The 72,089-nt window shown below is 43.5% G+C and overlaps 4 protein-coding genes across 4 annotated transcripts; 1 reads left to right on the top strand and 3 right to left on the bottom strand.

The window, feature by feature from the left end:
* The first annotated feature begins 34,256 nt into the window (after positions 1 to 34,256).
* LOC124654973 lies at positions 34,257 to 37,001 on the top strand. Its single transcript, XM_047193945.1, has 2 exons — positions 34,257 to 34,412; positions 36,138 to 37,001. Exon 2 carries the CDS (start codon positions 36,146 to 36,148, stop codon positions 36,839 to 36,841), a length of 696 nt encoding a protein of 231 aa, XP_047049901.1. The 5' UTR covers positions 34,257 to 34,412; positions 36,138 to 36,145; the 3' UTR covers positions 36,842 to 37,001.
* Positions 37,002 to 39,743: 2,742 nt separating this feature from the next.
* On the bottom strand, positions 39,744 to 41,344 carry LOC124654486 (STOREKEEPER protein-like). Its single transcript, XM_047193484.1, has one exon. The coding sequence runs from the start codon at positions 41,342 to 41,344 to the stop codon at positions 39,989 to 39,991; it is 1,356 nt and encodes a 451-aa protein (XP_047049440.1). The 3' UTR covers positions 39,744 to 39,988.
* A 2,162-nt stretch (positions 41,345 to 43,506) lies between these two features.
* LOC124655033 (protein disulfide isomerase-like 2-3) lies at positions 43,507 to 51,479 on the bottom strand. The gene is made up of 9 exons (XM_047194004.1): positions 51,313 to 51,479; positions 51,057 to 51,215; positions 50,273 to 50,386; positions 49,517 to 49,692; positions 48,503 to 48,602; positions 47,155 to 47,331; positions 46,930 to 47,075; positions 43,972 to 44,118; positions 43,507 to 43,885 (listed from the first exon to the last, which is right to left on the bottom strand). Exons 1-9 carry the CDS (start codon positions 51,430 to 51,432, stop codon positions 43,711 to 43,713), a joined length of 1,314 nt encoding a protein of 437 aa, XP_047049960.1. The 5' UTR covers positions 51,433 to 51,479; the 3' UTR covers positions 43,507 to 43,710.
* Positions 51,480 to 55,201: 3,722 nt separating this feature from the next.
* LOC124653336 (1-aminocyclopropane-1-carboxylate oxidase 1-like) lies at positions 55,202 to 56,618 on the bottom strand. Its single transcript, XM_047192404.1, has 2 exons — positions 56,418 to 56,618; positions 55,202 to 56,307 (listed from the first exon to the last, which is right to left on the bottom strand). The coding sequence occupies exons 1-2, from the start codon at positions 56,529 to 56,531 to the stop codon at positions 55,459 to 55,461; spliced, it is 963 nt and encodes a 320-aa protein (XP_047048360.1). The 5' UTR covers positions 56,532 to 56,618; the 3' UTR covers positions 55,202 to 55,458.
* Between the last annotated feature and the right edge of the window lie 15,471 nt (positions 56,619 to 72,089).

Raw genomic sequence — 72,089 nt, 5'->3', positions numbered from 1 at the left:
GCACCCTGCCGGAGAGGGGAATCATCTCCCGGAGGACTCTTCACCGCCATGGTCGCCTCCGGAGTGATGAGTGAGTAGTCTACCCCCGGACTATGGGTCCATAGCAGTAGCTAGATGGTTGTCTTCTCCCCATTGTGCTTAATTGTCGGGTCTTGTGAGCTGCCTAACATGATCAAGATCATCTATCTGTAATTCTATATGTTGCGTTTGTTGGGATCCGATGAATAGAGAATACTATATTATGTTGATTATCAAAGTTATGTCTATGTGTTGTTTATGATCTTGCATGCTCTCCGTTATTAGTAGATGCTTTGGCCAAGTTGATGCTAGTAACTCCAAGAGGGAGTATTTATGCTCGATAGTGGGTTCATGTCTCCGTGAATCTGGAGGAGTGACAAGAACCTCTAAGGTTATGGATGTGCTTGTTGCCACTAGGGATAAAACATTGGTGCTATGTTCGAGGATGTAGTCACTGATTACATTACGCGCAATACTTAATGCAATTGTCCGTTGTTAGCAACTTAATACTGGAGGGGTTCGGATGATAACCTCGAAGGTGGACTTTTTAGGCATAGATGCATGCTCGGATAGCGGTCTATGTACTTTGTCGTAATGCCCAATTAAATCTCACAATACTCATCATAATATGTATGTGCATGGTCATGCCCTCTTTATTTTTCAATTGCCCAACCGTAATTTGTTCACCCAACATGCTGTTTATCTTATGGGAGAGACACCTCTAGTGAACTGTGGACCCCGGTCCAATTCTCTATACTCGAAATACAATCTACTTGCAATACTGTTTTACTCGTTTTTCGCAAACAATCATCTTCCACACAATACGGTTAATCCTTTGTTACGAGCAAGCCGGTGAGATTGACAACCTCACTCTGTTTCGTTGGGGCAAAGTACTTTGGTTGTGTTGTGCAGGTTCCACGTTGGCGCCGGAATCTCCGGTGTTGCGCCGCACTACATCCCGCCGCCATCAACCTTCAACGTGCTTCTTGACTCCTACTGGTTCGATTAAACCTTGGTTTCTTACTGAGGGAAACTTGCCGCTGTGCGCATCACACCTTCCTCTTGGGGTTCCCAACGGACGTGTCAACTGCACGCATCAGAGTCCCGGTGGGACTCCGCCACCCATGGCCGGCCAACCCTAGAGGGGGGATTCCAAGGTGGACTCCACCAAGGGGGCCGGCCACCCCCCCCCCCTCATGGAAGGGTGGGAATCCCACTTGAGGTGGGAGTCCCACCTTGGGTAGATTTCCCTACACATGGAAGGTTTTGGGTTGGGGTCTTATTCGAAGACTTGTAGTCCAACACTTGGGGGTTCCACCTATATAATGAGGAGCAAGGGGAGGGGGCCGGACACACCAAAGCCATAGTGGCTGGCCACCTCCCTCTCTCCCAAACCCTAGCCGCCCCCTCTCCTCCACCTCTCCCGCAACGCTTAGCGAAGCTCCGCCGGAGATCTCCATCGCCACCACCACCACGCCGTCGTGCTGCCGGATTCAAGGAGGAGCTACTACTTCCGCTGCCCGCTGGAACGGGGAGAAGGACGTCGTCTTCATCAACAAACGTGTGACCGAGTACGGAGGTGCTGCCCGATTGTGGCACCGTCAAGATCTTCTACGCGCTTTTGCAAGCGGCAAGTGATTGTCTACCGCAGCAACAAGAGCCTCATCTTGTAGGCTTTGGAAATCTTCAAGGGTGAGTTTCGTTCATCCCCTCGTTGCTCCCGTCTTCTAGATTGCATCTTGGCTTGGACTGCGTTCTCGCGGTAGGAAATTTTTTGTTTTCTATGCAACGAATCCCTTCAGTGGTATCAGAGCCGTGTCTATGCATAGATGGTTGCACGAGTAGAACACAATGGTTTTGTGGGCGTTGATGCTTATGTTGTCTTTAGTTTGAGTACTTTGCATCTTTGTGGCATAGTGGGATGAAGCGGCTCGTGCTAACTTTACATGACCGCGTTCATGAGATTTGCTCCACACTCGACATGCAACTTGTATTGCATAAGTGGCTTTGCGGGTGTCTGTCTCTCCTACTATAGTGAAGATTCAATTTACTCTTCTATTTACAACACTAGTAACACCGTTGTGGTTCATGTTCGTAGGTAGATTAGATATCTCTCGAAAACCCTAAACCACGTAAAATATACAAACCAAATTAGAGATGTCTAACTTGTTTTTGCAGGGTTTGGTGATGTGATATGGCCATAATGTGATGATGAATATGTATGAGATGATCATTATTGTATTGTGGCAACCGGCAGGAGCCTTATGGTTGTCTTTAAATTTCATGTTGAGTAGTATTTCAAAGTAGTTGTAATAGTTGCTACATGAGGTGAACAATCATGAAGACGGCGCCATTGACCTTGAAGCTACGCCGACGATGATGGAGATCATGCCCGTTGATGATGGAGATCATGTCCGTGCTTTGGAGATGAAGATCAAAGGCGCAAAGACAAAGGGGCCATATCATATCACATATGAACTGCATGTGATGTTAATCCTTTTATGCATCTTATTTTGCTTAGATCGCGACGGTAGCATTATAAGATGATCCCCCTCACTAAAATATCAAGATAATAAAGTGTTCATCATTAGTAGCACCATTGCCAAGACTTGTTGTTTCGAAGCATCTCGTGATGATCGGGTGTGATAGAATCAACAAGTGCATACAACGGGTGCAAGCCAGTTTTGCACATGCGGATACTAAGGTTGCCTTGACGAACCTAGCATGTACAGACATGATCTCGGAACACGTGATACCGAAAGGTAGAGCATGAATCATATGATTGATATGATGAACACTTTGAGTGTTCGCCATTGAAATTACATCTTGTCTCGTGATGATCGGACTTAGGTGTGGTGGATTTGGTTCGTGTGATCACTAAGAGCATCTCCACTCGTCTCCCCGATGAGGCCCCCGAGCGACGTTTTTTCCATCCGGACGGCGTAAATCGGTCCAGTCGCGCCCCCGGTTCCTCGTTTTCGTCCGGATTTGGCCCTTCATCCATCCGGCGAGCCCACGCCATCCCCGGTCCCCCAGGGCGCGCTCGGGGACTCCGGACGAAAGATGTTGGCGCGAAACGTCGTGTGGACCCGCGTAGTCGGCGACAGGAAAACCAAATCCTGTCGATTTTCCCTCCAATTTGCTTGCATATCCCCATTCCCTCCAATTTGCTTGCATATCCCCATTCTCTCCCGCCGAATTTGTCCATTCTCCTCCTCGTCTTCCAGTTCCAGTTCTCGGCGTCGTCTTCTCGTCCACCACCGCTCTCCTCCTCGACTCTCGTCCACCACAATGCCACCGAAGGCGACGACGAGGAAGCCGCGGGCGAAGAAGGAGCGGCCGCCGGGCATGATGAACGCAGAGTGGGCGGCGGACGAGAAACGGCGCGAGGTGGAAACAAGCGGCAGGGCGGAGAGGGTGAAAAAAGCCGCCGCCAAGAGGGCGGCAGCCCAGGACGAACAAGCGAGGAAGATCAGCATGGCCATGAGCATGGACCATGTTCCCGGCGGTGGCGGCGGCGCCATGTTCCCCGGCCAATGGCCGGCGCAAGGTACAAGCAGTTCCCCGTCGTCCTTCTCCCCTTCGATGTACTCGCCGTCGCCGCCTGCCATGTTCCAAGAGGGCGCCTACGTCCAACCGTCCAGGTTCACGCCGTCGCCGCCCGAGCTTGACGTCGGCAGCGGCGGCCAGTTCGAGGGCACCCCGCCGGCCATGCGACGAGGGCCGCTCCCGTTCGGTGCGATGGCGGCGCCGAACGAAGAGGAGATCCACGAGATGATCACCTTCGGCTCCATGGCCACCGCTGCGAGCCCGGGGTTCTTCATGCAAGAGGAGGCGAGGGCGACGGCAGCTGTCGCGGCGCGCAACGAGCATGGGGAGGATGTTGCCGATGGAAGCCAAGTCGTCGAAGAAGAAGACGAAGAAGAAGAAGAAGAAGAAGAAGAAGAAGAAGAAGAAGAAGAAGAAGAAGAAGAAGAAGAAGAAGAAGAAGAAGAAGAAGAAGAAGAAGAAGAAGAAGAAGAAGAAGAAGAAGAAGAAGAAGAAGAGCCAACTCAAGCCGCCGCCAACCCGTCGAAGGGGAAGAAGAAGAAGAGGAAGAAGGACTCGCCGCCTGCCGAACCGCGTATCAAATGGACACCGAAGGAAGAGGAGTGCCTCACCGAAGCTTGGATGACCGTTTCCATGAACGGCATAACCGGGGCCAATCAGTCGTTCGACACATATTGGCTTCGAGTGAAGCAGGCGTACGACGAACGCAAACTCATCGATCCCTACTTAACCAAGACGAACATGAACGTGTACCGGGGAGACAAGGCAATGGTCACCCATTGGGGGATCATGCAGACGGCGTGCAGCAAATGGCACGGCATACAGGAGGAGGTCGAAGAACGGCCGATCAGCGGCCACGACTCTGAGCAAAAGGTATGCTCCGTCGACCCTGCATCACCGAGGTTTGCTGTGCACCGTGTACATCGTCGTGAGCTGACCCGTATCGCCGTACTCTTTTTCCCCAGCCGCGCCGTGCTTTGGACATGTACACGGATGACACCGGCATGCAGTTCAAGTTCCTGAACGTCTACGCCCGCCTCGAGAACTGCGAGAGGTGGAAGGAAACCCGCATGACCCTCTCGAATAGCAAGACCGAGCAGTACAACCCCGACGCTCCGGCGGCTGGCGCGGTGGAAGGGCGCCCTGAACTCGGCTAGAAGAAGCTCAAAGAGCTCAAAAAGACGGGCAATCCCGCCGACGAGATGCGGGCGTCGATCGACAAGTGCTGGGCCAACTTGAGGTCGCACGCCGACGGGAGGAATGACAAGTTCGACGGCAGGTGGCGGGAGATGCTAGCCAACCAAGGCGTCCGGATCGCCCTGCTGAAGACGACGGCGGCAGCGAAGAAGAGGAACACAGACTTGGCGTTCCTGATGGGTGGCGGCAACATGGAACTGATGGACGAGGAGACGAGGAATCGGTACCAGGGCCACCGCAGCAACATCCTCCGAGCCACTCCGGCCAGTCCTTCGTCGTCTCCGCCGGCTCCTACCTCGTCTTCCTCACTGTCTACCTCATCGACTGCCGCTGCTTCAACGTTGACTGCCGCTGCTTCGTCGTCGACTGCCGCAGCCGCTTCGGCCACAGCGTGTGAGGAAACTGGTCCGTCGGATACCGCCGTGCCGGCCGGGACTGCCGATGAGCCTGTTTCCGTGTAATTTCCCTCCGATCGCCGATCTGTTGCTGATCCTTTTGCTCCTTTTGCCGATCAACTGGCCGTACTTGTAGTGCGGGACGACGCTTTGTTTGAATTTAAACTATGTCCGCCGAACTCCGGGTGGACGACTGGAAATACGGTACTCCCCACGACTTTATTTCGTCCAATCCGGCGGTTGTTTCGTCCGGGTTTCGCCGTGGGGAGCGCCAACGAGTGGAGATGCTCTAAGACAATTCGAGGGATATTGTTTTGAGTGGGAGTTCACCTAGTTTTTAATTATGTTGAATTAAAATTTGAACTCAATTTATCATAAACTTAGTCTAAACTATTGCAAATATATGTTGTAGATATGGCGTCCCCAATCAATTTTAACCAGTTCCTAGAGAAAGAAAAGCTTAAGAAGAACGGTAGCAACTTCACCGACTGGTTCCTTCATGTGAGGATCTTCCTCATTGGTGGAAACCTGCAATATGTGCTTGATGCACCGCTAGGTACCCTCCTGCAGAAACTGAAACCGATGAAGTAAAAAGTGTTTACGAGACTCGGAAAACTCGGTACTCTCAAGTTCAGTGTGCCATCCTATGCAGTCTGGAAGCCGATCTTCAAAAACGTTTTGAGCACCACGATCCTCATGAGTTGGTCAATGAGCTGAAAGCTATCTTTGAGACTCATGCGGCCGTGGAATGCTATGAAGCATCGAAACACTTCTTCAGCTGCAAGATGGAAGAAGGCAGCTCCGTTAGTGAGCACATGCTCATCATGACTGGGCATGCAAAGAAACTCAGTGACTTGGGAATAGTGATTCCTAACAGACTGGGGATTAATCGTGTCCTTCAATCACTGCTACCTAGTTACAAGAACTTTGTGATGAACTACAATATGCAGAACATGAACAAAGAGTTACTCGAACTCTTCGCCATGCTAAAGTCTGCTGAGATTGAGATCAAGAAAGAGCACCAAGTGTTGATGGTCAACAAGACCACCGAGCTTCAAGAAACAGGGGCAAGTCTAAGGGAAAATTCAAGAAGGGTGGCAAGAAAGCTGCCACGCCTCCTATGAAACCTAAGAACGGCCCTAAGCCCGATGCTCGAGTGCTATTACTGCAAGGAGAAGGGACACTGGAAGCGTAATTGCTCCAAGTATCCGGCTGATCCGAAGAGCGGCCTTGTCAAGAAGAAGAAAGAAGGTATATCCGATATACATGTTATAGATGTTTATCTCACTCGGTTCTCGTACTAGTACCCGGGTATTTGATACCGGTTCGGTTGCTCATATTTGTGACTCGAAACAGGAACTAAAGAATAAACGAAGACTACCGAAGGATGAAGTGACGATGCGCGTTGGAAATGGATCCAAAGTCGATGTGATCGTCGTCGGCACACTTCCTCTACATCTACCTTCGGGATTAGTTTTAAGCCTCAATAATTGTTATTTTGTACCCGCGTTGAGCATGAACATTATATCTGGATCTTGTTTAATGCAAGACGGTTATTCATTCAAGTCCGAGAATAATGGTTGTTCTATTTTTATGAATAATATCTTTTATGGTCGAGCACACGAAAAGAATGGCTTATTTCCGTTAGATCTCGATAGTAGTGATACACATATACATAACATTGATGCTAAGCGAATTAAATTGAATGATAATTCTACTTATATGTGGCACTATCGTCTTGGTCATATTGGAGTGAAACGCATGAAGAAACTCCATACCGATGGGTTACTTGAATCACTTGACTTTGAGTCACTTGATAGATGCGAAGCATGTCTAATGGGAAAAATGACTAAGACTCCATTCTCTGGTATTATGGAGCGAGCTACTGACCTATTGGAAATCATACATACCGATGTGTGCGGACCAATGAGTTTAGCATCGCGCAGTGGTTATCGTTATGTTCTAACCTTCACAAATGATCTGAGTAGATATGGGTATATCTATTTCATGAAACATAAATCCGAAACTTTCGAGAAGTTTAAGAAATTCCAAAGTGAGGTAGAAAATCAACGTAACAAGAAGATTAAATTTCTACGATCTGATCGCGGAGGTGAATATCTGAGTTATGAGTTTGGCATGCATTTAAAGAAATGCGGAATACTTTCACAATTGACACCGCCGAGAACACCTCAACGTAATGGTGTGTCCGAACATCGTAATCGAACTCTCTTAGATATGGTTCGTTCTATGATGTCTCTTACTGATTTCCCGTTATCATTTTGGAGTTATGCATTAGAGACAGCCGCATTCACTTTAAATAGAGCACCATCAAAATCCGTTGAAACGACACCGTATGAATTATGGTTTAATAAGAAACCTAAGCTGTCGTTCCTTAAAGTTTGGGGTTGCGAAGCCTATGTAAAGAAGTTACAACCGGACAAGCTAGAACCCAAAGCGGAGAAATGTGTCTTCATAGGATACCCTAAGGAAACTATAGGGTACACTTTTTATCACAGATCCGAAGGCAAAATCTTTGTTGCTAAGAACGGAACCTTTCTTGAGAAAGGATTTCTCACTAAAGAAGTGACTGGAAGAAAAGTAGAACTCGATGAGATTGATGAATCTTCACTAGTTGATCAGAGTAGCGCAGTACCGGAAGTTATTCCTGTGCCACCTTCACCGGCAACAGAGGAAGCTAATGATAATGATCATGAAACTTCGAACGAGGAAACTACTGAACCTCGCAGATCGACAAGGGAACGTGCCACTCCTGATTGGTATGATCCTTGTCTAAATGTCATGATTGTGGACAACAATGATGAAGACCCCGCGACGTATGAAGAAGCGATGATGAGCCCGTACTCCAACAAATGGCAAGAAGCCATGAAATCCGAAATGGGATCCATGTATGATAACAAAGTGTGGACTTTGGTAGACTTACTCGATAGCCGCAAGGCTGTCGAGAATAAATGGATCTTCAAAAGAAAAACAGATGCTGATGGTAATATTACTGTCTATAAAGCTCGACTTGTCGAAAAGGGTTTCCGACAAATTCAAGGTGTTGACTACAATGAGACTTTCTCACCTGTAGCGAAGCTAAAATCTGTGATGATTTTGTTAGCAATAGCTGCATTTTTCGATTATGAGATTTGGCAGATGGATGTCAAAACGGCGTTCCTTAATGGAGACATTGAGGAAGATTTGTATATGGTACAACCCAAAGGTTTTGTCGATCCTAAAAATGCTGACAAGGTGTGCAAACTTTAGCGTTCAATTTATGGACTGAAGCAAGCATCGAGAAGTTGGAACCGACGCTTTGATAAGGTGATCAAAGACTTCGGGTTTATACAGTGTCATGGAGAGGCCTCTATTTACAAGAAAGTGAGTGGGAGCTCGTAGCATTCTCGATATTATATGTGGATGACATATTATTGATTGGGAATGATATAGAACTATTAAGCGATGTAAAAGGTTATTTGAATAATAGTTTTTCAATGAAAGACCTTGGTGAAGCATCGTATATATTAGGCATCAAGATTTATAGAGATAGATCAAGACGCCTAATAGGGCTATCACAGAGTACATACCTGGACAAGATTCTAAAGAAATTTAGAATGGACGAAAGTAAGAAAGGATTCTTACCTTTGTTACCAGGCAAGATCTTGAGTAAGACTCAAGGACCGGCTACAGCAGAAGAAAGAGAAAGGATGAGTCAGATCCCCTATGCCTCGGCAGTAGGCTCTATCATGTATGCCATGCTATGTACTAGACCAGATATAGCACATGTTGTTAGTTTGACTAGCAGATATCAAAGTGATCCAGGGATGGAACACTGGACAACGGTCAAGAATATCCGGAAGTACTTGAAAATAACTAAGGATTTGTTTCTTTGTTATGGAGGTGACCAAGAGCTCGTTGTAACTAGTTACACCGATGCAAGTTGGAACACTGATCCTGATGACTCTAAGTCACAGTCTGGGTACGTGTTTATATTGAATGGTGCTGCAGTAAGCTGGGCAAGCTCGAAGCAGTGCACGGTGGCGAAGTCTTCAACAAAATCAGAGTACATAGCGGCTTCAGAGGCTTCATCAGAAGCGGTATGTATGAAGAGTTTCATTGTAGAGCTCGGTGTGGTTCCTAGTGCATTGGACCCACTAGTCATCTACTGTGACAACATGGGTGCCATCGCCAATGCACAAGAACCAAGGTCACACAAGAGGCCGAAACATATAAAGCTGCGTTATCACTCGATTCACGAGTACATCGAAGATGGAGAAGTAAAGATTTGCAAAGTACACACTGATCTGAATGTAGCAGATCCGTTGACTAAAGCTCTCCCTAGGGCAAAACATGACCAACACCAAAATGCCATGGGTGTTAGGTACCTTACAATGTAATCTAGATTATTGACTCTAGTGCAAGTGGGAGACTGTTGGAGATATGGCCAAGAGGCAATAATAAAAGTGGTTATTATATATCTTTATGTTTATGATGAATGTTTATGTACCATGCTATAATTGTATTAACCGAAACATTGATACATGTGTGTTATGTAAACAACAATGAGTCCCTAGTAAGCCTCTTAACTAGCTTGTTGATTATTGGATGATTAGTTTCATAATCATGAACATTGGATGTTATTACTAACAAGGTTATATCATTATATGAATGATGTAATGGACACACCCAATTAAGCGTAGCATAAGATCACGGTATTAAGTTATTTGCTATAAGCTTTCGATACATAGTTACCTAGTCCTTTCGACCATGAGATCATGTAAATCACTTATACCGGAAAGGTACTTTGATTACATCAAACATCACTGCGTAAATGGGTGGTTATAAAGGTGGGATTAAGTATCCGAAAAGTATAAGTTGAGGCATATGGATCAACAGTGGGATTTGTCCATCCTGATGACGGATAGATATACTCTGGGCCCTCTCGGTGGAATGTCGTCTAATGTCTTGCAAGAATATGAATAAGTTCATAAGAGACCACATACCACGGTACGAGTAAAGAGTACTTGTCGGAGACGAGGTTGAACAAGGTATAGAGAGATACCGATGATCAAACCTCGGACAAGTAAAATATCGCGTGACAAAGGGGATTGGTATCGTATGTGAATGGTTCATTCGATCACTAAGTCATCGTTGAATATGTGGGAGCCATTATGGATCTCCAGATCCCGCTATTGGTTATTGGTCGGAGAGAGTTCTCACCCATGTCCACATAGTTCACGAACCGTAGGGTGACACACTTAAGATTTGATGTTGTAATAGTAGAACTTGAATATGGAATGGAGTTCGAAGTATTGTTCGAAGTCTCGGATGGGATCCCAGACATCACGAGGAGTTCTGGAATGGTCCGGAGAATAAGATTCATATATAGGAAGTCATTTTATAAGTTTTAAAATGATCCGGTGAATTTATGGAAGGTTCTAGAAGGTTCTAGAAAAGTCCGGAAGAATTCACTTTGGAAGGTGGAGTCCCGGTGGAAGGGTGGGAATCCCACTTGAGGTGAGAGTCCCACCTTGGGTAGGTTTCCCTACACATGGAAGGTTTTGGGTTGGGGTCTTATTCGAAGACTTGTAGTCCAACACTTGGGGGTTCCACCTATATAATGAGGAGCAAGGGGAGGGGCCCGGACACACCAAAGCCATTGTGGCCGCACCCCCCCCCCATAGTGGCCGGCCACCTCCCTCTCTCCCAAACCCTAGCCGCCCCCTCTCCTCCACCTCTCCCGCAACGCTTAGCGAAGCTCCGCCGGAGATCTCCATCGCCACCGCCACCATGCCATCGTGCTGCCGGATTCAAGGAGGAGCTACTACTTCCGCTGCCCGCTGGAACGGGGAGAAGGACGTCGTCTTCATCAACACCGGACGTGTGACCGAGTACGGAGGTGCTGCCCGATTGTGGCACCGTCAAGATATTCTACGCGCTTTTGCAAGCGGCAAGTGATCGTCTACCGCAGCAACAAGAGCCTCATCTTGTAGGCTTTGGAAATCTTCAAGGGTGAGTTTCGTTCATCCCCTCGTTGCTCCCGTCTTCTAGATTGCATCTTGGCTTGGATTGCGTTCTCGCGGTAGGAAATTTTTTGTTTTTTATGCAACGAATCTCTTCACCAATTAGTGGTCAGGACAACAGTCTCTCTTCTCAATAAATGGCATGCATGCATTTGTGAGGCTTGACGTGCGGACAATATCCGCCCAGCCGCAAACTAACCTTAAATTTGCTCCCAGAATGCGGTTGTACGGACCATAAAAAGTATATACGTTTGAAAGTCGCCGTTGGGGCTCTTATTTAGGTCTCATGATAGCAATGGACACAAAATGTCTGTATGAGGCCCTCTGTTGGAAGTGGCCTTAGCTCTATATGTAGCTTTAGGCCACTTTTTGAAATATACAAATGGGGTTTCCGCCAAACCATTCAAAAAAGTTGAGACCCATGAGCGGTTCAAGATCGACTCAAGACTGGCTCGAAAAGAAATGGCCAGAATATGAGTATCTTTTATAGCTCGACTGAAAAATGAGTTGATCTTGAACTAATACTAACTCGCTCAATAGCTTAGAAAATACAATTATTTATAACAATTATGGTATAAATTAAAAGGATATATTATAATCTATTACCTTGCATTGTATTTTAATTTGTAGCGTTAACTATATTTAGCAGCAATTTTCTGCGAGGCAAGTAACTTTATATTTTTTTTTCCAGAAAGCAATTTATCGGTAGAAATATGTAACGTCAATGGTAATTTGTCCATACCAACTATTGAGCACGTTGTTACCTAGCTAATAGTAATTCTTCGACGGAAAATAATGGTGTGTTCTACGGTACCATTGAAAAGAAATATACTTACTCCGTATCCGTGCCTCTTTCACCTGAGAATAATACTATTACCTTCTTCTATGGTAGATTAAGAAAGATATATTTATTCCATCACCCGATGAATCTTTCAGCTGGGAAATAAAAATACTACATCATCCACCGACTCTTTTAGTCGAAGAAAATAGCGTTGTCTTCATTCCGGTATTTCTGAAAAAACTTACTCCATCATACGTCACGTGTTTCAACCGGTTGGCATTGTCCTCGCTCCAGGCAGTGCATCTACTATGTACTGCTATTGGCATAGTACTCTCGTTATTTTTCCGTCGACCTACCATCGTGTGATGTTTTTTGTATGTACTACCATCGTTTTTCATTGCATCATGATTAGTGTTTCCCTCTTTTCTGATTCCTTCCCTTTAACCACCGAAGAAAAATCTAATAACAAAGGGTATTTTTAAGTTGTTTCAAACAAGTAATATTTCACATTTTTATCTTACATGTATTACCCCGATAGAGGAGTTTGACCCTTCCATTTCTATCTCTTCTTCCCGGAATTGAAATCCCTATTAAATAATATCTCATTTGTGTTTTTTTTAAAGGAAATCGCTGTACTTTTTCCAGTGATACCTATGGAAGTCGGAAAAAAGTTCTTAACCATGGCGCTACAGTACCACTTACGTTTTTTGATCATTGCTTCCACACCAATAATTATGATATACTTTAGTACTTCGAAAATAATGTAACAAACAATCTAACGGTCAAGGGCACGGCTCGCCGCTAGGACAAACCTCCTAGTATCACTTAAGTTCGCTGGTGAAATGCAACGCGAGAAAAAAAAAACCACCACATGTAATTGTGAATAATATATCTTTGCTATTTGGAGAATACATTGGTGAATTAGTGGAAAAGAATATCACCTTCAAAATTGTGTGAGAAAAAGAAGACAAGCGTAAAAATATAGAAATTAAGGAGAAGAACAATGCTAACATTTGAAATTGTGTGTAGAAATAGGCATGTGTGTCGATAAAAGTGTTCCAATTTTCTCGCAACAAAAGAACAAGTTTAAATAATAGCATTCACATTTAGAAAAAAGTAGAGCCAAGCGTATATGTCATACGCTGAGGTAATCAGGTGACAATGATTTTATGCTTGATCATTTGTTTAGTTGCTTATCGTGCAGTGCCGCACAATCGGCCACCGTCCCACCAATTTGTGTGCTACGCTAAGAGCACGTATGACTAGTCATGTCCCTGTCTTATAAACAAGCACAAACTTTCTTAGCCTCTCGATGTGGGACTAAATACCCCTCAACAGGCCTCGATGTGGGACATGAATGGGCTGGCTCTTGGGTTCGTGGAGTATCGGGACACCCCTGACATCGCTGGGCTCGCACACGTCTCTCGCAGGGCCTGGACCCGCCTCAGGCCCCAGCTCCTCTATTTTACAAATTTAGTAACATTTTCTTAAACTAGGAAAATTGTTCGTGCATTGCTACGGAACTACTCTATCCGTTCCATATTATTTGTTGTGGATTTAAGCATATCTATTCACAAAATGTGGAACAGAGAGTTTAATTAAAATTGCTAATTTTAGCTGGGACATAATTTAAAATCAAGAAAGTTAACATTGATACATTAGTGCTATAGGTACACAAATTTTTAATCCTAGAAAGTAATCAATCTATTATGGTATGTACTAACACAATAAATTAGCACAATGTTTCAAGCGATAATATTTAAGCAAACATAATTTTTGGTTGTCAAGATAAAATGAGCAATGGCCAATGAAAATTTAATAGAAGTGTACTAAGAGTATGCCTCTATGACACTTAATCTTTGTAAAAAAAAGAGAAATCCTCTATTTGTACATTTTACAAAATATCATCTCGCCACAAAAAATATTAATTGCACTAACAACCCTGAGAATAATAAAGGCTAATAACTAAGATGAGCTACTCTTATTACACTTCTGTTAAGAACAAAAGAACAAAAAATCTTGATTGTCCTCACGACTGTGTATACCTCTATGGCTCTAATTATATGTCACCTCTTAGACTTGCATGAGAACAATGAGGAGAGAAAAGTAACCTGTTTTTAACTGACGGTGTTGTACAAGAAGCGCAAAGTCTTCTGTTGTAGTCCCTGAAAGTGGTGTGTGGATCAGGGGAACTGCAGCACGTGTGCAACCAAATAGGAGCAAGATCAACACATGTAGCCGCCATCCCCGGCCCCTGCTCACTGCATCACATCTTGCCGCAATCCCGTGCCCTGCTTCCTGACCGACGCACCGACGCCTCGGTGAACCCCTCACTCGGACAGCTCGCCTAGACGGAAAGCTCCTCGCCCGCGAGACCCCTCGCCTTGCGCTTCCGGTAGCAATAGCAGCAAGGCAGGATTGCAGGAAGCTCCATGGAAAGCGGCAATGTGGCTGAAGCGAACCAACAAACGAAGACGAAAATGCTCCAACCCATCATCTGTGATGACACTTCTCCTCTATGAGATAATATACGAAGGTTGTTACGGTTTCTCTTATTCATGCCGAACATGATTAATCCTAAGATGACATGTGAGCTCTTGGCTTCGCCGCCTTGTAATACCTTAAATTGTACTCTTCCATTCAAAAAAAGTTGCTCAACTTTTTCTAGATACAGTATTTATTTTGTTTTGCTTAAAAGGTTTGTAGGCAAGTGATTTGGATCATTATCTAAAAGTCGTGGATGTCAAGGTAAAAAGAAGGAAAAGAAATCACCTGCCTATCTAATAGTTGGTGTATCCGCTTATAAACTCATGAGTGGTATGCACAGATAACCGATGAAAAAAAGCAGTAAAGATTAAAAAACAACGTAAAGCTTATAAGCAAATCAAAACAAATATAAAGCATGAACTAAACAAAGCTAGATTAGGACAAATAATAACTAATCATGAGCATGGCCCATGATTTGATAATCTAGTAATCTACATGTCCACGTGTGTATATGTGATGTGCTACTCTTAGCTCTGCAATGCTGGAAATCTGTCCATTGCCTGCTCCTATTCAGCGTAGGTCAGCATGCTAAAATCTGTCTTCATTTGGTTTCCTTAACTTAACTGCCATTAAGTAATAAATTAAACAATCTGAAAATATCAGTAACCTGGCCGGACAACATCCCGTCTTTAAATTCATGACGATGTCGTACTTACACATGTACAGTTTGTGATATCAGAAGACTTCCAACGATTCTGTTCCGGACACGCTCTGCTAGATTTTTCATTGTGTCCAAACCTTCAGAAACAATGTTCAACCAGGCTGATTGGAGAATCTAATTAGTTGTTGCGCTGATGCCTTTGCTGCCATGCACGAGCGAGATCAGGAGCATCTGGTCGATTTCTTCACTGCGTCGGCTCCTCCCTCCCTTGGCGCCCCGTCCGGAACTGATCTGTTGATTCACCCCACCGCCGCTGCTATGACCCGCCACCGGGCTATTGACGTGAGGTGCAGAGACGCACACCCTGCAAGGCACTCGGCGCAAAGACGCGGGCGAGCAACGTCTTCCTGGTCCCAGGCGAACCGACGAGTAGAATTTTTGCCCGAGCGTGGTGTGTTTGTCGGGATTCTTGAGGAAATCGACGACTGCATGCAGCTCTAGTTTGACCTGGTCGACGACGGAGACATCCTATAAGCTGACCCCACTCTAGGGCGCGCTGGGATCGGTGGCGAAGCGATGAGAATCGTTCTCGTCGTTTCTGCCGTGCGGAGGATTGTTCTCCTCTTTATATATAGTCAAATTTCCGTGGGGAGGACATTGATTTGATTTAGTATATAGGAATCGAGTTTGGTTTGAACTGCAACCTATTCCACAATACCTCCCTCTAGGTGTTGGATTCCTAAAGACGCACGACCCGCGAAGGAGTTGTGGCACCGCAAGAGCCGGGGCAGCCCAGTCGAGGACGGACGAGAGTAGGGCATATGTTGGACACCCGGTTTCTTTTGAACTGTTTAAGTTCGGATCAGACTCAGATCTGTTAGAGGAACGCGCGGAACGAGAACCAAAACGGACGAAAACGTAAAACATGTTGGACGAAAACGCATTATGACGGACCAAACCACGGAAACGCTTCGTACTTTATTATTAGGTATAGATAAACAAACATGTTTTCCGTATATGTATGAACATTTTGTATCATGTACATGGACATCATTTTTAAGATATATGAACAATGTTTTTTCTATTCATGACAATTTAAATTAAATAGTTATCTTTTAATTTTGGTAGGTTAGTAAATATGTGTTCCATTATACATACTTATATACATTTGTTGTGAACTATATGAGTATTTTATTTTCATACAATGAACATATTTTCAAAAATATATGAACATTTTCTTAAATACATAGAATTTGTTTACATGTATGGGAAAATATATTTTGGTATACGTGAACTCTCCTTTTTATTTCATATGTAAACATTTTTGTATTTCAAATTAATCTATCAATTAGAAAAGGTAAATATACAATTCTTTATTTATAAAAATATGGAAAACAAAGAATAAACTTTATACTTGTTTAAAAGGGCCACATTTGGCGTGCCCCATGAAGAAAAGCTTGAAGTGTCAAGCGTCTTATTTGATGCAAAGGGGCGCTAAACAGGAGCGCCCCGTTTTGGCTTGCAAGACTGGGATTTATCTTTCCCGAAACATAGATTTATAGGAGTTCCGCATCCTGGGCGTCATCTTTGGTTCCTCAAGTCTTTTGATCATAGTGCTCTCCTGTCATTCTCCAAGTTTAAATGATTTCCTATTAGATGTTTCGGTACGATTTTGTAGAGAGTATCCCTCATGAATTTGGAGTTGTATTTGCAGGGTTATCCGATCTCAGATGTAAAACCTACTTGGCAAATGTTTGGTATAGTCATTGGCGTCGGTCTACATTACCCTTTCCTGAAGGACGGAGCTGCATGCAGGGCAACGGTGTCAGATGACATCAAAGGATTCTGAAAATCTTTTACTAATTTTGCACTAATCATTGTTTTATCACTAAAGATGACACCATGCTAGAGAGGCTGACCCCATCATATTATTTCCCCAGCTTCCTTTCAATACCCTGTTCATTCTACTTTCTGCGATTTTATTAATGCAGACAATGTAGTCGTTTTAGCTAGCACTCTAGCAGTTGGTCCTAGCTGCTACGGGAAAGCAGCAGGTTTAGTGACAAAGTTTCTTTTTGACAGTTACCACATGGCCCTCAACAGCATACTTGACTCTTTGATGCAGAGAAGACGGGGCAGCACCAGCCGTGAACTTTTTGAATCCTCAACCCCAGGCGATGGATGGAGCTCGCAGATAGCATGCAATGCAAGCACATGGCCGGATCGCCAGTTCTCCGCCATTGAACTATTGAACAATCCGTTCACATGATCGGCGCTGCGTCTCTTTTGTGTGCCATGGGCAAATGTGGCCATCTTCAGGAAACGATGGCCATCATCATCGTCGTCGTCATGATGCGGCACACATGCATGCGTGCATACGAGCAGTGTCGACGACAGTCGGACAGTGGGCGGGTGTGCACAATGCACAGTGCACACTATCTAGATAGGTTCCCAGCAGCAGCAGGGACGAGGAGGAGAGCCATGTACTGTACGTGTTTGTCTTCACCCTGCAGCTTCACTTTCGGAAAGCATCTTTTAACTTGTTTTTGAACAAGAGCATCATTTAACTAGCTCGTCCATGCATGCTGGCAACCGTGCCAAAGTTCTAGGCGCAATATCTGAATTACGGCAAAACTTATATAGCCGGCGCTGCAGAAAGATTATTTTGTGTGGAGTATACTAGATGCTAGCTAGAAGTACATATACAGGGTGGAATTAAATGGAGCAATGATACCATATCTGTTTGCATGTTAGTCTGATGATTCTGCTTGATTGGGGGTACCAGTTTTTTGCCTTGACAAGTTTTAAACGATCGATGTCAACGCATGTGCTTGTCGGTGTCATGCATGAACTGTCATCGCTTGTTCCAAGCTATATACTGTATACATCAATTAATTTTCATTAGCGACACGAATGATGGACGCTAGCTCTGCAAGTGGAGTATACAGTATCTCACCATCAAAGACCGTACTCAAGTAGTTATGCTACACACAAGATTTGTATATGCTAAAAACGTATGAAAATCAAGTCCCTCTCCATGAATGATGGACGCTAGTGCTGCTATAGCATCTCACCATCAAAGACAGTACTCCATCCAGTCCAAATTACTTGTCGTTGTTTTAGTTCAGGTTTAAACTAAAATCACGACAAGTATTTTGAATCGGAGGGAGTACTCAACTAGCTATGATATACAGCATATGCAAGATCAATATATGCTAAAAAAAAGCGTATGCAAATCGAATCACTCAATCTTATACTATGTATGAACATGTCTTGAACTATTTGCACTGAAAGTTGGATCCAGAGAAGAACCAAGCCTCGGTTCAGTGATTAGTTGGGTGATTCTACTTCTACCCTGACCCACCAAGGACCAACCATATATAGGTTTGATGCCATATACATATCTCATTAGGAGTAAGAGGACTATTCTTTCAGCAGGGTTTAGGGTTTTTTTTTCCTCCTTCGACCACTTCGACAAATTTGATGCCTGACACTTTGTCCTAAGCATAGGGCCGGTGTCTGTGTGGCGGTGTGCATGCATGTATGTATGCGTGTATTTCATATTCGGTATTTCTAAAAAAAGGAATTTTTATTATACGTTCAATTGTTTTGGTATACATAATTCAATAGTAAGTGTAGCATTTGATTGTATATGTCCATCTATAATCGTAAAAGGCAAAATATAATGGTAAAACACTGGTGGCAAATCTGCTTCCATAAACCGTCACCAGAAGCGGTTCAAAACTTGTAGCTTTGAGACATATGGAAGTTAATGCAGATCGAAGACCACCAGCATGCACCAGCATGTACTACGTAGTTCTGTGATTTGCAGATGGATGGAACAAAACTCCCAGAGAGAACAGGCAGTGAATGGGATCGATCGATCGCACGCCGTTCAGATGCAGCATGTGTAGCAGTACGGTGCATGGCATCTCTGTCTTTCACAACAGCCACGTGAGCCAAGTAATGAGCCTGGCCAGCCATTCCTTTGTCATACATGAGTGCCGAGCCATTCTTGCTTAAATGCTTGGTCAGTTCCTGTCCCTAATCAGTGGACTCCCTATAGCTTCTTGTAAGATAATTTGCATGTATTATTATGGAGTAATTTTTATGAAAGAGCATTTTCACTGCTGCCATGTAACGTGCATGTGCTTGCTGGATAGCTAGGGGTGTAATTTTCTTGTCCTAGTGATCTAAACATTCATGGTTAAGATTATTTGATGCCAATGCACAAATGCAAGAGGGATGGAGTCATGTGCAATTGTATTCTTTATCGAAAAAATGTGCCAATGTATTACTGGTGTGAACATACATGGCTAGGTGCATGAAAGATGGAACTGGTAGTACAAAAGTCGATTGGTTCAGAACCGGTGAGATGTAGACTTCACACCACACGTCCACAGAGTTCATCGTCTTTGCTGCTAGCTCTTCTACATCGTTTCTCACATGCATGAACATATGCGGCTAGCCTAGTATACTGCATGCCTGGTCATTGCATCATTCTTGACGACCTATACTTACAGAAATGAAAATCTATTGCATCTACAAATACATGCTTTTCCATAAGCAAGATGCAGTCTGTTAATCAATAGAAACTTTATGCAAAAAATAAATCTGCACATGTTGTGGTCAGATGAATAGGAGGAGCAGCTGAATAGCTCATATATTCACTCTCTAGTAGATGGCATATACTTACTCCAGAAATCAAACCTTGCCCGCAGGAATTGTCATATGCATGCATGAGGTGCGCGTACTGTGTGCAGATGTTGGTTGAAGGGATTGAAGCCTGGTCCGAGATCACCAAATCATACACTCCATATGTACACAAGATGGAAGCATATTATGCATCCATGCATGTGTATGATGTATGTGGAGACCTTGAACCAGACAACAACCCCCTTAACCTAACTTCAACCGGCTGGACATGCAGTCCAAACTCCAAACTACTATAGCTTGCAGTCCAAAGAGACTCGGCAAAAAGATGTAGCTACTTCACCGTGGAGGGAGGCAAGGCAAGAAAGCTAGAAGAAGAAGATGGCAAGATATAGGCGAAGGAGAGAACATAAGAACTGGCTACTAATGAAGAGATGAAGAGTGGGAGCTAGGACCGGGGGTTTTGAAGAGGAGAGGGAGGGAAGGAGTGAGGGAAGGGGCCATGGCTAACTGGCTGTGGATGATGGGTCACTGAATTGCCATTTATTGAGAGGCCAGCCATTGGACATACACGAGCTGTGCACTGATAGCCACTGCAAACGGACTTCATTGCTCGTGGTACAGCCTACAGCGTCTGTGTGCAAGTGTGGGGGTGAAGACATTTTCAGGAGCTAGCGGCAGCATAGAGCGCTACCTCTATACCCGTAGTATTACTTCAGTTGGAGCAGTTTTTCAGGTTTTACTTCAGCATTTTCTCGTTTTTGGTTGGGAAATGCCGTCTAAGTTTGACTCCGAACACGACTTTTACTTTGTCAAAATCGTGAACCATTCGGCCAACCTAGATCCACATACACATCCCAGAGTTAATCAAGGGCCTAGAAAATTGGTCTGGAGTTAATATAAGAGTAGTCAACTTACAATACAGTTAAAGAATAGGTTGACTTGCTTCCTTTCCACCTAAGATGATTTACTCACGTGTAGGAGAAAAGAAAATAGAAGTTGTTCATTAGAAGTCAAACTGTACAAAGAACGAAACCTCTAGAGTCAACCTTGCTGTCTTTCTACGCTAGCTAATATTACAATTTTTTAATAAAAGACCGTGTGCATCATCATGATGCAGAAGCCGGGGTTAAACTCCCCATTTCGAAAAAAAAAGCTATTGTATTTAATAGAGTGAATTCGACATTTTAATTCATGTTTGTAAATTTTGTGACACCATCACATATTACTCCAGAATTGTTAGTACACGGTCTTGGGTTTTACTCTTTAAGAAAAAATCTCCTCATTCTCGCCGGCTAGGTCCACTTTTCAGGTCGGCATGGCTGGTGTAGGATACCAACGGGAAGCGTAAACCAGGTGTGCATATTTTCCCTACTCACACGACCTGGCCCGCTTGCTCGCTCGACTTGCTTCCCGACTTGATTTGACCCGCTTCCGTGGTTTGGTCAAGCCAAGCATGCCTGCTTGTTCCTATAAAGCCAAGAGTAGTGGGCAAGAGGCGAACAAAGGGAAAATAGCAAATATCATCACGAAGGAGTATTTGGCTGATCACTAGCGGTGATCGCCAGGTTTCCGCAACTAGTCGGGACTGGTTGCGGGTCCGGTTGTGCGGGTAGGATGGGTACCCTCAACTAGCTATGCTTCCTATTTGGCATCCAATTCGCTTGTCACGTCGTCTAGGCAGCAGCCTATCAGTCCTATTAGAATCCTGGAAAGTTATTAAATAGGGTAAATCTTGTCACTAGTTTATGATAGTACGTAAAACATGGTATTCACTATTATATAACTCTTGGTGTAGAGTAAACTTAAGAAGTAATCATGTCACACTAAGGAATTCGATACTTAGAAGTCCCATTGATCATATGAATTTTATTTCATACATTATTTCTCATGGGTAGTATTTTTTCTAGAAACTTCTATCACTATATAAACTTGTCCTGATTGAGACTTTGAGGGGCATGCTTTTTAACTCAAGATCTTATATGTCGTGCCTTGCTTGACTTGCAATGATATGCTTTGTATGGCGGTTAAGCTTTGCTTTAGTTCCTGATTGCACATCTTGTCTTGACTCATGTCACTCATGTGCATATATGTTCTTTGTAGTATGCGTCTATGTGATGCATCAAGTTATGGCGGTTAAGTCACTTGCTAGGACTATGTACCTAGGTATACTAGATAAAAGTGTTAGTCCCTTAAACATCTTGTGTCAATCATCCGAAACCCACCAGGAGGGCATTAGATGCACTCTCAATTCGCTCTCTCAAATCCTCAGTCACTGTGGGAAACTCGAATAAAGAGTGGAAGGTGGTGGATTTTTTTAAGTTAAATCTTAGCGGTTGGAAGGGAAAGCTCTTGTCCTATGGTCAAGGACTTGTCTTATTAATGATGTTGTCACTAGTCTTCTTAGCTTTTTGTTGTCCATTTTTGAAATACCTAAAGGGGTGTGTAGATAGGACAATGGAGTAGGATAGATCCAAAAAATTCTAGCAATGTGATGTATATAAATAAAATATAAGTTGACGCAATGGAGTATTATATGCATACAAAAAGAAAAGTAAGGGAGGTTATGGCTTAGGAATTTAAAAGTTTAAGAACAAATGTTTACTCATCAAATGAATGTTTTAAGATTTTTAACGAAGATGGCCGGTGGCAAGAGCTGCTTCACAATAAATATCTCAATTCCAAAACCATATTTAAGTGCAATCTAAAACCTCCGATTCACCTTTATCAGAAAGGTATTATGAGGGTAAAGGAGGACTTCTTCTATATATGTGCATTCGTTGTTAGAAATGGTTCCATCAAATGTTTCTAGAGAATGGGTGATAATCCATTGTTCGAGCACATTGGTAGAAAATGCACTTGCTCATGTGCATTTTAATGTACGATTCAAACGGAGTCTCACCTGAGACATTTGAATGTCGTGGTTGCACTTGGTACAACGACTATGAATGTAAACCTTTCACATGAATAATTCATTTTCCTATGGAATCTTAATGCTTTATTTTTCGCTCAAATCTATGTATGATAACCTAGTAAATTGAGACCTTAATTTTTGCAGGAAAATTATTTAGAAACCTGAGGTACCATTAAATATAAAGATCTTTACTTGGTACATGTTGAGCAGTAATATTAATCAAAGATAATCTAGCTAATTGCAATCGTAATGGTAGCAAGAAATGTTGCTATTGCCACTAGAAGGAGACAATTTAACATCCTTTTTTCACGTGTCCTTTTGCACATGGGTCATATGGATAATTTTTGTGTATATTTTAACTTACCTACACCAACTAGCTTCTGAAATAATCTAGGGAATCGGCTTTCGGAGATTAGGAAACAACTTATAACATTGACACCTGTGGGATAAAGTACTTTATGTTGGGCTATATGAAATTATTGTAACGATGTTATCTTTAAAAATAAAGATTTACAATTTCTTACAGGTTATTCTTTCAACTACACATTGAGTCTATATGTGTTTCTCACTTTAGCACTAGAGGCATGATATTCTCTGGTCTCTAGATGCATGTGTGATGACGCACAAGTACAGGAGATCGCAACAGTCTTCGAGGGAAGTAAAACCCAAATTTATTGATTTAAAACAAGGGGAGCCAAAGAATATTTATAAAGTTTAACTGATGAGTTGTTAATTCAGCTGCACCTGAAAATAGACTTGCTCGCAACAGTTTATCAGTAGTAATAGTTTTACAGCAGTAGCAGTAGTGAAATAACAACAGTAATGAAATAAAAACAGCAGTAGCGATGATTGTAGTAGACAGCATGATTAAAATACTGTAGACATAGGGATGGATAAACGGGCGCTGCATGGATAAGATAATTCATATAATAAGCAAGACATGGGTATTTGCAGGTAGCAATGATAAACGCATCTAGGTATAAAGTAACCATAGGCGTGTGTTCATATTTAGTCGTACGTGCTCGCAGGGAGAAACTTGCACGACACCTTTTGTCCTACCAGCTCGTTTGCAGCGGGACCTCAAAGGAATCTACTGGTAATTAAGGTACTCCTTCTAATAGGGTACCGGAGCAAAGCATTAACACTCCGTGAACACACGTGATCCTCACTTCATAGCCATCCCCTCCGGTTATCCCAATTTCTGACATTTTGGGGCCTCGGCTTCCGGACAATGATATGTGTATACAACTTGCAGGTGTGATAAAAAACAATAATTATCCTCATGAATCAATAACATGTTCAAATCTGAGATCATGGCACTCGGGCCCAAAGTGACAAGCATTAAGGATAACAAGTTGCAACAATGTCAAAAATACTAACAACGGATACTAGTCACCAAAAGAAGCCTGGTGACCGGGTGTATACGTGAGCACGCATCCAATGATCGACACGTGTCTAACGGCGTGGCTCGTCCGTGAAGTGATAACACAACAGCTGATCTCCTTAAAAAAAGGTTGAAGCACAACCTTATCCTCTGACCTGCTCCACCTCCCCTACATCTCCGGGCCCTGCCCCGGCCTCCACTACATCGCCGTCGACAGGAGCTCGAGGGGCAGCCAAGGTCGGGGGTCCTCCTGTCGTGCCCTCCGCCTGTTCCCCGAACACCCCGCAGAAATCCTAATGGAATCGGTGGTGCGGCCGTTTCTTCACCCAGGTGGCCATCGCGTCCCTTCGATGCAGGGGAGAGGTGCGGGGGCTGGGTGTGGAAGTCCTCCGTGCGGTCGCCGGAAGCCCATCACCGCACGCGCGACTCGCGGTCGGGTCGGCCAAGGGAGCTTTGGTCGCCATCATGTATCGGACGGGGAAGCGGGGTGCTCTCGATGGCCGCCAGCGAGAACTTCACGGTTAGCAGGTAGCTCCCCACGGCCCATGGCCCATGCCCCGCAGCGAAAGCACCCCTGCTTGAACCTACGGCGTGCTCGCCTCCGCTCGGCTGTGACAAGCCTCGACAGCGGCGGCAGCGATAGCCCGAGGCTGACGCTTCGTCTTGAGTCCACATAAGCATGGACTCGTCTCATCTCTATGGACATGGAGAACTCGAGATCCCCTAGCCGCTGCATACTGTGGAGCATATCTGTTGCCGGCGCGGCTCAGCTAGCCTGGCTGGTGACCTGACTGCACGAGGGGGTTCGTGTGGCTGTCGGCGGCGGAGCAACGATGGATGTTGAGGGTGCCGTACGGGCAAGGTCAAAGCTCTCCTGCTGCAATCCTTGCCCCTTTCCGGCCGCACAAAAAAATTATTAGCGCTAGAGACTAGCACATGTACTAATTAGCTAGTACGGAGTATATCGGCCAGGGTAGCTGAGATGAGGTGCAGCCCTGAAGAGATGATCCACACCAGTACAGCACTAGCACAGCTGCACGCGGGAAGGTTCAGGAAAAAGACACTGCAGTTGATGGGTGCTTTTGGGTTGGAGTAGTTTGTTTGCCCCGCGTGGTCAGAAAAGTGGACAGCAGCCCCAGAAAAAATAGATCTGACGCCGTTTGGCTCCGTTTGTGAGGCGGGCATCGTAAAGCAAATCCAACGGTAATGGATGCGTGCTCACGTATACACGCGGTCACTAAATCCACTCTCTACTAGTCACTATGCCCCTAACAATCTTATAGCTATTACATGAATGATCTCATCCAATCCCTACCATCTCCTACAGCCTACAGCGGGGGAATTACTCACACATGGATGTGGTAATCATGGATGCTTGATGGATAGGCGTTGGTGATGAAGATGGCGATGATTCCTCCAATTCCCCATCCCGGCAGGGTGCCAGGACGGAGTTTCTGGTTTCCGGATTGGGGTTTCTGGTGGCAGCGATGTAGCGGAACTCTTTCTGAAAAAATGTCGAACCCCCCTCTGTTTTTAGGTCAGGGGATTTAATATAGTCAGGAGGAGAGGCCGAGGGGTGCTCCAGGCGGCCTCACCACCCCTAGGCACGGCCAGGGCTGGCCCGCGCCTAGACCTGGTGTGGGCCCTTGTGGCTCTTCTCCGTCTCGTTTTCTGACTCCGTGAGTCTTCGGGTAAAATAGGGACTTTGCGATATTTTCCAGGAATTTTCCTGAAAGTTGGATTTCTGCACAAAAACGAGGTACTAGAGCAATTCTGCTGAAAACAACGTTAGTCCGTGTTAGTTGTATTCAAAACACGCAAATTAGAGGAAAAATAATAGCAAAAGTGTTCGGGAAAGTAGATACGCTTTGGACGTATCAATGTGTCAATCTTCATGTTCTAGCGAACGCAAGTAGAAGTCCAAACTAAAAGACTAGGTACAATCCACATATACACTTCACAACACCCCCTCTCACGTGTGATGGGTGAAGAGAAAGTCAACACGTGAATAGTAGAAGAAAAACAAACATATGAATGAGCATATACACAGACAAAGAGGGGGTAGCAACAATTTTAGGATAAATTGTGAAAGTCAAAACTCGAACTCGATACCCTGGGCTCTAATACCATGTTAAACTTCATGCACTAGCTAATGTAACCAAAAGTCTGAACTGATGTAAAGGGCTAGTGCAATCCACTTATACACTTCACAAAAGCATGCACTTGGAGATGGTAAATCAGGTTTTGGTTAACTGGATGACGTATCAACAATATGGTTATGCGTACCTAAGTTGTAATTCTTAATCGCGATTGCTTTGTACCACCGCTCTAATTTGAGCCTTATTTGCTTCTTGATAGAATTAGTAATACTAACACTAAACATAGCTGTGTCCAGCATCAGATGTAGAGACAGGGATGTTCCTTATGTGACGACCATAATCTCTAACCAGAGAGTTTTCTTGTCCCAAAAAACTTTGAAAAAAATCGAAATGAGGGATCATAATCCTAGGGCCTCCCAATCAATTAATTAAAATCACCTTTTTTATTGTAGAATCTCGTAAGTCACATTTTTACATCTCAAGGGTCACACAAAATGCTCCTAAAGATTAACCAGTGGAAAATAGAAACACTAAATGCCTTCCATCATGTGATTTTGTAGAAAGCGCGAGCTACACTAGACGTAGATAGCTCATGCAAAATTGTCTCTAGAAGGTTGCATCTAGAATTCACATGCCTTCACTGCGCCTCTGGAAAAAGATATGACCAGCTGTGAATTTAATAGGAAGCCATGCAAATAACATGTAAAAAATGAGGGGTTCCAGTATTGTTAAAAAATAAATTGTTTTGTTTGACGGTAGAGGAATGCCGAAAGTAAAATAAATAACTCTCCAGGTAGAACTAGCAAACGGCCAAGGAAAAAATATGGTTGTTAGACTCCTAAAAATCGCAAAAGAGACATTTGCTTCAACCATGCCAATTTCGCTTCGTTAGGTTATCTATAGTATGAATAACTTTGTTAAGAAGAACCACATAAAGATCTTATTCTTCAATGGTACCTTTATAGTTTCCAGATATATTTCCTGGAAAAAAAAGCTCGTGGTCGTTCATCATATCCGTATACATAGATTTTATGAAAAACAAGCCCAATGTAGACATTTTCCACACAGATTTATCTTCGTCATTTTTAAAATCAATCATCATAAGTTGTTTGACCAAATGCAACCAAGATGTCTACTAGTTATGGGTTAAAGCTCTCGATAAATTCAATATTTAAAGGCACTATCAAAATTACATCATCAACACAAACTTTTTTCGTCACACAATATCATAAAGAGATGGGTAATTTTGGGCGGCTTGTGATCCCCCAAGTCAAGTCTCTTTACAAAACCGAGTTTTTTGTATGTCTCCTATTTCAAAATAACTAATAAAGAACTCCTCCTTGACTCCCATTAAACGATTCCAGAATTCAGAGCGAGTAGGTTTTATAGTCACTTGTAACATTATTTTATTGTGGAGGTACTTATTATGTAAGAACTCCTGAGATACACCCTCCACATTTAGGAATTTAAATAAACATTTGTTAAGTAGAATATATTCTTTATTTCTAACACCTCAACCCCTAAACCCTATTGGTCTTTGGGTCTACATATGATATTCTATCTAGTCTCTAAAAACACAGATTTCCAACTTCCTGGATCGGTATGTGGTGCTCACTATGGCACTAGAGGCACGATATTCTCCGGTCTCTGGATGCACACATGAACTTAGAGATAGTAGTTCAGAGTTTATTCAACTGATTTAGATGACATATTAGCAGTATGATTACCAATGCATGGGATGTAATTCTTAATGCTGATTGCCCTGGTCCACCGTTGTAGTTTGAACAATATTTTCCTCTTTTTGATATTTTTTCGATAAAGGGATATTTATTAAAAGAGTGATTTCCACTTTTTACCCCCTAAGATCGATTTTGTGCCACTTTTTACCCAATTTAACAAAAATTTCTCAAAACTACCCATACTTCCTTCCATTTTTACCCTTTTCTATATTTGTTACTTGTTGGTATGCTAAATGGACTGAGATATGATTCAGATTTCAGAGTGACCTTGTTCCTTAATAATTAGCATTCGGAGATATTCAGAAACCAGATATAGAGCCTGTAGGATTTTTTTACATTCAAAAGCTATGCTAGGCACATTTTCGTGGCTTCACTAGAAAAACTACGATTGCAACCAGCAGAGCACAAGGCCATAGCTAGTAGTAGAAAGCCCAAATAACAACTCGATCTCTTGATCCTTAGTTGCTCCAGAGCTATGACCAACAGGTACAACAAACAACACATTCAGAGATGGGATGCTAGTACACCACCGCTGGTGCTCTGCTTCCCCATGAAACAACGCTGGAGCATGTTACCTTAGCACCCGTGACACAGCTGTCATATAGGATGCAGTCATTGCTCGTACCAACGGGTCGCCCCCACCGGTGCTCCGCCTCCGCACGAAGTCCTTGCCCACCCTGTCCAAATTCTCGTCCTACAACCTCTCCGTAGCTAGGCTCCTTCGGCTTCGTGTGCTTATCTCCCAAACAAAGGAATGGGGCATCCGATTCAGCACCGGCCGCTGCGGCCGAATCCCTAGCATAGGGAGAGGGGAAATGGCAAAGGAGTGGTCTGGCTCGACCCGTAGGAACGGTGAGTTGGTTCCAGGCTTCGGCTAACATCTGCGATCAGGTCCGGTTGATCACACCTGAACTAAACCATCTCGGCTCAGCTAAAAAAATCTAACTATGACATGCCATGATTTGGCCTGAGATTGGAACCGAATAGGACAAAATATAGAAAAAGGTAGAAAATGGAAGGAAGTACGTTAAATGGGGTAGTTTTGAGGATTTTTTGTTAAATTGGGTAACAAGTGGCACAAAATTGATCTTAGGGGGTAAAAAAATGGAATTCACTCTTATTAAAATAATAAGCTTATCACGCTGATACAATTCCTAGGAGCTTACACATGACCTGTTCATAGCTAGGATGTGCACCACCGCACAACAAAATCAAAATACAATTTTTTTACTACAAGTATTTGGAAAAATCTTAGAAAATGCCTATGGCGCGTAGACTACCTTGCTATCCATGTGTGGTTAAAATATCCCTCGTCGCCCACTCTAACCATGAACAGACCTTCATAAACATGTGTTTGTTCGCCGTAAGCTTAAGAGATAATCATGAACATAGCAAATGGGTAAACTGGTATAAGACTCTCAAGCAATAAGAAATCGTACGTTAAAAATCAGATAATTTCTAGATAGCCAAAACGACCAAATATAAGCAAACACTATCATTCTAATGAGAATTATATACGTGCAGGGCCTGTATACGTGTGATCTATTTAACGTAATCAGATCTATACTTCTTATAAAGCAAAACCCCACTAACTGCAATTAATGTTAGTATATCTCTACATGCAAGCCATCCACATCATCTATTTCATTAGCCAATCAAATATTCATGTTATCTCCACTAACATTCATTATTGATGTATCCTTGCATGCAAGGTATCTGTGTCGCCATTTTTTGATTAAAATGTCCACGTAGCTAATTTATAGCCATCAAATATAAAAAAAATGTGAATTAAATTTAGCATCTCAACTATTTTGACCAATTGAATATTGCATACTTCTATAGACAATTCATATTACATATGTATTATACCATTTCATTTAGATAATATAATTTCTTAGAAGATTCCCGCTGCAACGCGTGGGGTATCCTTCTAGTAATGGTAATGCTTGTGGCAATTCTTATGGTAATTCCTACAGCAATAATAAAAGTGCACCCTCTGATTTTGAAGTCATGCTTAAGGATTTTATTAGTAAACAAACCGCTTTTAATAAAACTGTTGAGGAAAAGCTTGGCAAAATTGATATTCTTGCTTCTAAAGTTGAAGCCTTGCTCATGATGTTGATATTTTTAAATTAAACGTGTTGCCTCATGATGCTAAAGAAAGTAAAACTTTGTCATTCAAGTTAGAATTGATGAAAATGTTAGGATGTTGGCGGAATTGCATGCTAGGTGGGAAAGGAAAGATGAAATTGCTAGAATGAATAATTTGACTAAAATTTATACCATCACCACCACCAGTAGTAATGAAGTATCAAATGCTAGCCACACTCCTACTATTAATGGTAAAATAAATGGTGTAGGAAAAAAGTCTCCACTCCTTCTACAAAATTGCCTAGAACCACTGAAACTGTTTCTGATAAGTGTGCTGAAATTTTTTGTAGTACGGGAGACAAGAGTCGTCTTACTTTTGATAATAATGAGTTTGATTTTGATGATTGCAATATCTCTGAAGAAATTAAGTTCTTACAAAAGTTTGTTAGAAGTTCTAATGCTAGTGCTATAAATATGGCTTTTGCAAAGCACATTATAAATGCTCTTATGCAAATTATAGAGGAGAAATTAAAACGTGAAGCCTCTATTTCTAAAAAGTTAGAAGATGGCTGGGATTCCATCATTAAGATGAAAATAGATAGCTTTGATTGCAATGTTTTATGTGATATTGGTGCAAGTATTTCTGTTATGCCTAGAAAAATCTTTGATATACTTGAATTGCCACCGTTGGAATAATGTTATTTGAATGTTCATCTTGTTCCAAGTATGTGCAATGCTACATGGCTGGTACAAATTAGAAGCCACATGGATGATTGACCATGTAGAACGAGTGTGAATGTTCATTACAAAAAATAAGTGCTAAGTTGTCTTGTCATTGTCGAAAAATCTGCACCATAAATTTCCATGCCAATTGCATCTTGCCAGGTTATGCTTGCTAATGATTACATCTTTATGAAGATACCACACAAATTCTTTTATTTTTATCGGTGCAACTATTTTCTAGATTTTTTTTATGTTATTATCAACTGACACTTCTTAACGAACGAGTGCTATGAACATGGAATCCACCAAAGTTTTGACATTCTAATGTACATATCACTCGTTCATCCACTGAAATTCATCATACCCTTGCGATAATTGAACAAATGCTAAGCGCCCAATATGAGCGTTCCATGCCACAGTCATCGGCCCAACTTAACTTTGCATGAACGTCATATTTGGTGGAGATATCTCCAAAACTATGAAGATAGTGACACTCTTGTGACGAAAGATATTGTACAAAAATAGATATTGTTTCCGAAGAGTGGTATTTCCTAACCACTTATCCTCCCATATAATCTCTAATAGTAGAAAAAGGGCATTCTAGCCTCCATGAAAAAAAAAAACATAATCTCTAAACGGAGAGTTTTCTTGTAGAAAACTTCATGGAAAATTCAGATAATTTCAGTCCAGATGAGTACCTAGGCGTAGTTTTCAGCAAGCTGTTTGGCTGAGATACCATGGGCTGGTTTAAATTTGCGTCCTGCGAGCGCATGGAGCGGGACGGCTGACTAAAACACCCGGCGATAACTGGACAACGTGGAAGGATCCCAATCGTCGGAAGGCTGTGCCCCAGGTTGGCAGCAATTATGGGTTCATGATGCCGCTGTGATTGAGGCCGCTGCCGTGGACGAGAGTGGAGAGCCACTGGAAAAAAGCTGATTCCTCGGGCAAACGCAGAAGATCCCCACTCCCCATGACAAGCCATTCAAGGCGAGTTAACTCCCGTATGGGTCTTGTTTGTTTCTCACCCATCAACACCATGCATCTACCCAGCTATCACCAGCTCGATCGTGCAACCTGATGCAAGCGGTTACTACTGTTTCCTTCCTCTCATGCTACTAGAGCCTAGAGGTAACCGTATGGTATGGCTTTGTTTTTCAAACAGTAGAAATTTCTTCAAGTAATGTACTCCCTCTGATTTATAAGTGTCGTGACTTTAATTTAAATTGGAGAGAATATGTTTAATCAATTAACAAGGCCGGGCCAGCAAAACGTGAACTCTTCTTGTTTTCCACAGATGAGTAAAAGACTCGGAAAGGGATCCCAAAGAATTCACTAGCAAAAACTATTAATCTCAGTGAGTTGGGTACAAGTACCTACCAGCTATCTATAGTACAATCCTGACACCAAAATAAAACCATGTCGCCGCTGTGACTGACATGACCCTCAAACCAATTTTAAGTCTCGAGTCAGGTATATGGTCTTCCCTGTTGAGCAGTACCATGCAAGTTATGACTACACATCAATGGAAGGAGTGAATGCCGTACAGAAACGGAACCACGCAACACAAGTGTACTGCAAAGCTGTTACAGTCTCGGCATGCACGAGTACTACTTCCTCCATATACACGTTTATTAGGTATAATACCCACTTAGAGAAAAATAACCATTAATTTAGTCAATAAAATATTATAAGATACCTTATGAGTCTGGAGGCTTAAATTCCAAAACCTGGCGAAAATCATTAAGGACAAAGAAATTTATCCGTACCAACTGCTGGCATACATATGAATTGGACCTAGCTACAGCCGAGAACCCGTAGTCCCAGGGGGGACTACTCACAAACCATCATGGAGTCGAAGTGGAGTCGATGGAGATGGCTCCGAGGGTCAATCCCCGTTTCGGCAGGGTGCCGAAACAGGAACTTCTGACCCCCGAAACTTGTCTGGACGATGGTGGTGGTGACGGAACTTTTCGTGGATGGAGGATGGATTGTTTAGAATTTTCGTCAGAGGCAAATTATAGACGGAAGGGCGAGGTCGGTGGGTGCCAGGTGGCCCCACAATACCCCTAGGCGCGGGCCAAGGCCAGGTCGCGCCTAGGGTTGGTCTGGCCGGCTCCTGGCCCCCCTTCGTCTCTCCTCTGGACTCCGTTTTCGTTTCGGTCAAATAGCAACTTTGGCTTTTGTTTCGTCCAATTTCGAGAATATTTCATGTACACCTTTTCTGAAATACAAAACAGCAGAAAACAGGAAACTTGCACTCTGGCATCTTATCAATATGTTAGTTCCGGAAAATGCATAAAAATGCCACGAAGTGTAAACAAAACATATTGGAATCGGTGTAAAACAACCATGGAGCATCAAAAATTATAGATACATTTGCGACGTATCATGCCGCTCGCACCTCGTGGCCCCTCTCGCGTAATTCTTCCGCTCACGGCTTTTCTTCGAGTGAAAAACTGATCAGATATTTTTCCCTTAAATTTTTGCGATCCAGAAAGTTCTGAAACAAATAAAATACGAAAAGGGAGGTTTATGCCTCCTAGGAATTAAATACCAAAGAATGAGACTTTGTAGGAAAGTCCCGGAAATCATCTAAAAATGCATAAATAACAATGTATGAAGGCAAATAACAATGAAAACTAACCCTATATGTAGCAATAATGATGATGCAAAATGCACGTATCAGAAGGTTGTTTGCCTCTTTTTAAACACTACCATGGTGGCGGCAGAGGAAGGTTAGAATTGTAATGTTACTTCTTGCAAGGGATCTATGTCTCGTGTGGTGACCATATGTGTAATTTCTGTAAATAGATTGTCTAATAAAAAAGCACCGAGAAGACACCCCAAAAATCCTCCCCCTCGCTCGCTCCTTTGGGGCCGGCCCAACGCCCATGAATGGTTATTTTCCAGTTTTTTCATATTAATTTTACTTTTTGAAAAAGCTCTAGATTTGAAACTTTTCAGATTTTGAAAAAAATTCGTATCTGAAAAAAGTTTGGATTACAAAAATGTATAAATTTAAAAATATTCAAATTTAAAAATTGTTTAAAGCTGAAAAATGTTCAAATTGAACAATTGTTCAGCTTTTCAAAAGGTTTAAATTTGAAAAATATTCAAAAGTGTGAAAATTTTAAATGTGAAAATGTTCAAATTAAAAAATATTCAGAATTTCAATTAATAAAAGATAGAATGAGGGAAGAGCAAAAAAACGAAAAACCGAACTAAAAAAATCCTAAAACCAGAATACCAGACACTTGGGCCGGCACCCGATGCACTCTTGCGGGTGTTAATACACCCGGCAGCGGGCTGATAAATAGGGCTTTATGTTGTTTCATTGATCTGCCGGCCTATCACAGCTGCCCACTGGATCGGGCTGCCCGGTACGTGATCTCAATGGCCCATGATACCACGTTACTAGGCCGTGGGAGGTTCTGCCAAGCCCGTCTCGTCTCCCACGTCGCTCCAGAGGTCAAAGCCACTACTAGCACCACCACCAAGGCCCTAACCACCACATCGCTCGCAGCCGAGCCGACCGGCTCAAAAGCGCCACCACCGCGCGCCGTAGCCCCAACCAAATTCCCAGACGCTCCATCTCCACCCTCCTCCCCGGAGGCCACACCTCCTCCCCCTCGCCGCCGCTTCCGCCCCCGCCGAGGAGCCTTTCCTCTCCGCCCCGAGGAATCGAGGAACGGGCGGTCAGTTTTCGAATCTCCCCGGCTGTGCTCGAATCCGCCTTTACATATCACCGCCAAAGTTTTTCCTGTTGCCGATTATAGATGAAACCCTAGCCTCCCTCTTTGTCGGCGTCGCCAGTCGATCTGCTTCGGCCGAACCAAGGGACCCGTCGCATCTAGTGTTTCTTTTCGTTTATTTTCAAACGGGCGTCCTGTTTCTTGCAGATGCGTTACCTGAGGTTTCCTCAGGTTTAGATTTTAGGGTGCTGTTTTATCCCCCAATGTCCAACAGCATGCTTATATTTGACACCCTGAACTTCCCATCTACTACAAATTGTAAATTACAGGGTTTTGCGATTTTTTACACTATGTTCCTGATGATGTTAGCCATGTAGATTTTCATACTAGTAATTTTCTTCTTTTAGAAGAGTCTATTTGAGGTGTCAGGTGGGATCCCGCAAAGATCCTGCTTCTAGTTCATCTTGTAATTTCTAGTTCAAAATTTAGGGCTAAATTTAAACTACAAATGTCTGGATGAACTAAAAGTTGGGACTTTGGCGGGATCCCGTTTGCATCTCTAAGCCTATTTCCTTACTGCATAATTTTGAGTTTACTCTTTGCTGTCCACGTACCTACAAGTTCCAGCTCATTCACGCATATATCCATCATTTAGACACGCTTGTAGGTTTTTTTTTACACTATGTTCCTGAGTCCTGATGTTGGTAGCCATGTAGATTTTCTGGTAAATTTCATCTTTTAGAAGAGTTTGTTTAAGATGTTATTGGGGGTCCCCCAAAGATCCCGCTTCTAGTTCATCTTGTCATTTCTAGTTCAAAATTTAGGGCTAAATTTAAACTAGAAATGTCAGGATGAACTAAAAGTGGGACTTTGGCAGGACCCGTTTGCATCTCTAAGACTGTTTCCTTACTGTATGATTTTGAGTTTACTCTTTTCTGTCCGCGTACCTACAAGTTCCAGCGCATTCACGTATATATCCATCATTTAGGCACGCTGAACTGAGCGAAGGTGTGAGGGAATTCATCGTTATCTTATATATTTGATCTGGTTATAATTTCACATCTGCAATAACAGTCACACTAGTTATCTTTCTCTTGGACTGCTAGGAGCATCAAAGTTTCCCTTTTACAATCTTTATGTGGTAACCACAGTTGCAAATTTATATCTGTTGCAAAGAGGCCAAGTACATCTGATACTCTGTTTAATTCTCTGGTAAATCTTATCGTTAGCTTACAATGTCCAGTTGAACTTGTTCTGACTAAAGCAAATGATTCAAGTTTTAGCAGCAACTTGCTCCCTTAATTGTCATCAACATATATATGCTGCTGGATTTCTTGTAACAGTTCGAGATTCTTGTTAACTTGAGAATGAACGCAAAACATGTGTGATAAGGTGAATTAGCTTGAATCACAATGTGTAAGAAAAATATCAGGGTATAACAGCAAAAGTGGGTGGCATCAGCCATTTAATTTCTTCACGGCATCTTGTGTTTCCCTTTCATATATCAACCAGCAACCGGACTCTAGTTCCTCTTTTTTTACATCAATGTCTAGCTCCTTTTCTTTATAAGAATGAAGCAAAAGTGGTCTTTAAAAATACCCTTTCAAGAGATCCTACAGTCAGCTGGTTCCTTTGATTTTTATTTGTGCACTGGACAAAGTGGATTTTCTTGTATTAGATTGTGCAAGACCTAAATATACTGAGCACGTTTATATTGCTTTCTTGCAGTCTTCGAGATGGCAAAAAATTCAAGGAACATGAAATATTCATCTCGTGAGCTCAGGTCAGCACGTCATTTGAGGCCCTCCAGCCATTGTAGTTTCAAGAGAGTTGCTAGCCAGGTGCCAACATTAGCAGCAACTGAGAAATGTGCGTGGAAAGATGCGATCTGCCCAGTTTGCATTGAATGCCCACATGATGCTGTGCTCCTACTCTGTTCATCTCATGACAAAGGCTGCCGTCCATATGTATGTGGAACCGACTTCCTTCACTCAAATTGTCTTGAGCAGCTAATGGAGTCATGCAGAAGCCCAGGAAGCTGTGATGATCCAGGCTCAGTAGAGCTCAAATGCCCGCTTTGCCGTGGTGAGGTTAAGGGATATACACTTGTTGAGCCTGCCCGGGAGCAGCTGAACCGAAACAGGAGGAGCTGCATGCAAGACAGCTGCTCATACATCGGTTCATACAGACAACTCTGCAAGCATACACGAAAGAAGCATCCTTCGGCGAAGCCTCGTGCTGTAGACCCTCTGCATACTTACAAATGGAGGCGACTTTTATTCAGAACCTCAGTGGAAGATATGATCTGCGCGACCAGTTCGACGCTCCTCCAAAGGTTATTGTCTCTCATGTTGCAGTATGAGGAGCTCATGTCTACTCGTTGGCCTGGAGATGATCACATTGGTGCTACCTTCAACTTTGCTGGTCTGTAATCTCTCAGTCGCTTGCTGAAACTTGAGAATTTGGCGTGCTGTTATTGTTAGTGCAACCCTTGCTGGATTCCATGGCTTGGTCTCTGTGGATACAGAAGTTGAGACCTCAGGAAGTATTAGTAACCTATGCTCAGAAGAAACATAAAAGGTTTTGAGGGATTTAACACTCTTGATAAAGTGTGGAATAGCTTGAAGTTTGTTGAAAGTTTATGTCATCCCATTTTGTATTGTGTGATGCACTGTTCTCGTGCATCCATGTTGCATTGTATGACATAACAGTTTCTTCTGAAATATGCAATTCGACTTGCTCTAGTCTTCTACTTTCTAAGAAAACGCCCATATACACTGACTTTTTAGTTATCTTTATCTTGACATGAAATAAGCTACGTACTTTATTAAAACTGAAATAAAGTTTGGGACCATCTCAGTACCAAGTTCGTAATGTCCACCTGAACCAAACTTCTATATAACATTCCACAGGATTGATTGACATAACAGGCACCTGATGATTCCGATTCAACTTATTGTTTGTAATCCTTTTTTTCCATGAACATGGGCATATAATTATTGGCTGATAAGGCCAATATTTGGGAAAATTTGGAGTTATGAGAGATGTTTTTGTATGTAGATAGATGTAATTATATATGTAAAACTTCATTGAATTTTGTGGGATGCATCTTCTACTCCTAACCAATTAGTTTGATGAACAGCCGAGAACCTGTGGACAAGATGGAAATGAGGCTTAAATGCATGCTTGACAGGGCCGGTGCTGGTTACGTATCTTTTGGGGCTTGTATGTTGCTGGATCCTGCTGATCCAGTTGCGATAGTCCCTTTCTAAACATTCTGTAATTCGTAAAAATGCACTTTGTGGGGCTTTTGGAACTGTTTTTTCCTCCTCAAATTCGTTTCGGCAGCACATAGATGGCTGTTATCTGGTGATTGTTGGTAGTCGTCCGGCCTTTCGATCGTTTGAAAAAAAATCATTGAATTAATTAGCCAATGTATATATGATGAACTTCATCATGTTACATTATGATTTGATGACTAACTTTTGCATCTCTTCATCAAACCGTCAAATGTTGGAATTATACAAGTACTATTATGTTATATTACATGTATTTGTTCTGGAAAGTCGCATGGACAAACTAAGTAGACAAATGTAAACATTGTATACCGACTAGCAACCATTCAAATATATGTTGCACGAAATATGTATAAACGTTTTCACCTAGAAAAGGCACCAATAGGAGCACCAACCTGGTAGAATTTGCATCGAGCGGTGAGAATTAATAGACTAGCTATGCAATATAATGTGATTCCTGTGCGAGTGATACATGGTTCCAACTTATTTTCTCATCCAGTTGTTTCTTTGCTTGTGAATGTTCTGAATTGATTGGATCTAAGATAAACTACATATTATCTGACAACTTGTCAGGTATCCTATACTGAGTTTTTTTTGGGGGTATTATACGGAGTATCTTTTAAGCTAAACTCTGAACCCACTGTTCCTCATAAACTCTGATCAGCCTGATCCCAGCATCTATGTTTAAAAGAAGTTAAGATCATAGCCTTTGTCACGGCACCATGCTCTGTGCCCACTGGAGAATCATACACCGCACACTGAAAGCTAGTGTATGATTTAGCCAACTTCGGTCAGATGCGCTGTACAAGTTTGCACATAGATTCGGATTCTCCAGTTCAGTTCAGACTGAACTTTCGCCTGTCTGTGTTTCTCGAAAAAACTGAACTTTCGCCTCAGCCTGCATCCAGCGAACGACGCACAAAGACCACTCAGCAATGAACAAAAAACTTCTGTCTGAGCAGCAAATACGATCAGGAGATAAGGCAGCACAATTGATCTCATCTCTGGAACTTGAACCCAACTCATCATCTATTTTTATTTATGATGTTGGACTGAACATGATCATGGTTTACCACACACAACATATTGAGCCGCCACATCACAACCTCAAGAACATTATGACAGTGCAAAAAAACTATGATAGGTTGACAAAAGAACAATTAAAGTAAATCCTGGAGACCAGGATCGCCTGCTGTACACAAATCACTAGCATGCAACATAAGTGAGGAGAACTGTGAAAGGACAGCAACAAGGTTCATCAAGGAACCACTTGCAGAAGCACCCAGAACAAAGGCAGAATCATGAACATATATCACAATCAACAAATGTAACCATCATCAGGTATACTTCAGACTATTCCCACATAGAATCCATCCCCAAGAGGCCAATAATGTGCTCTCCGATGAAAGCCCTAGCAAATCCTGTTAAAGCTAATCTTACTTTTGACCATCAACAGCAATAGCAAACCAAAACATACCATCCTATTTGATTAAAGTCAATAGGCAGGCTTTAAAGAACAGATGGTAAGAGCAATTTTATGACAAACCTAAGAGGTCCTGAACTATGCACCCTGAATAATGTGAAATACTACTGGTGCCAATGTGCACTTCTAAGTATTAATGCCCTAAACCCGTGGGACATGTTACAATAAACACAACTAGCTAGCCAATGTTTCATGACTTTAATGAGGAACTCACATTTATCACTGCATAACTTCTAATCAGCAAAAGTACCCTTGAACTAATCAATAACTTGCAATAAAAGGGACTATATCATTCTTCAACTTGTGTTGAAAATCAGGCAGTGGAGTTACACATGTTTATAAATGCCAATTATAAGAAACCTAAAAAAGAAAAAGGAAATGCATACATTAACCCTAACTAAGCAAAATAAGATGAACCTTCAGCATCTTCACAAGATCATAAGCCAGCTCTATGCTGCAAACAGTTTGCTAAGACAGTAGCACCTGATCTTGACCTGTTTGGTGATATATTGAGAACACCCAACCCAAGAAAAATATATGCCACAGACCCTGATATAAAATAGACACGATCGATATAGTATATAAAGCACAAGTTAGCACCTAATAAGAATCACAAAAATACAAGGATCCATGGAAAATAACAAGGAGAAACCACCACTCCTTGTTCTATGCCTAGTTTCAATAGCTTGTCCACGGGAGTAAGTAATTAACCACATAAACCCCTATCTAGAACGGAAAAGAGACTGATTTGATTCCCCCCTTTCAACAGTTTGGTGCTCACCATGGATCAGCCCCATTGCTCAGTCGGCCCTCTCGAGGGCATCGAGCACCATCCTCACCGTATCCTTCATGAGGTCCATCCGGCGCAGCTGCTGTCTGATCTCCGTCAGCCTGAACTTCCTGAGCTTCTCCTCCATCACCTGCGCTTTCGACCCCTCGAGCACCTCGAACGCCTTCTTGAACGCGGCGCCGCTCGGGTGCTCCCTGGCCAGCTCCTCGACGGTCTCCCACAGGTAGGGGTACGCGTCCTTGCCCTTCTCGAAGTCGGTCTTGGTCCTGCTGTTGGGAGGAGGTAGAGCAGGCCTGCGTTGGATGCTGTGCCCGTTCGCCATGGCGATCGGCATCAGCTTGCGGTTCTTGATGCGGTAGCGGTCGTCCCGGCCGCTGTCCATACCGTCGTCGTCGTCGTCGCTGTTTTCGGTAGCTGGTAGCTCCTCGCTGTCCCCGTCACCGGCAGCAATGTCGTAGTCGTCGCCGGCAGTGCTGCCGGTCCTGGTGCCCCATACCTTCTTTGCGTGTTCGTAGATGCTTCGGTCGTGCGGCGTGTGCAGCTCCTGGTCGCGCCCGTTCTTGGCGCGGGTGGCGAGCAGCTGGTACTTCTGCTTGAGTCGTCGCACCTTGTCGCTGAGCTGCGTGGTGGAGACCTTGACGCTGAGGTGGGCGCGGATGTGGCCGTGCAGCTTGCCGATGTCGTTGGTGGAGCCGGGCAGCACGCCGCTCTTGGCGCGGTAGGTGGCGAGGCCGCGCAGGATGACGAGCTCGTCGTCGGGGCTCCAGAGCCGGGCCGGGCGCTTCTCGGAGGAGGGTGGGGGTGGGGGGGCCGGCACGGCGGCGCTGCGGGGCCGCTTGGCCCCGCCGCGGCGCGGCGGGTCCATGGGGCGGGAGCTGATGGGCTTCACGATGGCGGCCTCGGCGCGCGGGTTGTGGCGCGCGGATGGGCGGGGCGGGGAGGGGGTGTTGTGGGAGTCGGAGTCGGAGTCGGCGCCGGCCGCCGGGTCGAGGTCCGTGTCGAAGCCGGCGGCCGCGTGCGAGTCGTACGAGTCGGAGTTGATGCCCGGGGAGCGCGGCCGGGGCTTGGGGGAGGGCGCGGCGGGGCGCGGCGCGGGGCGGCGGCGGCGGGCGGCGGCGGAGGAGTCGGAGTAGGAGCCCCCCGAGTCGGATCTGGCCGGGGCGGAGTCGGCGGGCGCCGAGGGCGCGGCGGCGGCGGCGGCGGCGGAGGAGGACTTAGGGTTAGGGTTGGGCGGCGGCGTCTTGGAGGGGTCGGTGTCGGAGGGTGGGTGGTTGTGGTGGTGGGGCGCGTCGGCCTCGGCGTCGGATGCGTCGGACGCGGATCCCGACGCCGCCGCCGCCGCCGCGGCCGGGCGCTTGGGTGCCATGCGGAGCGGGGGCGGGAGCGGGAGCGGCGGGGCGGGGACAAGGTGCGCTCTGGCCTCGGGTACCTCGCGGTGCTGCTGGTGGTGGTGCTGATGATGCTCTGGCTGGTAACGCGGCGGCTCTTGGCTGGGTATCTGTATCGGCGATATTTTTTATGGCAGGGCAGGGCACTGGGCGCGGCGCGGTGCGGAGCGTGCGATGGTGTCGAGTCGTTGGGTGCGTGGGGAAGGTATGGTGGGCGTGCTTGATTGGCACCGCGCACGGCGTGGTGGGTGGGCGCCGAGTGCCGACCCGTGCCGGCGTCCCGTGCGTGCGGTGCCAATGCCAATGCCAATGCCAACGCCAGGGCCTGCCCTGGCGGGCGGCACCCAGCAGTCCCGATTCCTAACGGAAAGGGATTTTTTTCCCTCGGAAATCCACAACTAATCTAAACATACTAAAAATTACTTTTTTTGCGAGCGAAAGAAATTGTATTACTCAAACAATAGCATTACGATCTCCAAGGATGAGCTCCATGATCTCATCCGGCCCAGAACCAAGCGATACAGCTCTAGTATCATAAACTCTACCAAATCTAGCTAAACCATCACTAGCCTTATTTTCAGACCGAGAGATTTTGACAAACTCCACCTGATGGCCGCCCAAGCACAACGACCTAACCTCGAACACAAGGTGACCTAAGCTAAATATATCCCTACTCTTACAGAGGATCATCTTCACCAAAACAGCACTGTCCGTTTCAACAATGATCGGGTCTTGGGGTTGCTGCAGAGCAAGGGCAATGCCTTGCATGCACATCCCTAGCTCCGCCTCCAACGCCGAACCGCAGTGATAGAGGGACCGGCAGGCTGAGGAGACGATCCTTCCCTCCGCATCTCTGAGAATCATGCCAGCACCTGCACCGCCCTCCTGCTCTATCAATGATCCATCAACGTTGAGCTTGACCGTGCCAGTGCGAGACTTCTCCCACCCTATGTCCAGCTTCGGCTGTCTCTTTACCGCTTCCACCCGGACATGACTCCCTGGCTGCTCCTTCTGCATGGGCTGCTTCCCTTTCAAGATCTCTTCGGTTCGATAGCTTCCAAAGATTGTCCAAATAAAAATTACTTTTTATAGTTTGTTGGATTAAGTAGCGAAGATTACAAACACTAGTGCGAGCCGAAGGTGTGCTGCCTTCCCAGCCTCTCCCTCCCTAGACCTGTGAAAAAGTTTGTCATAGCCAAAGGTGTGCCGACGTTCCGTGCATGCGGTGCCAACGCCTGGCGGGCGGCACCCAGCAGTCCCCGATTCCTAACGAAAAAAGATCTTTTTTTTCTCGAAAATCCACTATCGTAGTATAAAAACTTTCAAAACTAATAAAAAGTACAAATAAATTCTTGGATAACCAAGAAGAATTGAAACTTCCTACCAGCGAGAGGCCATGATCGCCCGCGCCTCCAAGACCCCATAGCCACCGAGGCTGGGTTGACCGGCGACATAGCCGATAAGAGAAACGAAACCCTAGATTAGTTACTTTTTTGATAGCTTAATGGAAAATGATTTGCCATCTCACTCAGAAACAAACAAAAAAGTAACGCAAGATGACTTCGATGCCACCGGAAGGGACACGAATTTCTGAAGATTTTAAACTAGTTCATGCAAATTCATCTACTCCAATTATGTGCAGTTTTGCCGTCTTGGTCCCGTTCCACTATCGACCCAGACATGGCGAGACGGGAGCCGTGGAGTGAGAGCAGAGTGCATTAAATAAGCAGCAAAAGCACGTGCAACCCAGGCTTAAATAAATAACTAGTCGCTTTCCCAAACAGCACGAGTCTTCAGTCACAAGATAAATCTGCCTGCCTGCCACATAATTCTCCGGAGGCACAGCGGTACTCCCTACAACGGATCGAGACCGGAGTACATAAAGCTCCCAACGATCATGTCACTCATGTACTACGAACAACCAGTAGAAAAGGCACGTGGAACCCCAGGCGACAGGAAATACTGCTCGATGCTGGACAAAAACGCATGCTTTCGCTCGCAAAGCTGACGCCTGGCGAAGTGGACGGGTCGGGCAGAACGCCCATTTATGCCAATCATCTCCGCAGCAGGACAAACGCCAATGATTTGAGCCGTACCTACCCAGTAAATCCTGTGTCATCCGCATCATCAACAATAACTATGAACAGGCATTCAACCCAGAATCGATTTTATTTCAGGGACAAAAACACCACGTCTTGCTTGCACGTCGAAGTTTTCTACTATCACAAAAGGTGTCCCGTCCAAATCGTACAGCAGTAATTCAGAGCAAGTGAAGCATTAGTGTTCCTCAGATTTACAGTCTGGCTACTCGACGCTAAGATCGTTTCACAACCATCAGGGGGGATCACAACTCGTCCTTCGGCGTAGAGTCGTCGCCCATGAGGTCCTCAAGCGAGAACTCGTCCTCTTCGATGATCTCTCCGTCCTTGCCGTCCCATGGTTCCGACTGGACAACCGTGAGGGCACCGTCGACGGGGAGGATGCCCCTTCCGCCTTTCCCTGCCTCCTTCACGAACTCGCTGCAGGTGATAGACATTTTTCTGTCAGTCGTCTGCCTAAAGAACCTGATGCAACGATCAGTATGGATAAGCACAGGTGGGCTTACGTGATTTCCGCGAGCTGGAAGGCACTACGGAGAGGAGCGTATGCGCCTTTCTTCACGGTCAGAGCAACCATGGCTGGATAGCCGTAACCACCAACTCCAACTTGCTTCTCCAGATCAGCTTGCTTGCCAGCGCCTGCCCAGACAAAACTGCAAGGAAAATGCTATGTTGGCTCAGGACGGGCCATCGCAAGAACAAATAATACTCGTAGTATTTTAACACAGAATGCTTGAATTAGACCCAACCCCTTGCTTCCAGATTTGATTGGCTTATGTAGTTCAGAAATGACAGCCCTAGTTTTCTGTTCAAGGCGAAGGAGTCTGATCTGACCGTTTTTCTTTTCCAAGAGTACGCCAAAGACGTACCTTATCTTTATCTTTATAGAAGGTAGAGGTTTGAATACAAGAAGGCTATCACCCGTACCACGAACTCCACACCAGCTGAACCAAGTCAGCCACCAACGACATAACAACAAAGACACGAAAGAACCTATCCTAAGCTAAACGACAAAACCGCGTCTCGACAGACACTAGAAACCACCAAAGAACGATAACTCCAAGAGGGCTCTCCTTATCAACGCACCATGAAAGGAGAACATGGCGGGACTCGGTCGGCCCCGAGAAGGCACCGTCTTGGAGTTGCCAGCTATGGCGTGCATAGCGCTCCTGCAGCCAACCTCGGACAGCGGGGAGCACCGGAAGAAAGCACCAGGACCATCATGCCGTGTCTCTAAACGTGAAACTCCCAACAGAGGAACGACGTCGAGGACACCGCCATCGCGCCGATCCGAAGGACCTAGGCTTTCGCCCGGAGACAACAACCAAAAACAGGCGAGAGCGCGGGAGACACCGACACACCACGGCGACGCCTCCAATGAGGGACACGACACCCGCGGGAGCCGTCGCTGCCGGCCCAACAAGTCAGGCAGGTCTTTCGACCGTATTGCCGCTCGACTCCGCGCCTCCGAGCTTTGGGGCAAACCTGTCCAAAGAGAAACACACCGCCGCCACCGCAGCTCCTCGAAACACACCGCCGCCACCGCAGCTCCTCGACATCATCGTTGCAAAAAGCCATGGTCTCCAGCACGACGGCACGAACTACCAGCTCCAGCCTCCACAAGAACAACGCAGCAACTCCCCATCACCTCCGGCAAGAGCCAGGCCGTCTCCGGCACACCCGCTCCAGGTACAGCCAACAGACAACCCGGCCCAAAAAAAACCCAGATCTGGCCCGAGAGGCCCAGATCGAGCCCGCCCGAACCTCCACCTCTCACGCCGGCGCAACCCGGGAGGTATCCCCGCTCGTCCTCCTCACGGAGGCAGACGGCCGACACACCAGGGCACTCCGCCCTGGCAAGGCGTCCTCCGCACCGCCGCCCCCAAGAAAGAAGCGTGCGTCTCTGCATCCCGGCCACCCCGCCGCGCCACGCCGACGCCACCGGGGACCATGCGCTCATCCCCAGCACAGGAGCGGCGGTTGATGCGCAGGGCACTCCACCCTGGCCGCGCATCCTCCACACCGCCTCCCCCGAGATGGGCACTAGCGCCTCTGCCACCCGGCTGCCCCGCCGCGCCCTCCCTTTCCCCTCCTTGCTGCCTGCCCGGTCGAGGGCTAGAGCTCATCCTCGAGATCCGCCGTGCGTCGGCGACGACCTCCGAGAACCACGCCGCCGACCGCTCCACACACCCAAGCCACCCGCGCCGCCCCGGAGATGTCTCCTCCCGCGCGAGAGGAACCCGTCGAGGGCGCGCCGAGAACCACGCCGCTGATCTGACCGTTTAAAGATATGGTTTTTCAACACAGGAATGATTGGATTAGACCCACCCCCTGTTGTAGACTTGATTGCATATGTAATTTAGAAATGTCAGCCTTATATATACAGTGGCTTGCATGCTTCAGCAAAGGAGTTCTGAATAAGATCGTGCACATGGCTCTTTAATTGCCAAGAGCATGACAAGCTTGTGAGCTCATCTGTGATTGTAATTTTTTATGGTACTAATTATTTAGGTAATAGTAGCATTTTGGTGTTGTAAACATGATTTCCAAAGCAGTAGAAGTGCACTGCACTTATTTCGTGAAGTGGCAGCAAGAAGGTATCCTCCCTAATTGGTGCCAGGCCTCAATCAGGTAGCTTTTATTTCCATTTCTTGAAGGAAATTCCATTCTTTCAATCCTGTTTCTTTGTGAAATCTATTTATGCATTGTCCAAGCAATGTATGTGTCTTAATATCTGAGAAGAATCTTTTTTATGCATGGAACTCCTTTCAATCAGGTGTGAACCTGAGCCTGTGTCATCATTCAGCGATGCTGCTAGCCATTGATCTTTGTGCTGGTGTAACAGTACATGGAAACAACTAAAAACACTACTCGGACTAGATGGGAAATCTCCTAGTTAGTGAGCTGTTAATTAACTTAAAGCTTTAATAAATTGCTAGGTGGATAAGTGTATCGCTATGATTGGCTATAAGTCTCAGAATTCAAGTTACACTATGCTGGAAAACAAGCTAATATAAGAGAACCAGTAGCTTAATTGATATCTCAACGTATGAGTGATCTGTTATTGTAAAATGCTCATAGAAAATAAATGCGGTTGAATTGTTATGGTGTCTGCCTACTTGTAGTTTGTATTTGCAGTTTAGATGATGTTTTATGAATCCTCAGTTCATTTGATTTCCAATTCAATAAAATTGTAATTGTGTGATAAGATGATAATTAGCCGATGCCCAAGGTGGAGTATCCATCAAATTTTGCCATCTCTACAGTTATGACACCCCTAGTTCTGTCCATGCCCAAGGCACCTGATCTGACCGTTTAAGGTACTTGAAATACAAACATGATGTTTCCAACTTAGCAATAGTAAGATTTGTTGGTTAGAAACTGTGTGTTTTTTGCAAAGAGCCATGAGAGGGAAAAATAGTAGTAGTATGTGAAATTTAAGTAATAGTTCAGTTGACACTTGCCTGTATGGACTCTTCTTAAATTTCTCGGCAACAGATAGTAGCAGTTCAAGGTATTTGTTTCTCCCTTCTGCCTTTGAGTCCAAGATGTCTGGAAGGAAAGATACAAAGCAAATGGCAGCAGAAGCACACTTCTCTTCCATTACATCCTAAAGAAAGCAAACCTAACATCAGAACATCAATTATTCACTGTGTGATCTGCAGAAATTCTTAATATTAAAGGCTTACCGAGCTAGTCAACTCATGAACTTCAGGTGGTGCAGAGTTGGCTTCCAACTGCTCCAAAGCGAAAGACTCAATGGCAGATGCAACTCTAGCTCCCTGGTAGGGGAGCGGGCTCTCCTTGTCAGCACCAAATACCAAAATAGTTGGAAAGCCTTCAACCTTGTACTTGCTCATCAGGGACTGCAAAATTCAGAAGTCAAATAATATACTTGCATAGGTACATGGAAAAGAAGCTTAAAGCAGATTAGTGGCACATCCATACATGCTTTCAAAATGCCAGGTTTCAACTCCAGCTATACTGATACACTACCTAGAACATTTCGATAATTCATTCAAACTTGTAACTAACTTGATTCTTCTGATAAACCATTTTCAAAATTATTGTGATATCATTTCATCATGTTAAAGTGACACCTAAAACAAAATCTAGGCGGCATCTAAATCAAATGGCTCATGGATAAGTTAGCCCATTGAAGCTTTCCTCGGCAAAACTTCCAACAGAATCATATTTATGCACTAGCATGGAACTCCGGCATTTGTGCGATCTGCAAATTTGTATATGTTACCCAGAGCGATAATGCTAAGTTAACTTTTATGATAAAACTGCAATAAAAGATCCTTCATTCCCATGCTAGTGATCACAAGAATGTCAAAAACTCAGCAAGAAGATCAAACTAAATACTTCATCCATGTATAGAAGGCCTTTATTCGATACGTATGATGCATGCTCCACAGCTATGATCCTATGTGTTGGTAACTTGGTATCCAAGATTGTTGTGTAATCTAATTAGCGTGAATAACTAGATCACAATCTCCATTTTCTCTTCGCCTTGGTAATCCAGATTGGTAAGAGGTGATATACATGGATGGAAAGAAAATTAGTAGTAGCTGCATTTTTCAATTGTGAGCAATTTTATGAAACGGAATTGCTAATTTTCAACCAGCTGAGTATTAACTTAGTGCTCAATCAAGTCCTACATCGTTGGATTTGCTCTGGGGTTTGTGCACTATGGGTTTGGGTTGCAACTGAGATTTTTTCAGTTGCAAGTGGGGTTGCAACTGAAAAAAGTTCCATACCATCAGATTTGCTTCGTGATTCGCGCTAGTCGTGATTCGATGATGTCACCTGACTGACAACTAAGCTGATTCTCATCCGACTGAGGATTAGTCACATCCTTATGAAAATAATTTTCCTTTTCAGTACAAAGTACAGATTGATTATGCATTGTTAAATTTAACTTTAATATTGGCTTGGGATATATATTTTTTCTTAATGCAGGGATGCATATAGATCACCAAGTAATACCAAAAGATAAAAATGAAAAATGAGAATATAATCCAAAGGGCATACCTTATCAGAGTCACAATCAACATGGCCTAGTTTCACTTGGCCCTTTAAGTTCTTCGCAGCCCTTTTCCATTCAGGAGCCAATTTCTTGCAGTGTCCACACCTTGGTAAGAGAAACAATACAGTTGATGAGCCAAAAAGTGTATTCAGTTAACAGGATTTAAGTTTTAATAGACAAGTAGCACAATATGGGTTATCAAAAGTCAAATACATCACCAAACAAATGAATTAAATTCGAAATTCTGATAGCATATATAAGAGCACTAGATGATACTACCTTTGTTCAAAAAAAGGCGTATAAATTTAGTTAAAAGTCAAAGCTTACTAAGTTCGAACAAAGATATACAAGAAATGACAACATTTACAATGCTGAATAAATGCATTATGAAACCATATATTACGGTGGATCTATTGATATTGTATTATAGAGGTTTATTTTTTCTCTATAAACTTGATCAAACTTGCACAATGTTGACTTCTAGCGTAATTTATATGCCTTATATTTGGAACGGACGGATTACTAGACAGAGCTTCAACATAGGAACAAAATCAAGCATGATATGATTACCATGGAAAACCTTATCTCTATTGGCAAAGGATAAAAGGGATGCATCCTTACTTATAACATCATGTGAGCTCGGTCTAGTTAAAAGTAGGCCTCAAATATGTTGACCAACATCACGAACTCAAATCTTTTATAATTTGTTTATAATTCACACATCTGAGGCCATATAGTTTACAAAGAATGTGCTAGAATATACCTAACATATATGGAGTAGTAAATAAGAGATGATGAATCATCCACAATTATAGTTTGGTTATAATTCACACTTCTGGAACCATATAGTTTACCAAGAATGTTCTAGAATATAACTAACATATACGGAGTAATAAATGAGAGATGATTAACCGTGTACAATTATGTGTATATCCTCTTAATTTGGAGAAATAGCTACATCTGGTATCGACTAAAGAATCAAGTAACATGATGAGCAATAAAGGTACTGAGCTACATACCACGGTGCAAAGAACTCCACAATCCAAAGATCTTTACTTTTGATGACAAGTTCATCAAAGTTACTCGAATTCAATTCTACTGATTCACTTTTTTCAGTTTTCTTCTCACTTGAACTGCCAGAGGTTTTGCCACTTGAAGCCTTACCATCCAATCTATCTCTGAGAAGAGCCTTTACCTGTATATCACAAAACAAACAGATATTTTCCCTTGTACTGAAAGTGGAAGCTCGCATATTTTGCAACATGACTGACAAATTCGAAAAAAAATACAAGATAAAAACGAATATTGTCGATTCGTAGCAAGTAAAATTGATGGCTGATAAACAATTAAATTAGAATACATGACCAATTTGAAGCATGAAGCAGGGTTCATTTAAAACATAGAAGGCAGCTACAATAAGAGTAATTACAGATATTTCAGAGCAGGGTAAGAACTAAGAAGCATTGTTGCATGCTATGCTATGCAGTATGACTGCCTCAAAGCCATTAGGAGCGGTAAGCAGCAAAATAGAGCGGCTACCCAATACAGCATTTTCAGCCAACAGGAATAGGGGCACTTGTTTGTCCTAGTACTACATCTTGTAAGATCAGATAATCTAAGAAAATGGATTTACATACTTATGGAGTAGCATAGGAAACATCACATTACAAGAATAATTTATTTGTGCAACATGAGCAAATGCAATTGATAATACATCAGACAAACTAATGGAAGTAAATAAATTTGGAAGATGAATAGGGTTTGCTGCAACAAACCTGTGACAGAGCAAAATTTGCAATTGACTTTACGTCTCTGCCTCCTGCATAATCCACTGGTGGCTTACCAGGGAGAAATACTTTTATGGTTGGAAATCCTTGGATCCCATATTGCTGCAAAAAATGACACATGCATCATAAGCTGTATTAGTAACATTCCGTAAAATTGCCTACAGATTGTCATTATGGGAGCCCCTAGAATTGTGTTATTGTCAATAATTAAGCCTAGGAACTGCTTAACAAGTGAAACAGAAGATCAGCTAGCTACTACCAGCGAGAATGCCACCATTTGCCTTAAAGTTGCACGATCCATTGGCTTCCAGCGTTTTTAGTACATACTTATCCATTTCTAGCTTGTTCAGTTGTCCAATTCAACTTGGAAAACAAACAACACATCAATTGTAATCAAGTAGGAGGATCCCAGAGCAGTTTTAGCAAAAAAACAAGTCCCGGTTCCTGCTAAATTGTGTTTTCCTTCGGCAAAATTCAAATACCATCACTATAGAGACAAGCATCGAAGAACCTTGCTGGAATTTACTGTCTGAAACTATAATTCCCCACTACAAGTGTTTTGGTATTGAAATTGTTACTTCCTCAGGTTTTCTATCCAACAAATTTGTACGGCCGATGCAACACACCAGTAAAAAGCAGTTATCCCCTAATAAACGATAACATTAATGTGATATCCCTACAAGTGATGCCGAGATCACACCAGAAACCAAGCAGATCAGCACACACATCTGGAGTGCAGTCAGATCAAAAGGAAACGAGAGGCCGTGCTCACCTGCGCGAGCTCCTTATGCGCGTCGGCGTCGAGCGCGGCGATTGTGGCGACGCCCTTGAGGACGCCGGCGGCCTTCTCCCAAGTGGGCGTCAGCTGCTTGCAGTGCCCGCACCAGGGCGCGTAGAACTCCACCAGCACCACCCCGTTCGCATTCAGCACCTGCGCACAAGCGAATGGAGACACGCCCCTCAGGCTCAGAGAGGATCTCAAATGGGAGGAGAGCCGATCTGGGGCAGGAGCAGAGGAGAAGCGGGACCTTCTTGAAGTTGCTGGGGCTGAGCTGGAGGACCGGGGAGCCGGCGGAGTAGAGTGCGGCGGCCGGGGAGGCCGCGGCGGCGACGAGGAGGAGGAGGGCGGCGAGGAAGGCCGGACGCATGGCGGATTCGAGAAGCTTCTGGTTGCCGGGGCGTGGTGGTAGATGGTGGCGATCGGCTGCTGACCGGGGCCGGCGGTGGTGGTGCGGATTTAAGTTTGCACGCGAGGAGGAGACGAACGCGTGTGCGGACCAATGGATGGCCTCCACGTGTGCCGTTCTGCCACGTAGGACTGGCTTCGCTTCCTTGGCGTGACAGGATTGGTGGAGGGGCCGTTGTCCGGTCGCCAAGTGGTGGACTAGGTGCACCGTTCTCCGGAAGCACTAGGTTCGCCGCTATACGCCGCATAAAGCATTTTCTAGCTATACCCCACGCATATGGGCCTCGTGCGTGTTAGTGGGCTTGGAAACCATGTCCTGTTTTACACATAAGATGTTGCATATACTAGACCTTCAGGAATATACAGCGAAAAGGTGTCATAAAATAAATAAATTAATTAATACGAGTATTGCACTAAAAGTAATGTCTTCGCAAATACAAACACAACTATCCTAGTTTGTTTGAGGAAATTGGATTATTCTTTCCACACCCCGAAGAAGATATGATCGAGAATCCCGTCCTAGGAAACCCTCGACTCAAGATCTAGGCCACAATCCCAATCAATTTACGGATCCATTCAAATACAGATTTATGTGCATGCACACACTTTCTAGGTCTTATGGAAAACATATTTTTAAGTTTATAAAATAATAGAAAAACACGTACACAAGTTTTGAGTCGAGACTTACCCAAGAAATTTTCTATCGAAGACTATGTTTACCCAAAAGGACAAACTAAGTTTGGTAAATTCATAGAGCATTGTCCCAATGTGACGCCGGCGTACATGCCAGGCGAAGGACGAAAAGAATCGGAGCTAGGGCAAACTCTGAAAAAATGATGCAAAGACGCAAGAGTCCCGAGACATTAATGCTTCATATGACTCTAACATACCACTCATTACAATAGAAATAAAAACATATTTGAATATAAGTAGAACCTAAAAAATGCCAATAGCAAAGCTTTCATGAATTATATATACAGAAGTCCTAGACAATGGCAAAGCTCAACCTTTTATTAAAAAACTTCCGTAGTTTTATTGACCGATATTTTTGAATATCCCTCGCTCGATGTAGTACATCATCAAGTCATCAAGAATCTATCACACACATCTTATTGCATAATTCAGTCTTGATGATCTTGGAAGCAAGAAAGCCCTTTCAGATGTTGTCCTCGTCATCAGTAAAAACAATGCCAACTCAATGAGCGACAAACAACAAGAAACATGATGTTCATTTCAAACATCAAGATAATCTACAAAGTCTTTAGTTCTTTGCGTATGAATAATAAGTAGCTTAAGGTTATCTATATGCTTATGATCATAATGAGATCTATGGTAAATCTCTACAAGATGAGCGGTCTTATTCACACTTAACCTAGATAATGAGTCTCTTGAGTCAAGACATTGCCTAAACTAATATAATTAGAATTTTAGATTAATAAAATACATAAAGACAAAGTACACCCATAAAACATATTTCATCTCATACCTAGAGCTAGTTTAGGCCACACTGCTGGCAAAAAAACTCTCAGGTCATCCTTAAATACCCAGCTAGGATATTGTTCAGAGTCACATTTTATTTGATTGAGAATTATATTTCGCAAAGAGAAAGAGTTTGTTACCGACTAAACTAGACACAGTCCCTGTTTTTTTGTTCGAAATCAGTGTTCCGTAGTGTTCAATAAAACAAGCATAACTTTCTCATAAACAATACTCCCTCCGTCCTAGAGTGTAAGTCATATTCTCAAAAACTATTTGTCCCATAACCCCCACCTCTAAGGCATAATTTTATTTAATGAGGGAGAGAAAGGGGTTGCATGCACCAATGAGGGAGAGAAAGAGAATGCATGCACCAATGAGAGAGAGAGAGAGAGAAGCTGCATGCACCAATAAGAGAGAGAAAATGAGACCCAATCAGCTAAAATATTTCGCCAAAAATCTAGGTAGGGCGATTGTTCTACTTTGACCGATATTTTTGAATATATCTGCTCTATCCAAAATTTAAAGTACATATACTACTTAGATATGTGAACAACCAATTTAAGCTACATTAAAATTAATGGCATGTAATAGAGATAGCAAGACTGCTTTGTTTTCTCTGTTGTTGTTATTGAGAGTGCAGTTTACTCTAGAAATAAGAGTGCAATCAATGCCCAAAACTTAGTACTGTACTCCCTTTGTTGTTCTTAAATACAAGGCCATTTTGTATTTTATGACAAATTTTGACTTATAATTGGATCAGTTAAATATGAGTTGCATAACATTTAAAACTATATCACGGGACACTTATTTTCAACAAAATTTCCAATAGTACATTAGCTTATATTTGATTGACAAATTAGTCAAAGTTTAACATAAAAAACGATGTAGCCTTATATTTATGGACAGAGGGAGTACTTTTTTTTAGGGAAACATGGGCTTTATTGATCACATAATCAAAAAATCATTACAAATAATCTCACAGATGCAATCCGGAATAACCCCACGCCACACAGAACACACGGAAAACTTACTAGACTTAGCTAGAGTATGAGCAGCAACGTTTGAACTCCGATACACATGACGGAAGAAACAAGAGGTAAAAGAATCAGCCAACTTCCTAATGTCATGAATCACAGGACCGCACAAGGATCAATCTTCCTGTCCATTTGTCACTCTTTGTACCACCGAGAGGCAGTCCGAGCTAACAATAACTTTAGAGAACCTTCTTCCTTTGCAAGAATGATAGCTCGTCACATAGCAAGAGCCTCAGAAAATTCGGGCGCCACAACCTCTTCAAACTGCTCACTTCCAGCGGCGGCGGCGGCGACCATCGAGGAACTGCAGAAATGGTCACGCCTTTAATCAAGAGGGACTACTATTGTGAAAGGGATGAAGTATGCCAGATTTAATCACTTAGGGTGCTGGGCCACGAAGGAGTTATATCGGTTGCACACTTGCATTGTACTACCTCCATCCTAAATCTATTTTTTTAAAGTTAAACCAAGTAAAGGTTTACTAAACTTTTAGAATAATCTATCAACAAATCTTTACTATTAAATTGCAATAGGTGGCTGCATGGTGTTACAAACGGACCAAATTTTTTTCTCTCTAGGCCCGATGTCTCCTGAAAATCCTAGGCCCAATATCTGTGAATACGAATCTATTCCACGCACAGCTCCGTCCACGCAGCTCCGTCCACGCACGCGGACCGGCCGATGCCATGTGTGCTCGCCGCGGCCACCTTCCCCTATGGCTAGCCCCCATTCCCCGGCGACGCATGGTCATGCTCCCCCGATCTACTATTTTTTTAAAAGTTAAACCAAGTAAAGGTTTACTAAATTTTTAGAATAATCTATCAACAAATATAATATTTTGTAGATATCATACAAAAATATATTTCACTGTCTATTTAATGATATTAATTTTGTAATTTAAATATTAATTTATTTTGATAAAAGTTTAGTTAAACTTGATATAATTTAACTTTCTAAAAATAATATAATGCTTAAGCTTTGGGATGGAGGTAGTAGTACACTATCAGGCAAAAGTGATGCAGAAAATAAATTAACGATGTACCGGTGTGGATATCACATAACGGTGGCATGTCTTGTCCGATGTCCGTTTCCTAACGTGAAACGGCAAAGGAGAAATTCGGTTCCCGCATCAACACCCTGTCAACTGTCAACCAGCACACTAAAAAAAGGCACTACACAACGGGACATCACGTATCTTAATAGACAATCGATACGATGTTTGTGGAAATAAGAACAGATACGGTACAGTACAGCTCTCATGCTGGTCGGAAGCAGCACAACACAGCGAAAAATGACAAAGTGACAAACACATATCCTAGCTACGCCTAGCGCATATAGCAGGCTCGTTTATTCAACACAGCACGGTGAGCAGCGGTCTAGTACTGGTACGTACGAACTCTGAAGCATCCAATGTCTCATCGTCCTCGACCATTAACTGAAGCAGAGCAAGGTGGTGGTTGTTGTCGTCGTCGTTGTCAAGCGATGGCGATGAGCTTGGCGCTCTCGCTCTCCATGGCCTTGAAGGCCTCGAACCTGGGCTCCTTGTCCTCGAACTTGTGCCGCACGTACAGCTTCATGTAGTCCTCGAACACGAACCTCGGGTACGTCCCGCCTGCCGTCTCTTTCGCGACAAGCGCCGGCGCCGGGAAGATGACGGCGTCGCCGGCCGGGTTGTAGAAGGAGGCGATGGACATCCGGTTGCCGTCGGTCTGCGCGACCACGCGGTGCAGCACGCTCTTGTACCTGCCGTTGGTGATCACCTCCAGCTGGTCGCCGAGGTTGATGACGATGGAGTGCCGCGTGGGCGGCACGTCCACCCACGCGCCGTCCCTAAGCAGCTGCAGCCCGCCCACGCGGTCGTCCTGGAAGAGCAGGATGATGCCGCCGGCGTCGGTATGCGCGCGGAGGCCCTTCACGAGGTCGGGCCGCGGGCACGGCGGGTAGCTGCTGACCTTGGTGCCGAAGGTGGGCACGCCCTGGCAGCCGCGGAAAGCGCGCGCGAGGTAGCCGCTCTCCAGCCCGAGGTTCTCGCAGAGCAGGTCCAGCAGCCGCTCCGCCAGCTTCTCCAACTCCGTCGCGAACCGTTTCATCACGCGGCGGTAGTCGTCGTCGAGGTCGGGGATCTCGGCGATGTTGGGCTCCGGGAGGTGGCGCACGAAGAAGGTGCTCTCCCAGTCCAGGTTCTCGGCCGCCTTGCCGCCGCCCTCCTGCAGCGTCTTGCTCGCGAACTCCAGGAACCTCTGCTCGCGCGCCCTCTTGTAGTGCGCCTTGGTCATCCTCTCCACCTCGTCCATCAGCTCCGTCGAGATGCCGTGGTCCAGAACCTGCAGCAACGCAACAAAATCAGCATAAAACTCAATAGGATCGGCATGAAGCGTTTACACACACCATTGTTGATTTTCGTATGCCATGTCGTGTCGTGTCACATATTCACCTGAAAGAATCCCCAGTTCTCGCATGCGTCGTGCAGCATGTCCATGGCGGCGGGCCGCTTCTCCCCGCTCAGCAGCCCCATGTCGATGATCGGGAACGACGAAGCTGGTGCCATCTCGAGCTAGCTCAAACTCTACGAGCAAGCCACTTGTGGTCTAGCCTCTGGTGCTTGGCTTCTATGCAAGCGGTTTCAGTTTCAGTGAGCCTGCGACTAGTGTGAGTGAAGAAGTAGCAGGATGGGTGCGAATTTATAGACGCGCGCCAATCAGAGGGTGCTCCGGTGTACGTATTGATGCGCGCCGTAACTGTAACCTGAAGCAACCGATGCTTGGGATTAACACTGGTGGTTGACCGGGCGGAGACCAGGCCATGTGGGATATAGCGTGCTGGATCGTGGATCTGTCGTCAAGCTAGGAATTATTTGCCCCGCGAAGCCAATAATCCAGCGACGACGCTTCGGATATACTGTAATCATTTGGACGCGCCGAATCGCCATTGGCCCCCTCTAGCAGCTCCCACTCGCCGGCGCCCCGGTGCCGCTCAATTTAGCGTAGAAGACTGCAAGTTCAGCCCAGAGTAGAAATAAATGTATTTCTGGTGTCCCACATAGTTGAGGCTGCAAAGCATGATCAACACCATGAGGAATTCTTTAGAGTGGAAATAAGCTCTACTCTAATTACGGCATAAGTTCAGAATAATTTATACCCTAATTGACTTATCTCCCCTAGTGAACTTAGCACTCTCCTCACTCTTAGTCTGGTGCCAATGCACCACACCACTATAGCCTGCCACGTCAGCTTTTTTTCCTCACTCTCACCCCACTCTCACCCCACGGTGCCAGTGCACGGGCTATAGTGCCAGCTCTCACTTCTCTCTCCTCCACATCAGCTTTTCTCTCTCCTCGACATCAGCATTTCTTTTTCAGAATACAACATTAAAAATAATGCAAGGAAATTATTTTATTGAACTAAAATTGTTACAGATTACATTATAAAAAAATTACATAAAAATTTGAAAAGATTACATAAAAATTTGAAAAAATTACATAATCTAGGCATTAGCCCACACATGCTCAATCAAATCATGCTGGAGCTATGTATACATCGGTGAGTCCCTCATTTCGTTGTCCATCTGAATCCTGGCTGCTAGGCTTGGTGGTGCATGGTTGTGTATTGCAGGGCCGACATTGGACTCAAGCTGTCTCATAGTTGTTCTCCAAATTTGTACCACGCTCATCGTCGATGATCATGTTGTGCGGAATGACACATGCACGCATGATCAACCCAAGAGTACGCCTCGAGTAGGAGCGTCCGGAAGCTGCTAGAATATTGAACCTAGCCTTCGACACTCCAAAGGCACACTCGACATCTTTGCGCCAAGCTGATTGAGCAACAGTGAACAGTCGATGCTTTTCACTTTGTGGAAGAGTAACACCTTTCATGAACACCGGCCAGGAGGGGTAGATGCCGTCGGTAAGGTAGTAACCATAGTTGTACTCGTGTTCATTCACCGTGAAGTTCACTACGAGTGCTTCTCCCCTAAGCGCATCAGTGAACAACGGCGACTGGTTGAGTACATTGATGTCGTTGTTGGACCCGGCCACTCCAAAAAAGGCATGCCAGATCCAACGATCATACGACGCAATGGCTTCTAAGATTATGGTAGGGTGTTTGATGTCTCCCCTTGTGAATTGACCAGCATGAGCCACTGGGCAGTTCCTCCACTGCCAATGCATGCAATCGATGCTCCCTAACATGCCCGGAAAGCCACGCTCCTCGGCTTTCGCTAACAGACGCTGAGTATCCTCGACATTTGGTCGACGGCAAAACGTCTCCCCGTAACAGTCAATGATGCCTTCACAGAATCTATCTAGACAATCTGATGAAGTTTGTCTAGCTAACTTAAGCCACTCATCTATTGTATCTGCAGCGGCTCCATAAGCTAACAGACGCAAAGTCGCAGTACACTTTTGTAGGGGAGAAAAACCAGCACGGTTGAGAGCATCAACTCTTTGGGTGAAATACGGAGAGTATTCACCCAATCTATCCACAATGCACAGAAAGAGGGATCATCTCATCCGGTACCTTCGCCGAAAGTAGCTCGGAGGATAATTGCAGTCGTCGGCGAAGTAGTCCTCGAAGAGCCGATCGTGGGCACCCAGACGATCACACCTGATGAACTCTCGGCGGCGTCGCGGCCGTCTTGGCTCCGCCTCCTCGTTGAGCATCTCCTCCTCATACTCCGCCTGGAATGCATCGATCATATCACCCTCCATTCCGTCGCTCGAACTGCTGCTAGACGAAGACATGGCGTTGAGAGGAGTGGAAATGGAGAGTGGAGGAGATGAATCTCAATGCCTAAATGTGTGACAGTTTGAATGTGTTCCAGCCCATCTTACATTTAGGCATTGAGATTCAGTCAAATTCTAAAATATTAGATGGGGCATAGGCACAAGTATGGCAGTCGAAATGTTTTCCTTTGCAACATCCTTTTGGTATTTAGACTATCTTGTAGAAACAGTTAGGAAAATCCTTGTGCTTCTTGACAACCTGAACTCCATAGCAACTTAAAAGCAAGGTGAGGATTAGGCCCATCTTTCAGAGGAAAAAAATGCTTTTGCCAAATGAGGAATCTCTACCCCAAGGAAAATACCATCCAAGTGGGTAATCTACCTGGCAGTGCTCTAGAAAGTGTTGCTCCGAATCTTGGAATTCAGAGAAAGCATTAGTAAATAGGGGAAAGTGAAAAGGTGCCAATCTGGGAATTATGGATATTTGTGTGCTGATAAGATAGGCATGTAACTTCAGAAAATGAATTTAAATGGATAAATGTAGTTGTAGTGCTTGCTCCTACCAAGGATCATTCGAAAGGAGGACAAAGGATCCATCCTTAACCTCACATTAAGTTATCTTTTGAAAGCACGAATAAGCTTGATAGAATCTCTCCACCAGAGTGAACAATCTAGCATGTGGTAGGGTTGTCTAATAGTAAGTTTACCAATTGAGGTGTATCCAAGGAAGTTCGGCATGATTATAAATTTTTCTAGGTGACTCATGAGCAAACAATCGATTTTCACTTTGAGGTCAATCACTCCAAGGCCCCTCTTGTCTTTTGGTCCGGAAACCATTGTTGAAGTAGCTAAGGGTGCATTTTTTTCAGATAGATCCTTCTCCCTCCACAAACAACGACGACTTCTATATTTATCTGCTTGATCAACAATACCCACATAATTTTGAGAGAGCTCATGAAGATTTCCACCAATTGATTATAAAAGATAGGAGCATGTTACAAAGATGACGTGATACAACCACACATATTAAAAAGTGTACTCTCCCAAAATTAAATTACTCAAATGATTATCCCCATCAATTCTCCAAAGAGCCACCTCCGCCTTATCTTCTTGAAGACTATGATCGCCGTAGAAGAAATGTTTCCGAAGACTCTCTTGTTACTCTCATTCCATATCCCCTAAGTTGTAAGCATGAGAAGGGAAGCAACCAACTTTCTTTGGTTGGTCAATCTCGAACAATCGCCACCCAACAATTTTTTTTTTAATTTTTCACCCAACAATTTTTGACATACCTATCTTCACCGTTCCTCCAAGCATTAGGGTCAAAGTTGAGGATGAAAATCTAATGTATGGTATAGTCTAATCTCTCGGCGAGAACTAGAAAGAGAAAATAAGGTGGGATGTTGTTTCAGTCACTTCGTTGCAAACATGACAAACCTCATAGTTTAGTGACTGTGAATTGATGTCTCTCCATTGTCCATGCTCTATTTTGAATTGCCATCCACGTACATTGGAGGGCCTAAAATTTTCCAAGCAGCCTCGCCCACTCTAGAGGCCATGTCATTCTCTAATTGGATGGCAAGGATGAATAGTAGATACTATTTGGCATGAGTTTTCTAAACAGTCGAGTGTGAGACCCTGGGCAAAGAATGAGGAGTTACGTTATATGGTGAACTAGAATGGCCACGGAGAAATCGATATGGGCTAGCGATTGTTGTCAAGGAGGGCTTTCTTGTTGGGCCACGTAGACATAAAAAAAACTTTGATACACGATACTTCCAAAATCTAGGCAAGGTAAAAGGCCACGAGGATTACCACTAGAAGGTGCAGATGCAGAACTCGATGAAGCGCGTCGGTCAGTGCAGTTCTCGATCATGTCCGATCCCACGAACACGTCGAAGTGATTGTGCAACACCTCTATCGGTATCCATAAGGAAGAGCACCGACGGTGGACTCCTAGGTCCGGTATGATGGCTAGGGTTGAAAATGAAAGGGAAACTTTCCTTCTGTTTCCGAAGAAAAAGGAAATGGAGGGCCAAATACATAAATGGAAGCGGCATTTGAAGGAAAAGAAACAGAAACGGAAAAATCATAAACGGAAACGGAAAAGAAAACAAGGGATCCCTTTCCGACGGAAAGGGAAACGGCAGAGGAAATTCCGGAAAAATAAATACGAAAAGTTTCCGGAAATATAACCTAGAGAGGCTCGTGCATTTATTAGGCCTACATTTACATATGAAACTGGGCTTGGTCACGTATCAACTCCACTAATTACTCTAACCCTAATCACTTTGTATAATTACGTGTGTATGTAGTCGTTAAACTATGTGTGTTACTTTATGTTGAATTGCCGCTTATCAAAGTTAAGTGATATATTTTGTCTTATTACTATTTTTATTTATGCTTGTCTTTCAGTCTACAAATCAAGGTATTATTCTGTATTGTGTTGTGGCAAATATCCATTTTCGTAACGTATCAGCTATGTATCCGTTCTGTATTCATATCCGATGATTTCCATTTTCATATTCATTTCCGGGGTTTTCGATTCCATTTTCGATTCCGACAAGATAAAAGGAAACAAAAACAATAAAGCATGTTTCCGTCCGTTTCCGTTTCATTTTCAACCCTAATGATGGCTGGACTAAATGGAAGCGCTAGGGTTCCTTGAGAGACTGAAATTTCCTACTACCTTGACCTCAAGGTGTTGAAAGTTCACCCCTTTTAGTTGAAAAATTGAAAAGACAAGGCTCGTGTATTTAATCGGGAAGGTTGACTGAATGTCAGAGAAGCAATAAAGGAGGGTGTAGACGTGAGGTTGGCACGTTTGGCAGGGGTACCAAGGATCTTTTCCATGTTTTCTTGAGCCATGTCACCTCTCCGAACTCCATCAAGATATGTTGGAGATATGCCCAAGAGGCAATAATAAATTAGTTATTGTTATATCTTAGTGTTCATGATAAATATTTACATCCCATGCTATAATTGTATTAACCGAAACATTGATACATGTGTGTTATGTAAACAACAAGGAGTCCCTAGTAAGACTCTTGTATAACTAGCTTGTTGATTAATGGATGATCATGGTTTCATGATCATGAACATTGGATGTTATTAATAACAAGGTTATATCATTAGGTGAATGATATAATGGACATACACCCAAATGAGCGTAGCATAAGATCAAGTCATTAAGTTCAATTTGCTATAAGCTTTCGATACATAGTTGCCTAAGTCCTTCGACCATGAGATCAAATCACTTACACCGAAAGGGTACTTTGATTACATCAAATGCCATTGCGTAAATGGGTGGTTATAAAGATGGGATTAAGTATTCAGAAAGTGTGAGTTGAGGCATATGGATCAATAGTGGGATTTGTCCATCCTAATGACAGATAGATATACTCTGGGCCCTCTCGGTGGAATGTCGTCTGATTAGCTTGCAAGCATATGATTGGATAATAAGAGATGACATACCACGGTACGAGTAAAGAGTACTTGTCGGTAACGAGGTTCAACAAGGTATGGAGATACCGATGATCGAACCTCGGACAAGTAAAATATCGTGTGACAAAGGGAATTGGCATCGTATGTAAATGGTTCCATCGATCACTAAACTCATCGTTGAATATGTGGGAGCCATTATGGATCTCCAGATCGCTATTGGTTATTGCTCGGAGAGGAGTCTCGACCATGTCTGCATAGTTCGCGAACCGTAGGGTGACGCGCTTAAGGTTCGATGTCGCATAAGTAGATTCGGAATATGAGATGGAGTCCGAAGTTTTTGTTCGGAGTCTCGGATGGGATCCATGACATCACGAGGAGGCCCGGAATGGTCCGGAGAATAAGATTCATATAAGGGAAGTCATTTTCTGGGGTTCGGGAAAAAGTCCGGTGTTTTGACCGGAGCTTCTAGAAGGTTCTAGAGGGCCACCAGTGGGCCACCACCCTGGGAGAGGCCACATAGGCGCCACATGGCATGGTGGGTCCTACCCACTATGACATGTGGGCCCAGGCCGGCCCCCTTGGAGATAAGATCTATCTCTAGTTTAAATGGTTTGAATCTAGAGATAAGATCTATCTCTAAAAATTAAATGGTTTAAACGAAGAGATAAGGGGAAGACTTGGGGGAAGACTCCCCCCCATGCGCCGGCCAAGGGATAGGTGGGGCCCAGGGGGAACCCTAGGCCGACACCTCCCCCTATATAAAGAGGGGAGGGGGTGGCCGGCCACACTACCCAATCCAGAAACCCTGGCCGCCCCCCTCTCTTCCTCCTCCATATGCTGTGCAGGCTTAGGCGAAGCCCTGCAGCAATTCTTCTCCACCACCACCACCACGCCGTCGTGTGATAACGCGTGAAGCAAACGTCCGTTGGGAACCCCAAGAGGAAGGTGTGATGCGTACAACAGCAAGTTTTCCCTCAGTAAGAAACCAAGGTTATCGAACCAGTAGGAGATGAAGGTCACGTGAAGGTTGTTGGTGACGGAGTGTAGTGCGGCGCAACACCAGGGATTCCGGCGCCAACGTGGAACCTGCACAACACAATCAAAATACTTTGCCCCAACTTAACAGTGAGGTTGTCAATCTCACCGGTTTGCTGTAAACAAAGGATTAAACGTATGGTGTGGAGAATGATGTTTGTTTGCAAGGAACAACAGAGAACAATGATTGCAGTAGATTGTATTTCAGATGTAAAAGAATGGACCGGGGTCCATAGTTCACTAGTGGTGTCTCTACAATAAGATAAATAGCATGTTGGGTGAACAAATTACAGTTGGGCAATTGACAAATAGAGAGGGCATAACAATGCACATACATATCATGATGACTACTATGAGATTTACTTAGGGCATTACGACAAAGAACATAGACCGCTATCCGAGCATGCATCTATGCCTAAAAAGTCCACCTTCGGGTTAGCATCCGCACCCGTTCCAGTGATTAAGTTGCAAACAATAGACAAATGCATTAAGTATCGTGCGTAATGTAATCAATACAAATATCCTTAGACAAAGCATTGATGTTTTATCCCTAGTGGCAACAAGCACATCCACAACCTTAGAACTTTTCGTCACTCGTCCCGCATTCAATGGAGGCATGAACCCACTATCGAGCATAAATACTCCCTATTGGAGTCACAAGTATCAACTTGGCCAGAGCCTCTACTAGCAACGGAGAGCATGCAGGAACATAAATAACACATATATGATAGATCAATAATCAACTTGACATAGTATTCCATATTCATCGGATCCCAACAAACGCAACATGTAGCATTACAAATAGATGATCTTGATCATGATAGGCAGCTCACAAGATCTAAACATGATAGCACAAGAGGAGAAGACAACCATCTAGCTACTGCTATGTACCCATAGTCAAAGGATGAACTACTCACGCATCAGTTCGGATGTGGGCATGGTGATGTAGAGCCCTCCGGTGATGATTCCCCTCTCCGCGGGGGTGCCGGAGGTGATCTTCGACCCCCCGAGATGGGATTGACGGCGGCGGCGTCTCAGTAACTTTTCTCGTATCGTGGCTCTCGGTACTAGGGTTTTCGCGACGGAAGGAATAAATAGGCGAAGGGGCAGAGTCGGGGGAGCCAGGGGGTGGCCTCCCCATAGGCCGGCGCGCCTGGGGGCCTGGCCGCGCCGCCCTGTGGGGTGGGCCCCCTGCTGGCCGCCTCCGACTCTTCTTCGATGTACTGGAATCCTCCGTGGAAAATAGGGTCGTGGGCTTTTGTTTCGTCCAATTCCGAGAATATTTCCTGTGTAGGATTTCTGAAACCAAAAACAGCAGAAAATAGGAACTGGCGCTTTGGCATCTTGTTAATAGGTTAGTACCGGAAAATGCATCAAAATGATGTAAAGTGTATATAAAACATGTGAGTATTGTCATAAAACTAGCATGGAACATAAGAAATTATAGATACGTTTGAGACGTATCAAGCATCCCCAAGCTTAGTTCCTACTCGCCCTCGAGTAGGTAAACGATAACAAGGATAATTTCTGAAGTGACATGCTACTATCATAATCTTGATCAATACTATTGTAAAGCATATGAGATGAATGAAGTGATTCGAAGCAATGGTCTATAGTTTGTTAACAAATAGATAATGACTAAACAACCGAATCATATAGCAAAGACTTTTCATGAATAGTACTTTCAAGACAAGCATCAATAAGTCTTGCATAAGAGTTAACTCATAAAGCAATAGATTCTTAATAGAAGGTTTTGAAGCAACACAAAGGATGATTAAGTTTCAGCAATTACTTTCAACTTGTAACATGTATATCTCATGGATAGTTGTCAACATAAAGTAATATAACAAGTGCAATAAGTAAACATGTAAGAATCAATGCACACAATTGACACAAGTGTTTGCTTCTAAGATAGAAAGAAGTAGGTAAACTGACTCACCATAAAGTAAAAGAAAGGCCCTTCGCAGAGGGAAGCAGGGATTACTCATGTGCTAGAGCTTTTTATTTTGAAAACATGGAAACAATTTTGTCAACGGTAGTAATAATTCATATGTGTTATGCATAAAACCTCCTATAAGTTGCAAGCGTCATGCATCGAATACCAATAGTGCCCGCACCTTGTCCTAATTAGCTCGGACTTCCATGGATTATCATTGCATTACATATGTTTCAACCAAGTGTCACAAAGGGGTACCTCTATGCCACCTGTACAAAGGTCCAAGGAGATAGATCGCATTTGATTTCTCAATTTTGATAGATCTCAACTTGAGGACATCCATACCGGGACAACATAGAAAAAAGATAATGGACTCCTCTTTTATACTTTAAGCATTCAACAACAGATAATATTCTCATAAGAGATTTGAGGATTAATGTCCAAGCTGAAACTTCCACCATGATACATGGCTTTGGTTGGCGGCCCAATGTTCTTCTCTAACAATATGCATACTCAAACCATTTAATCATGAGAAATCTCCCTTACTTAAGACAAGACGAACATGCATAGCAACTCACATGATATTCAACAAAGGTGTAAAAAGTTGATGGCGTCCCCATAAACATGGTTACCGCTCAACAAGCAACTTATAAGAACTAAGATACATAAGCGACATATTCATTACCACAATAGTTTTTAGGCTACTTTCCCATGAGCTATGTATTGCAAAGACAAGGAATGAAATTTTTAAAGGTAGCACGCAAGCAATTTACTTTGGAATGGCGGAAAAATACCACATAGTAGGTAGTTATGGTGGACACAAATGGCATAAGTTTTGGCTCAAGGTTTTGGATGCACGAGAAGTAATCCCTCTCAGTACAAGGCTTTGGCTAGCAAGGTTGTTTGAAGCAAACACAAGTATGAACCGGTACAGACAAAACTTACATAAGAACATATTGCAAGCATTATAAGACTCTACACTCGTCTTCCTTGTTGTTCAAACACTTTTACCAGTAAAATATCTAGACTTTAGAGAGACCAATCATGCAAACCAAATTTCAACAAGCTCTACAGGTAGTTCTCCACTAATAGGTTTAAACTACATGATGCAAAAGCTTAAACATGATCTACTTGAGAGCTCAAAACAATTGCCAAGTATCAAATTATTCAAGACAATATACCATTTACCACATGAAGCATTTTCTGTTTCCAACCAAATAGCAATAAATGAAGCGGCTTTAACTTTCGCCATGAACATTAAAAGTAAAGCTAAGAACACCAGTGTTCAAATGAAAAAGCGAAGCGTGTATTTCTCCAACACAAGGATTGCTAGGATCCGATTTTATTAAAACATAAAGAAAAATAAAAACAAACAGACGCTCCAAGTAAAGAACATAAGATGTGACGGAATAAAAATATAGTTTCACTAGAGGTGACCTGATAAGTTGTTGATAAAGAAGGGGATGCCTTGGGCATCCCCAAGCTTAGATGCTTGAGTCTTCTTGAAATATGCAGGGATGAACCACGGGGGCATCCCCAAGCTTAGACTTTTCACTCTTCTTGATCATATCATATCATCCTCCGCTTTTGATCCTTGAAAACTTCCTTCACACCAAACTCAAAACAATCTCATTAGAGGGTTAGTGCATAATCAAAAATTCACATGTTCAGCGAGGACACAATCATTCCTAACACTTCTGGACATTACCCAAGGCTACTGAAAGTTAATGGAACAAAGAAGTCCACTCAACACAGTAAAAGAGGCAATGCGAAATAAAAGGCAGAATCTGTCAAAACAGAACAGTCTGTAAAGACGAATTTTTTCGAGGCACTTAACAGGCTCAGATTGAAAAGCTCCAGTTGAACGAAAGTTGTGTACATATCTGAGGATCACGCATGATTTTTTTCAGCATTTTACGAGTTTCCTACAGAGAGATCAACTCAAATTCGTGATATGTAAAAATCTATTTCTGCGCAGGAATCCAAATCTTGTATCCACTTTACTATCAAAGATTTTAGTTGGCACAACAAAGAAATAAACATGATAAGGAGAGGTTTCTACAGTAGTAACAACTTCCAAGACACAACAAAACAGTAGCAAAATAAAAAAAAAACAACAGGGGTTATCTCCCAATAAGTGTTTTTCTTTAACGCCTTTCAGCTAGGCGCAGAAAGTGCAAATCAAGTAACATCAAGAGAAGAAGCATCAACATCATAATTTGTTCTAATAATAGAATCAAAAGGCAACTTCATTACTTTCTAGGGAAGTGTTCCATACCTTTCTTGAGAGGGAATTGATATTTAATATTTCGTTCTTTCATATCAATAATAGCACCAACAGTTCAAAAAAAGGGTCTTCCCAAAATAATAGGACAAGATGCATTGCATTCAATATCCAAGACAACAAAATCAACGGGGACAAGGTTATTGTTAACCGTAATGTGAACATTATCAATCCTCCCCAAAGGTTTCTTTATAGAATTATCAGCAAGATTAAAATCCAAATAACAATATTTCAATGGTGGCAAGTCAAGCATATCATAGAGTTTCTTAGGCATAACAGAAATACTTGCACCAAGATCACATAAAGCATTACAATCAAAATCATTGACCTTCATTTTAATGATGGGCTCCCAACCATCTTCTAACTTCCTAGGAATAGAAGCTTCAAGTTTTAATTCCTCTTCTCTAGCTTTAATGAGAGCATTTGTAATATGTTTTGTAAAGGCCAAGTTTATAGCACTAGCATTAGGACTTCTAGCAAGTTTTTGCAAGAACTTAATAACTTCAGAGATATGACAATTATCAAAATCAAAACCATTATGATCTAAGGCAATGGGATCATTGTTCCCAATACTCTGAAAAATTTCAGCACTTTTATCACAAACGAGTTTCGACGAGTTTCGGGCAATTTTGCATGCTTTGTATTAGAAGTAGAAACATTGCCAACACCAATTATTTTACCATTGATAGTAGGAGGTTTAGCAACATGTGAAGCATTAACATTACTAGTGGTGGTAATAGTCCAAACTTTAGCTACATTATTCTCTTTAGCAAGTTTTTCTTCTCTTTCCCACCTAGCATGCAATTCAGCCATCATTCTAATATTGTCATTAATTCGAACTTGGATAGCGTTTGCTGTAGCAAATGACTTCATATATTTATCTTCATTAGGCATAACTTTCAATTTTAAAAGATCAACATCAGCAGCAAGACTATCAACCTTAGAAGCAAGAACATCAATTTTACCAAGCTTTTCTTCAACAGATTTATTAAAAGCAGTTTGTGTACTAATAAATTCTTTAAGCATGACTTCAAGACCAGAGGGTGCACTCCTACTATTGTTGTAAGAATTACCATAAGAATTACCATAAGAATTACCTTAACCATTACCATTAGTAGAAGGATATGGCCTATAGTTGTTACCAAAATTATTCCTACAAGCATTGTTTATTGAAATTATTACTTTTAATGAAGTTCACATCAACATGCTCTTCTTGAGCAACCAATGAAGCTAAAGGAACATTATTAGGATCAACATTAGATCTACCATTAACAAGCATAGACATAATAACATCAATCTTATCACTCAAGGAGGAGGTTTCTTCAACAAAATTTACCTTCTTACCTTGAGGAGTCCTTTCAGTGTGCCATTCAGAGTAGTTGATCATCATATCATCAAGAAGCTTTGTTGCAGCACCCAAAGTGATGGACATAAAAGTACCTCCAGCAAGTTGAATCCAATAGGTTCCCGAAGAAAAATTTAATCCTGCATAAAAGGTTTGGATGATCATCCAAGTAGTTAGTCCATGGGTAGGGCAATTCTTTACCAAAGATTTCATTCTTTCCCATGCTTGGGCAACATGTTCATTATCCAATTGCTTAAAATTCATAATGCTACTTCTCAAAGATATAATTTTAGCAGGGAGGATAATATCTTCCAATGAAAGCATCTTTACATTTAGTCCATGAATCAATACTATTCTTAGGCAAAGATAGCAACCAATCTTTAGCTCTTCCTCTTAAGGAGAAAGGAAACAATTTCAGTTTTATAATATCCCCATCTACATCTTTATACTTTTTCATTTCACAAAGTTCAACAAAATTATTAAGATGGGCAGCAACATCATCAGTACTAACACCGAGAAAATTGCTCTCTCATAACAAGATTTAGTAAAGCAGGTTTAATTTCATAAAATTCTGCTGTAGTGGCAGGTGGAGCAATAGGAGTGCATATGAAATCATTATTATTGGTGCTAGTGAAATCACACAACTTAGTGTTCTCAGGAGTATTCATTTTAACAATAATAAAGCAAACCAAATTAAATAAAGTAAAACAAGTAACTAATTTTTTTTTTGTGTTTTTGATATAAAGAAAGCAAACAAGACAGAAAATAAAATAAAGCAAGACAATAAAAAAATTAAAGAGATTGGATGTGAGAGACTCCCCTTGCAGCCTGTCTTGATCTCCCCGACAACGGCGCCAGAAAATATGCTTGATAACGCGTGAAGCCCACGTCCGTTGGGAATCCCAAGAGGAAGGTGTGATGCGTACAGCAGCAAGTTTTCCCTCAGTAAGAAACCAAGGTTATCGAACCAGTAGGAGATGAAGGCCACGTGAAGGTTGTGGGTGAAAGAGTGTAGTGCGGCGCAACACCAGGGATTCCGGCGCCAACGTGGAACCTGCACAACACAATCAAAATACTTTGCCCCAACTTAACAGTGAGGTTGTCAATCTCACCGGCTTGCTGTAAACAAAGGATTAAACGTATGGTGTGGAGAATGATGTTTGTTTGCAAGGAACAACAGAGAACAATGATTGCAGTAGATTGTATTTCAGATGTAACATAATGGACCGGGTCCATAGTTCACTAGTGGTGTCTCTCCAATAAGATAAATAACATGTTGGGTGAACAAATTACAGTTGGGCAATTGACAAATAGAGAGGGCATAACAATGCACATACATATCATGATGACTACTATGAGATTTACTTAGGGCATTACGACAAAGAACATAGACCGCTATCCAGCATGCATCTATGCCTAAAAAGTCCACCTTCGGGTTAGCATCCGCACCCCTTGCAGTATTAAGTTGCAAACAACAAACAAATGCATTAAGTACTGTGCGTAATGTAATCAATACAAATATCCTTAGACAAAGCATTGATGTTTTATCCCTACTGGCAACATCACATCCATAACCTTAGAACTTTCGTCACATCGTCCCGCGATTCAATGGAGGCATGAACCCACTATCGAGCATAAATACTCCCTCTTGGAGTCACAAGTATCAACTTGGCCAGAGCCTCTACTAGCAACGGAGAGCATGCAAGAACATAAATAACACATATATGATAGATCGATAATCAACTTGACATAGTATTCCATATTCATCGGATCCCAACAAACGCAACATGTAGCATTACAAATAGATGATCTTGATCATGATAGGTAGCTCACAAGATCTAAACATGATAGCACAAGAGGAGAAGACAACCATCTAGCTACTGCTATCGACCCATAGTCCAAGGATGAACTACTCACGCATCAGTCCGGAGGCGGGCATGGTGATGTAGAGCCCTCTGGTGATGATTCCCCTCTCCGGCAGAGTGCCGGAGGCGATCTTCAGAACCCCCCGAGATGGGATTGACGGTGGCGGCGTCTCAGTAACTTTTCTCGTATCGTGGCTCTCGGTACTAGGGTTTTCGCGACGGAAGGAATAAATAGGCGAAGGGGCAGAGTCGGGGGAGCCAGGGGGTGGCCTCCCCATAGGCCGGCGCGCCTGGGGGCCTGGCCGCGCCGCCCTGTGGGGTGGGCCCCCTGCTGGCCGCGTCCGACTCTTCTTCGATGTACTGGAATCCTCCGTGGAAAATAGGGCCGTGGGCTTTTGTTTCGTCCAATTCCGAGAATATTTCCTGTGTAGGATTTCTGAAACCAAAAACAGCGAGAAAACGAGAACTGGCGCTTCGGCATCTTGTTAATAGGTTAGTATCGGAAAATGCATCAAAATGATGTAAAGTGTATATAAAACATGTGAGTATTTTCATAAAACTAGCATGGAACATAAGAAATTATAGATACGTTTGAGACGTATCAAGCATCCCCAAGCTTAGTTCCTACTCGCCCTCGAGTAGGTAAACGATAACAAGGATAATTTCGAAGTGACATGCTACTATCATAATCTTGATCAATACTATTGTAAAGCATATGAGATGAATGAAGTGATTCGAAGCAATGGTCTATAGTTTGTTAACAAATAGATAATGACTAAACAAGCTGAATCATATAGCAAAGACTTTTCATGAATAGTACTTTCAAGACAAGCATCAATAAGTCTTGCATAAGAGTTAACTCATAAAGCAATAGATTCTTAATAGAAAGTTTTGAAGCAACACAAAGGATGATTAAGTTTCAGCAATTGCTTTCAACTTGTAACATGTATATCTCATGGATAGTTGTCAATGGTTTCAATTAGTACCTAGAATCATCTTGTCTCCGTAAAACTTGAAGTTCAAATCTGTTTGAAAAGTAAGGAGCTGAAATTTTTTGTTTTCAGAAATAAGTAAGGTATGAGATATATGTGATATCTAAGACCTTATTGCAAGATGATAGAATATAATCTAGTGAGACTACATAAACTCATAAGTTTTATGGGAATGTATGAAGGTTGAAGACGCCAGGCGTCCTAATCCTCCAACTATTGGGGCACTAACGATATTCGCATATCTATGAAGTGATCGTCCATAGTATGCACCGTTGCTAAGACTCGTCGTTTCGAAGCATCTCGTGATGATCGGGTGTTATAGATTCTACGTGTGCATACAACGGGTGCAAGCTAGATTTGCATATGCGAATACTAAGGTTAAACTTTACGAGCCTAGCATGTACAGACATGGTCTCAGAAAGTCGTCATGATATGATTATGAGTGAAATTGTTCATCATATTAAAAAAGGTACTAATAGTGA

Source organism: Lolium rigidum, chromosome 5, assembly GCF_022539505.1.
Source record: "Lolium rigidum isolate FL_2022 chromosome 5, APGP_CSIRO_Lrig_0.1, whole genome shotgun sequence".
Lineage (NCBI taxonomy): Eukaryota > Viridiplantae > Streptophyta > Magnoliopsida > Poales > Poaceae > Lolium > Lolium rigidum.
The sequence above is the reverse complement of the archived record's forward strand: the minus strand, read 5'-3'. Positions and strand labels throughout refer to the sequence as shown.

Bases quoted from the DNA above. Each gene is read 5' to 3' on its own strand.
- LOC124654973 (XM_047193945.1), top strand. From the start codon at position 36,146: ATGGCAAAAAATTCAAGGAACATGAAATATTCATCTCGTGAGCTCAGG.
- LOC124653336 (XM_047192404.1), bottom strand. From the start codon at position 56,531: ATGGCACCAGCTTCGTCGTTCCCGATCATCGACATGGGGCTGCTGAGC. The intron at 56,308-56,417 runs GTGAATATGTGA...GCGTTGCTGCAG, and splicing joins AGAACTGGGGATTCTTTCAG to GTTCTGGACCACGGCATCTC.
- LOC124655033 (XM_047194004.1), bottom strand. From the start codon at position 51,432: ATGCGTCCGGCCTTCCTCGCCGCCCTCCTCCTCCTCGTCGCCGCCGCG. The intron at 50,387-51,056 runs GTGAGCACGGCC...CATTTTTTGCAG, and splicing joins CGCATAAGGAGCTCGCGCAG to CAATATGGGATCCAAGGATT. The intron at 49,693-50,272 runs GTTTGTTGCAGC...TGTGATATACAG, and splicing joins CAAATTTTGCTCTGTCACAG to GTAAAGGCTCTTCTCAGAGA.
- LOC124654486 (XM_047193484.1), bottom strand. From the start codon at position 41,344: ATGGCACCCAAGCGCCCGGCCGCGGCGGCGGCGGCGGCGTCGGGATCC.